Here is a 54,541-nt window from a genome sequence, read left to right as displayed (position 1 = left end):
GAGAATATAGTAGTGAAAAATTGTGTATCAAAGGAGCCCTCATTTGTAGAGGTAATTTTGTAATTGTAAAAGTCAAAGTCGGTCAACAATTAAATTTAACGGCAAAAACTAGTGAATGGGGAGGTAGTTTGATTTGATAATTGGCATAATTAAGGGACCAACTCAGTTTTGGTCCCTTCGGAAAGCACACCCTTAACTTTCATGATAGCATACACCTCTAACTATTTTCATAGTATTTATCTTAAAAGTCTTTGTTGTTTCCCATGTGCTCTGTCAATGTGATTCTCCCATATGAGTAATTGAGTTTGAGTATACATAAAACTTATGTACTAAATTGAACAAATTGAAATTTATATCCATTTTTTGTATTTCATAAAAAATTGTACATAAATTGATAATATCCCTTTTTGAAACAGAGCAAATAATTAATGATTTCTAGAACCCTCAAGCCTCATTTGGATTCAGGGATTCTAAATGTTATACTTACAATTAATTCAAATAACCAGACATATACAATCAAGACAAAAATTGCCACAAAATTCATTTAAAAAGATTACTCTATCCTATATTGTATGACTTGGTTGTAAGTATTGCATTATTTTTTTGAAAAATTCACCACCCTCCAAAATCCTTCATTTTTTAGGGTTTTAAATTCCTACATGATAGGTGGGATTTTACCAAATCCATCAATTTCAATAAAATGAGGGATTTTGCTAATATTTTAATTTTTCAATATTATCATTGTTAATAATTTAATATCCTAGTAATTACCCTTTACCCTAATTAAAAGAAATATATTTCTCTCTTTTTGAACTCTTCACCTTGACATCACCAGTATCTTCAAAACATCCTAGAGAAATAAATGAAGCTTGCTAATGTTCCAACAAGTTTTGCATGTTTTTGGTTTTGGACATGTTGTTAGTGTATTATATTGATACTAATTTTCTATATAGGTATGGTTACGTTATATGTTTTAAATGAAATTATTCAACAATTGAAGTTATGATGAATGAAGATAGTTGATAATATATTATATTAGCTTGAAATTCTTCTTGTTTCTTTTACCAAATCACAAAAAATCATTTATTATAATTGGACTTCTATATCAAGTATAATTTAACTTGTATTTAATTAGATGAAAGTTGAATTTTTGTTAATTTTGGATATTGAGGGTGAAGTTAGAAATTATTTATCAAATTCATGGATTGTATTCATCTAACCAAATATGAGTGCATGAAATTCGAATCAACAGTCCATATATTTTATATCTAAACCAAACAATGGAATTTATCAAATAAATGGATTTTAAATCCATTAATTGTACAAAATCCATGGATTTTAAAATCCCTCAATCCAAACGAGGCCTAAATATTGTATCAAATAATTTTTTAAATATTAAAAATGTTCAAATATGACTCAAAATTTGGGTCATATTTTTATTTTGAATCATAAATCAAACGTACTATTAATTTTTTAATTATTTTTAAGTGATAGATAATTTATGAATATACATAATTAATTTTTTCAATAATAAATAAAAATGATACAATAATTAGTAAAAATGCACATAGAAGGGACTTTCAACAAACATTTAACACTTCTTCAAAATAATATTATTAATCGAAATTAAAAAAATAAAAAATAGTTTAAATTATACAATGTACCATTAAATATTTTTCTACATCAAATTTTAAGTATTATCATTATTTTTTGGAATAAAAAAGAAAAAAGAAATAAAATTATAGTCTTTTAAAATTTATTTATAGAATTAGATGTATGTAAGATACAAATCTATTATTTTATTGAATGAACTATTTTATCATTAATTTTTTTTAAAGGGCATACAAAATAAAATCACTATTTATAAATAAATGTTGTTACACAAAATAATAATGTGATGGTGCAAAATTTGGTCTAATGATAACTAGAAAATAAAATAATTTTATTTAATATAATAATATATTTAAGATTTTATTACAATTTCGCATTAATATAAGAATATTACTCTATACAAAAAATTATATCATATAAATTGTGAATTATACTTATTAGTTATTGACATGAAAATTTAAACTTTGATTGCAGATAATTTTCCATGTTCTAGTTGATGATAATTCTGGAATATTTTAAATCATATATATGTACTAAAAATAAATAAATGTAACAAAATCCCTGAAATAATCGTCCAATCTATGAAAGAACAGTCACAAAAATGTTGAAGCCATTTCCTTTATCGATTTAAATAAGATGGCCCAAGCTTATGAGAGAGTTGCTGAAGAAACTTTTATTGAAGATAATTTGTACAAAAGTTTTGTTCCCTCAAACTAAACTCTAAAATGCTAAATTTAACACTCTGATTCTAACACTGTGCCGAAACAAAAGAAGGTATACATATTTATAATACAAACGATCGGATTTCAAATGTATTTGAATCCGTTACATTAATACATTACAGAAAAAAGATAAAGTTGTTGATAAGTGATGAACTGTATTAGATACGTGTCTATAATTATTGAGGACCTGTTCTAAAAATGGAAGACAAACTGATAAGGCTCATTAAAGGATATCTTGAAAAAATCTTGTTTGCTGTCAGGGGAGCTTGACAAGTGGAACTTGCAAACTTTGGAGTCTTGAAATTTGTAATTCTTGCAGAAGCCACGTGATGAAGGCTAGCTTGAAAATCTTGAAAAAGTCAGGTTATCTTGAAAAACATTTATTGCTACAGGAAAGTGATGCATGGTAAAAGTTTTTATTGAAACTCTTCTTGACAAGTGTTGTAGAGAAGTTGGGTAAATCTTGAGAATCCGCCGAAAGTGTTGAAAAATGATGCTGAGGCATTAACCTTTATTGAAGTTATAATTGATCTGGTTTTGGAACATGACAAAATATTCATCCGTATCTTGATAAATCAATTTAGGAAATTCAACACCTTTAGGAAATTCAACATCAACTTCAACACCCCTTTATCCACAAAAATATATTAAACCATTTTTTTAACCCTTTGACATTCCAAAAGAGGAAATTATTAAATTCAATAATCACAACACTATTCTAGAAAATATTAGTAAAAAACTTAGTGAATTATCATTCTCCAAATCAAACATTAATGTCCTTACAGAATCCGACCCAATAGAAGAATTAAATCAAAATTTTCAAAACTTATCTATTAATAAAATGAGAAATAATATGAAATATCCTAAAACTCGAAACTATTATCCAAGACCTTCTTTGCCAGATATGCAATTTGAAGATATAACACAACTAGCAAGATCTTCCTACACTAAAACAGGAATAGATGAATGGAATATAGACGGAGTAGCTGAACATCAAATATTAAATATTTTACAAGAAATGACTATGGCAGCATTAGCTCATAAATCACATGACAACACTGATCATCAAATAGCAAAAATATTAGTCTCAGGATTTGTAGGAATGTTAAAAAATTGGTGGGATAATGATTTACCAGAATCACATAAACATCACATATTACACGCAACAAAAAAGACTAGGAAAGTCAAAGTAGAAGGTACTAGGCAAGTAGAATATGAACATGAAGAAGGAGATGCTGTAGCCACATTAATTTATGCAATAACCAAAAACTTTGTAGGAGACCCAACAAGCTTTCAGAAAAAATCACAAGAAATATTAGCTAACTTAAGATGTCCAACTATGGCAGATTTTAGATGGTATAAAGATATGTTTTTACAAAAAGTATTCACAAGAACAGACTGTAGGAAACCCTATTGGAAAGAAAGGTTCCTAGATGGTCTACCTAGATTATTTAGTCAAACTGTCAAGAATGCATTATACAAAAAACACGATGGCAATATACCTTATGAAGACTTAACATACGGAGATTTAATTAGTTTTATTAATAACGAAGCTTTAATAATTTGCACTGATTTAAAATTAAAAGCTAAATTAAAAAATGAATTAAAACATAAGAAAACAGAATTAAGTGGATTTTGTAGTCAATATGGTTATGAAAAAATATTACCTCCCTCTATTAAGTACAAAAAAGATAAAAAACAAAAACAATATAGAAAACCTTATTATAAAAGAGATTACAAATACGAACAAAAATCTTATGATAAACCTTATAAAAAGAAAAAATCTTCTAACAAGAAAATATCAAAAAATCCTATCACCTGTTGGAAATGTAAACAACAAGGTCATTACGCAACTAAGTGTCCTATGAAAAATCAAATTAAAAAATTAGAAATAGATTCAGAATTAAAACAACAATTATTAAAAATTATTCAAACAGACTCTGAAGAAGAATCTAGTTACAATACAGATAATGAAGACATGATTTATCAAATTCAAGAAAATTCTTCTGAATCAATGAGTGAGTCTTCACAAGACTCTGATGATTGTGATTGCATGGGGCCATGCTACTGTGCAATGAAATCAATAAATATGATATCAACATCTAGACCTAAGTCAATAAATGTTATCACCAAATCAAAAGAATTTTTATTAGATATTATTGACAAAATTCAGGATGAAGACATTAAAAGAGAATATTTATTAAAACTCAAAGAATTAATTTTATCCGAAGAAAAACAAAAAGATGTAGATTCTTATAATTTAAAAGACATATTAAAAAGATTTGACAAACCCACACAAGTTACTTTAAGTGATTTACAAGAAGAAATCAATATTCTGAAAAATCAAGTTAAAGAATTACAAAATGATAATATTGAAATCAAGACAGATTTATTATGTTTAAAAGCCTCCAAAGAAACTGTAGGACAACCATCAACCTCAAAATCAGGATTACAGATTAAAGAAACTGAAGAAGCATTTATTAATGAAATCTCAAGAATTCAATTTCAAAAATGGCATGTTTACATTAGGATCAATATTAATCACGAATTAGATATTATTACACAAGCCCTAGTAGACACTGGAGCAGATCAAAACTGTATAAGAGAAGGATTAATTCCAACAAAATATTATGAAAAAACAAAAGAAAGATTATATGGAGCAAATGGTCAACAATTAAACATTAATTATAAATTATCTAATGCTCATATTTGTATACAAAATTTTTGTATTAAAAGCACCTTTATTTTAGCAAAAGATTTAGATCAAGACGTTATATTAGGTACACCTTTTATCACTCAAATTTACCCTTTTAGTGTAACCAATAAAGGAATTACAACCAATATTTTAGGACAAGAAGTAACATTTGAATTTGTCAATCCACCATTAATAAAGGATATTAGTAAATTAAAAAATATTTCAATATCTAAGATAAACACTATTACCAAATTAAAGAGTCTAGAAATTGTCCCTACCAAAGAATGGCTCGATTATCACAAAATTTTGGATGCTTGCATTACAAAAACTTGTTTTCAACTTTTTGCATTAAGATTTCAAAAGTTTCAAAATTATATTTTCGATAAAATACAAAAATCAAAAAGTTTTTCTAATAGTCTCTCTCATCACAAAAACTTTCAGGACACAGATTTATTAGGAAAGAGTGAGAGTGAGGAAAAGATGGGCACTCCCATCAAACCCAAAAACGATCCAAAATCAAAGGCATCGTATGCGATGCTACCACCTCAACAACCTATTACCCCACAAACAAAACCTTCACAATCAAGATCATCAAAACCCAATAAACAGAAAAACATTATCACCCAACCAAACCGGTTTACTCTTCTTGATGAAGAATCTGTTTCTTCATCTCCACCAAGAAATTACCAACAAGCCCTTACCATACCACCAACCTATACACCTTCCCCATCAAAACCTGTCGACATTAATCCCACTTTTCAATACATTGAGAAAGATATAACTCAATCAATTTGCATTGTTGAACCCGAATATTGGGGACAAACTATGCAAGAAACTTTATCAAAAATTTTCCCTCCAGATTTTTATTTTATTCCTGATGATTTATTAAAAACAAGAACATTTTATGAATTTATTTTAGTTGATACTGATTCAATAGAAATTACCCATAATCCAGATAGAAATGATCCTAATAGAATAGCTTTTTCAAAATGCAAAATTAAAAAGGTTTTGAGACCTACAGAATGGCGTACTGGAATTTATAAAAAACGCCCATTTTCTCAATCCTTCATTCCCCAAGAATTTTCTTATAAAGATTATCAAAAAGCTTGGTTTCATACTTTCTGTTTAACTCATACAACACACTCATGGTTTTTCATTTTTGACAAAACTTGTTCAAAAATGTTTCCAAAATGGTTTCAACAATGGTTTAATTTTTTCGGTTTAAATGAAAAAATCTTTCTACCTTCGGTTTTGGAAGGATATCACTTGTTTACAAAAACTTTCAACAATAGTGAAGACTCTTTGCTAGCTTTTTCCAGCAATTTTTTAATTGCATGGATAATGAGCTGGCAGTTTCACATCACTACTCCTCCTCCTCCAAAATTTCGAGAATTACAAAGAAAATTTCTTATTAAATGGTGGCCTAGTTTTCCATCCAAAATATTAGTCCACCAGCTGTGCAGATGTGGATCTCTCAACACCCGCAGTTATGTCAGCCTCAATAACAATCCACATTTTTGACGCAAAAATCAAGACTTCTTGCTGAGTTAGCTCAATGTCAAAACCCTCAAGATATGGACAAAATTATTATGGCCATTGGATCTTCAACATCGCAAAAAACAGAATCGGACAGCACCAAATCACCAAGCGATCAAGATGAGGATGACTATTTTGTCATGTTCCAAAACCAGATCAATTATGACTTCAATAAAGGCTGATGCTTCAGAATCATTTTTTCAACACTTTCGGCGGATCCTCAAGATTTATCCAGCTTCTCTACAACACTTGTCAAGAAGAGTTTCAATAAAGACTTTTATCACATGCTTGCATCACTTTCCTGTAGCAATAAATGCTTTTCAAGACTCCAAAGTTTGCAAGTTGCAATTGTCAAGCTCCTCTGACAAATAAGCAACAATTTTCAAGATATCCTTTAATGAGCCTTATCAGTTTGTCTGCCATTTTCAAAACAGATCCTCAATAATTCAAGACACGTATCCAAGACAGCTCATCACTTATCAACAACTTTATCTTTTCTCTGTAATGTATTAATGTAACGGATTCAAATACATTTGAAATCCGATCGTTTGTATTATAAATATGTATTACTTCTTTTGTTTCGGCAGGGGTTGAATTTAGAAGTTTTAAGTTTTCAAACACTTTGAGAGAGAGAGTTTCCTCTCGTGTACAAATTATCAAAGCAATAAAGTTGTAAGTTTCTTCATTACATTCAATTTATTTTGACTTAGTTTACATTCAATTAATTTACATTATTTGGACTAATGAGACCACATTTTGCCTTCCATCGTGTAGCAACCAAATGGGATTGACCAAGGGTAAACTAATCTTTAACTCTAAAATTTAAGAAAATAATAAAGACATAAATAACTTTGAAACTATGCAAATGAACACGTTATCCAATTGCGCAAGCTTAATCCTAAGGGGTTGACCTGACGATCAAGAATGTTTGTTTATTTCCTTGAGTTCTTGAATTCAAACCTTGGGACCATCTACCATAATAACATTGTAGGCTTACTTTGTCATTTGAGTTTGTATAGTGTTCAATGCACTCCGGAGATCAGTTAAGGTACACGCAAGCTGGCCCAAACACTCAGTTACCAAAAAAAAGATTGCGCAAGCTTCCTATTCTAGCTCCTATCACAAACTCAAAACTAGAGATGGAATTAGAACCAAAATGATGACAAGAAGCCCAAAGAAGAGAAATCAAGAGGAATTTAATGTACAAGACTTCTCTTGGCATTTGAAAAACCAAGGGTTATTACCCTTGACTATTCCTTTAGCTTTCAACTTTGCTTACAAACACCACATATGCTTGAAAATTCTCAATGATTTTCTGTCACATTGAGACTTTCTTTAATGACCATATTTGCCTTTTGCCATGTGACAATGAAATGTAATTGACCAAGGGTAAATTCATTTCCACTCTATTTAAGAAAATGATAAGACTAAATACGTTAGTGTGGATAACCAGTCTATCTAATTGCACAACCATTTTACTCCAAGCTTTTATCATAAACCTAGAACTAGAGATGACTTTAGAAACAAATCATAAGCAACCACAAAGAGAGAAATGGAAAGAAATTTAGGTCAAGTTCGTTTATGTATTTCATTTTTCATTTTCAATTTGAAATTCATGAGGGAATTGTTCGTTTACCATTTTTAGTTTTTTTTTTTTTTTTTAAACCTAAAACTTTAAGGAAACAATTAATGAACACTGTTTTAAAACCCGGACCAGGGGGCAACCCGCTCTGCTACCCAGGTCACGGGTCAACCGGTCCAATCGGTTGGATCAGTGACGTCAGCACAAAACAAAAAAACCTGTTTGTTTGTTTGTTTTTTTTTTTAAAGATTTCCATTTTTTAATAAGACAATAACAACTTAAATACCCAACATGCTTCAAAGTTCAAATTCAATAACAATCCGAACATAATTTAAGTATTTAACAACAATCCAAAGTCCAAATTCAAACATAATGTTGTGTTTATCTTCATCCATTACATATTAAATAACAAAATACATAATAATTAATAACAAAACATTTGGTGCAAGTGTTTTTTCTTTGATCCGTCTCCATGATGATTGAGTTTCACACACTAGCATCAAAATTCATCATCATCATCATCACCATCATTATCATTATAACCATCACCATCATCTACATAAATTTCAGTAAAAAAAAACTAAAACTTGGTATGCAAAGCTTACAGAATTAATATGGAAACCAAAATTGATTATTGCAATATGCAGAATTTCAATTAAAAGAAACAAGAGGATTATTAACATGCAATCTGCATAAATAGCAAGCTATTATCAGTACTAAAAAGTCTAAAATCTATAATGTACAAAAGATCAAACATGGAGGAAGTATAAACTAATTCAATAAAAGATCAAGTTCAAAAGTCATCTTATGCCCCAACGCTTTTAGGAAGGCTATTAAACAATTCATGTCATTTCGGAAGAAGGTAAGTTAGGATCTAACATTTTCTCTGATATGCACAGACAGACACACAATGATAAATACACAGATTTATAATCATTATTGAACCCGTGAATGGTGTGTTTATTACCTGGATTGTCGAGGAATGGAGTTGTCGTTGTCGTCGTTGTCGTCATCGTCGAGGAATGGAGCTGTTGCCATCGATTTCCAGTGATGAATGGAGTTGTCGTCGTTGTCGTCGATTTCTAGCAAGGAATTGAGCAGTTGTTGTCGTCGTTGATTTCCAGCAGGGAGTGGAGCTGTCGTCATCGATTTCCGACGAAGGAGGAAGGCGTCATCATCGATTTCAGAGAGTTCAGTTGCGATTGACACAATGGTGAATGGTTGCGATTTCTAACTTCAGAGAGTGGAGTTCATTGAGATTGAGTGCCGATTTGAGTGGGATTTCAAAGTTTCAAAGGAATTTGCGTAGAGAAACTGAGAAATTTGAGATACAAAGAAAGTGAGATTGTGAGAAATGGAAAGACGAAAGAGTTAGGGATATTTTTCCCCTTTTCAACATTGGACCGGTTTATCCGCCGGTCCATTTGGACTGACGGTNAGGGTGTTTTGGTGATTTTTTAAATTATTAGGTATTAAACTGATATTTTCCAGTGAAAAAAGTTTTAAAAAATGATAGTTTCCCCCCAAACTGCAAATTTGAAATAACACGAGTTCCTTATATCTTCTCTCACTTTCTTTTCGTTTCGTCTTTGTTCGTCTTTTAGGGTTTTGGTTCTAATAATTTCTCCACCTCGGTAAGTTCGCATCGATTCGACTCTAAGTGGATTCTATTTTCTTCATTCGCTGCTTATCAAATTTTCGATTGTTGTCTTCTTCTTTGACTACTTACTATTTTCAGCTTGTTCAATTTGCACTTGGACTTTTTAAACTAATTTTTCTTTGTTTGGGTTTTTTCGATGATAATAAATACGAATTTTAGGTTTTCTTTTTGTCATAATTGATGTGTTGACTTTTCTCGACGTGCAGGTGATATTTGAACTTTGGTTTCTGCAAGGAAGATGGAAGATTGGTTCTTTTATTTTATGAGTTTTGTTTAATAAAATTTGTGTGGGATTTTTAAACTGGGGTGGAATTTGAGAATTTTTAATTGGATTATTGCAGTTATTTGTCTTTTGTTTTGTCTTGAGTTAAGTTGGTCTTCAATTTTTTTCTCTCAACTGAGTTTTAGTAAAATTAGGTATGTGCTTTCTGGTAAAACATAAGGGCTCGCGAGCCTTAACGAGCTCGAGCTCGAATCTCAATTTTGAGGCTCGCCAGGCTCGAGCTCGAGCTCGACACTGCTGTAAACGAGCCGAGCTCGATAAGCCAAAAGCTCGACTCGGCTCGGCTCGTTTACACCCCTAATTGAGACTAATTGTAGTTACTTTGAGAAGGGAGTTGTGATTTTGGAGAGTTGAGAGATTGAAGAGAGTGAAGTGGAGTAGAGTCGCGCGAAAAATACTTAGATTTAGGGTTTTTCCATTTTAAACATTGACCCGGTTTACTAAGCGGTCTGGTTCGACCGGGCAGGTTGCACTGTTTATTCGGTTTAATAGGGGGTTTAAACGGTTTTTTAATTAATAACAGTTTTATATTAATTCGGATCGAACACACAACCGGGTCTCGATCGAATCGGTTGGACCGACCGGTCCGGTCCAGCTTTTAAAACAGAGGTTTTAATAGACAACACTTAGAGTGGACTCTCCCCCGAGTATGATTTTTCGGTTTCGCCACTGGCTAAGTCACCACACAATCAGTTTCTCCTTTGCAAATTGCAATCTAATTGACTTGAGATTTGAGAAAGAAAATGGTATGAAAAAGCAAAGAAAAAAAAAAGATTAAAGATGCAAGAAGGGCAAATTAAAATGAGAGGGAACGAAAAATTAATAATTAAAATTTTGTAAAAATATGAATAAGTTAAAGGTCAATATTATCCTCAGTGAAGATAATGATTATCAATTACTTTTTTTTTTCTATATAAAAATCAAGAAATAAAATAAAACCAATCAGCAAAGCAATGAACACAAAATACACTTAATATTTGAGCCAACCCCCTCAGTTAAGTTTGAGCATTAGTTCAATGGGCTTTTCTGCAAACCCCTAATTAAAATTTAAAATCATAGGAAGAGTGCCAATTTTGAGATGAAGAGGATAGAATTTTGTGTAAAGAAGAAAGAAGAATGGAAGGCAAACATATCGGCTCTCTATCAAAACGAGGAGCTCCGGACACAGGAAGACTCGCGATTGCGCTTATACATATATACACAATTCTGTGTGTCATATGGGCTAAGTCGAACTGATAAAAAAACTGAAGGTAAGTTCATGCTTAAACAAGAAAATATTTGTTCCTATTGCAAGTAAATTAACGAGACAAAACTGACACGTACAAGAAAACAGCTTCCATCCCAAAACTTCGATCAACTATTGTAAAAACTATCCGAACAGTAGAATCCTCAATAGCCAATGAACCACCCAAAACTGAAGAAAGGTTTTCAACAGCCCAAATATTGTCACACCACATAGCTGTTGCATATTTGGTGTGCTTTCTCGTGGCAATTCTCTATTCTACGATACCCTTCAGGCCAACTCTCAAGTAAAACATATTCTTTGCAACAGCAATGCTTGAACATTCTAAGCATCTAACAAACTTAAGCTTGCATGCACACTTCAGAAAAAAGTTTCCGGTAAATAGTCTGTGATCTGCATTTCCTTGTAAAGATTAGATCACAAATCCATCAGCCAGATACATTTCTTTTTGAAGTTCATATAGCCTGAGATTTTTGAGAATTGAAATCACATCATGCCTCCACTAGTTTCAAGCGAGGAACAATATTCATTGATTGGAGTTCCTAGAAACAATATCAAAAGTAGAAATGTCATCAATATAAAAAGGCAAGCAAAGTATTCTGAAGGCATTGTAAACAGCTGATAAGATAAATAACTGTCTTAAAATAATAATAATAATAATAAATAAATAAATTATGTGACTTTTTCAAAACGAAAGGCAAGAAAATATAAAAATCCCAGCAACAGATGACAATTCTTACTTTCACAAACCTAGCAGTCCCAACTTCAAGTTCAAACTAATGCATTGATATTTCAGAGCAAAGAAGCAGCAGAGAAAGCCACAATATCCTCCTGGCGATTATAAGATTAAATTTGGTAACTCAATGATTAACCTCCACTGATGCCATTACATATTTGTGTTTGTATAAGTCAATTAATTTGATAGATCTCTCGACGTCAACACTTGAAAGGAAAAAAATTTCTATTGCATGACAACATCAATAAATATCTCAAAACATCAACATTACAAATTCAGAGCTTCTTCCATAACTTATGAAAACAATATTCTGTTTTCATTTCTTAGAAAGCATTCTCAAATCTTAAAAATACAAAATTAAAATCTCTAATTTCATTTTCAAGTTTACTTTTGAAAAGAAAAAACACCAAACAAGCTCTTAATTTCTGATTAACTCATTATTCAAATGGTTTCTGTGTCTTATTACATCTTTTGAAGTAGAATAATTTAGAAAATTTGCAATATCAATCTCTCATAATCATTTGCACTAGTTCTTAGATAATTGGAAAAAATGGAACAAAGACTGCGAATCAGGTTATATCCATAGACTAATGGTGGAAGGCTTTGACCCTTCAATCACATATTATTTTGGGAAAATAGAGAATAATAAAGTAAGTTCAAAAATCATATGCTTCCAGTAGGCAAAACAGAACCCCCCTTTAAGGCTTTCCATATTTATGGGTCTATTCCCCATCATCTTAAGCTTTGAAGACAACGGCTTATTTATCAGTCTGTATACCAAGAGCATAGTCCTTAAATCCTGGTAACTTGATTTCTTGACTTTATTTCTTCTTATATGAGATTTTGAATTTCTTTACAGTTCACAATACAACATGCAAGGCCTGTACCCGTATCTAGAGATAAAGCAAGAAGGCTTCCCATATCTGCCCTCCATAATTGAGAACATCAACTAAGAAATGTCTTTCCAATAAGAAGCTAATTTAAACTAACAAACATATATGAGGATTAGTAATTTATCTATAACCAAACAAGATAATTGATTCAAGTTTCCCAAAAAGGAAATTAAGAACTAGACCAAGCTCTCACTCAAAATAAAAGGGAAAATCAGCAACGTCTATTTCATACACAACACCAACAATGAATAAAATGGCAATACCTGGATTAGGAGCTTGCATGCGTATGGCAGTTTCATGGTAGAAATATTATCCCCATTTTTACATGTTGAGCAAATCCCAGCTTTCAGCTTATGGTTATAATAACCCAACAAACCACACACTCTGCAGACCTGTGGCACAAGATAAATATTATCTAGCTAATTGGAGGATCAATACTACCATCTTTCTCCTTCCTCCAGCATAAGATAATATAGTAACATTTAGTGCTAGTAGATGTAAACAACTAAAAGTTTCAGAAAATTTACAATAAACAATTCAAGTATCCTTAGAAATATATATTACTTATACAGTAAACGGCTAATTTCGTCTTTCTCTAAGTGATGTGAACAGTTTTATTCATTTATTTCTTCATTTTCCTTTTGCTTTTAAATTACAGTAGAAGATTTTTTAAGAAGCTATTATTGCTTGGTGATTCCAGAGTCTTCTGTTCCATTATTTGTTGAATGTCAAAAAGCATTTGGAGGAGAGAAAAATGTAGATACTGCATTATGGCTGCTGTTTGGATAATAGTCTACATTTCTAACAGAACCCTTTTTACATAAACACTGATTTGCATTCTGGTGTTTTAAATTAGTACATTGTGCTCAACAAGACCACCTAACAACAACATAATATATGAAGTTGATGCTAGTGACAGAACAGTGATACTGGTATTACTGCCTTACACAGAATTATAATGCAAAGCTAAGGTTTCCCTCATTAAAACACCTTGAAGAGTGCAGTGTAACAAATAGTATAACCCTTTATAACAAGCATGAGCTAATACCTGAACTTCAAAAGGATCACTAGAAATCATTAGGCGCTCAAAAATCAGCATGCTAGCACCATAAGCAATCAAACAGTCACGTTCCATTTCTCCAACTCGTAATCCTGAAAAGTAAATATCAAGTTGAGACAAAAGTACACTTCCTAAGCCAAAAGTTCCAACATAAAATTATCAAGGTTATGGGTAATCAAAACCTCCATTTCGAGCTCTTCCTTCAGTAGGTTGTCGAGTTAGCATGACACGAGGTCCACTGCCTCGGGCGTGCATTTTATCTAGGACCTAATAACCATCCAAATTTGAGTTATTACGCAGATTGACACCAGAAAATTGATGAGTCATCTACAGTGCAATAGCTGTTAGTAAATTAAAATACATTGCGTGTGCATGCATTTTCAACCAAATGAAGAAATTGAGCTCACATAGCATATAGATCTAAGTGTATCAGATACATTGTGACAAAGAAGATTTAGTTAATAGCAAAAACAACATCGAGCAAATGATCAATTCCTTTTTCTTGATTCTCAGTCACTTTTATTTTATTTTAAACTTTTATAAGAAACGATAAAACTACATATTAAAGAAGAGATTGTGGCAGGTACATCAGTGGACTACAAATCCACAAATATATCGAAAAAACTGATGAGGGGAACTAATCTATACATCTCTTCCCAGTGTGAAAACAAGTAAACTAAACAATATTAGCCCAAAACCCCCTCCCAATTAAGATTAATAAACTCCTTTGAAACTAAAGCCCAAATAGAAGCAAAAAGTCTAACCCAATCCCATTTTTGTTATTCCAGAGGAAAAGCACATGGAGAATGTCAAATCCCATTCCACGATACATAGAGTATATGCAGTGTGTTCATGGTATGTACTTTATGTTTAAGCATAGAGTATATGCAGTGTGTTCATGGTATGTACTTTATGTTTAAGCAATCCCCAAACTTGGAATCATAAGTTTAAAGTCTAGGCATCTGAAACATTAACCCTTAAGTTCGTTTCTGGAACCATTCAGGCACCAATTGCATGCTTATATTTCAAAATTTGGTTATTTGCTAATTCAAGAGAGAAAATAATTATGGCCCTGACTTGAACAACATCCAGATTAACAAGAATGAAAAATGGCACATCAAAAAGGGAGGGAATCTAACCATATGTTTTAACTTTTGGTAGTAAATTGGACCCATGAAAATATATGCTTGCAGAGGACAACCCGAGATGCCTGAAGAAATGTTGAAAGTTATCAATCAGGATGAGTCCCTATCAGACATGCACAAAAATAATCCAAAAATGTCCTAAATGAAGGAACTAATTATTTGGCAGGGTTTCAATGATTCATTGTAGGCTAAATTGATATGGAAGTTTTGAGAAATAGCCAGCCTAGATTATAAACCTGAATAAATCAAGTCCTTGCCACTGTAGCTAAAGCCATGCCTCACCAGGGTTTCACTGACAGAAAGTAAGAAACAGCTTTAAGAAATGAAATTTATATGCTCGATAAGAAATTACATAGCAAATAAGAAAAGTACCTTATAGTTTCAACCTTGTCTGCATGACCACTTGGTTCGCCAAAGGCACTACCATAATGAAACCTACCACACGAAACTCCTGCTTTACCCCCCAAAAGCTCGATCATCTTCCCTACAGTCATTCGACTGATAATAACAAAAGATATAAATACATTAATATACGTTTGAGAGCTTTAACAATTGAATATTAGTGAATTAAAGTTGTCACCCACTAAAAAGAAAACAAAGACTTGTTTGACAAAGGAGTACTTGATTTTTCATTCGCGCAGGCAGAACATCAGACATACAAGTTAAAATTATCAAAAAAGTAATACCATTAAACATATGCATATTTTGGCAAATTCTACGTTAGAAATTTCAAATAAAATATCTTCTTATTAATCTTTTCCATCATTCAGTAATTTTCTCAAATTCCAAAATCTTAATGCCTTCACAACTTTTAAGAAAACAAATTTAGAGAAATAAGATCCTATAAAGGTACAAACATGCATGTGTGCACACACCCATCTACAAGCTCAACAATACACATGAATACACAGGCATCCAGGCACTTAGATGCCCACTAACTGAAAGAATCGTTAATCCAGCTCATGTAGTTCAGAAAAGATCATTCACTTTTGACATTGTTGTTTTATATATAAATGGATCAAATAAGACATTTTTGAGGTTTTGCAAAATGACTCACTTCCTCTTTCCCTCTTTCCCACCCTCTCTATCTATCTCCTTCTAACACCCAAAATCTAAAACTAACCCTGACGCCTCTAGATTTGTGGCCATTCATAAATTTGTCATCTGACACAATTTATTGTATAATGACTAAAATCCTCTTCCCCTTTCATGTATAAAATAAATAACAAATCATTAAACAAAACCAATTATTTATTAACTCCAAGACCAAAAAAAAAAAAAAAAGAAAAAAAGAAAAAAAAGAGTAAACATAAGAGCCTACCTGGCCAACAATCACCCCCTCAGCAGTAACACGAAAACAACATACTCGCCAAAGGAATCAAACCTATACCAAGCACTTACCACTTGGCTAAAAGTTGTAACTATTGGTAGAAATCCAATCTTATTTTCTTAAATCAACCCTACACCCACAATTCAATGTGGCTTGGTCCCTCAGCCTCTAGCAAGGCAAGATGCTTGCCGTCTTGGTCAACAAGGATTGTATGAGAAAATTGTTTCTACAACATTTCAATCAAACATATCTTCTTAAATTTTTTGCACCTCTAGTTTCCAAATTACATATCAAACAAGCCACAAAAAGCCCTCCCGCTCCGCCAACCCGCAGTCAACCAACAATCATAACATAATGAGCCCTACATTGTCACCAGTTTGACAATGTTGGTTGCTCAATCCTAGCTATCATCATTAATTTATTAAAGAAAAATTGAAAAACCCAAATCAAAACAACAAAAATGCCCACACCCCAAAACTGTCGCCAAAAGGTGCACTTAGGCATCAAGTCAAATCAAATCAAAACAATGTGAATTGCCCTCTTTTCCAGTTTAAAATGAAAAAGGCTCTCCATCCAAAGGCCCACAACAACACATTCAGTTTGTGGAGTTTTGCATAAGTTGCATTGTTGGTTTGTAAGAATCACAACATAAGTTAGAAATGCAAGAACTAGAGCAAAAGTTTGTTTTTTCTTTAATTCTTTAATAATTTTAAAAACCATAGAAGCCCTTGTACCATTTAAATTAGATTAAAGGCTGTTAAATCTAGGGGTGTTTATGTTAATTTGCCCATCTCAGGGGTGCCAATTTAATTCCCCAGTAAGAATGGTTCCTAGAAATTCTAGAAAAAGTATGTTTTAGAATGTTCATGGATTATATCTGGCTAGATATTTAAGGTAGAGTGGAAGCTTTTCATCTTTGAATTAGATGAGATGTTTTGAGGAAAAAGCATCAGAATCACTGAAAGAAACATGTATAAAAAATATTCAAATCAATGTTGGATAATTTCTATACATGTTTCTTTTCAGTGATCCTGATGGTTTTCCCTAGAGACATCTCATCTAATACAAAGATGAAAAACTTCCACTCTATCTTAAAATATCTAACCAGATGAAAAATTCTCTTAGTCATACTGTTCCTTCAGATTCTTGTGTAGCTTCCCCTAGGAATCACAATAAGATGATATATTAATAATGAGGGAAGTTGGATTGAATTCCAAGCAATAAGTACAATGGAGTTTCTCGGGAAGGTGGATTAAAATGCAAGCAATAGGTCAAGCAAAATCCTTGATGGGCATAAGCAGCAAATTAAATACTGAAATGCAGTAGAGAATTATATAGGCCTTCCCCTGGGAAGTAATCCTAGGGCTTCGAAACTTTTAAGACCCAACATTTGAGAGGGTAGAGAAGAGACTTGATGGGCAGAAATTTAGACATTTCCCTGTAATATATATTTTTTGTTTCTTATGGGAAAAGACTTAGTAACAATTAATTTTAAATTAAAAATTATAAAATTCTACAAAATGATTTAAACACAGACACATACATAACACAATCTTGCTTCTCTGCAAATGAAATGACTAGCTCAACTGTATTATGACAAATTGGTTTAAAGCTGAGTTCAAAATTTTAGTGAACGAGATGGCATTAATTTTTTACTTGACAGCGGATTTTCTTTTCATTCATCTCAGTTTAGATAAAAATTATACCGAAATATAAATGAAAACAATGATAAGTAGTATTAGAAGTATAAGTTGTTACCTGGGAAATCCATGAGGATTCATGATTAAATCAGGACAAATGCCGCGTTCAGAAAATGGAAAATCTTCCTGTTGAATTATAGTTCCACAGACACCTTTCTGCCCATGTCTGCTGCTAAATTTGTCACCAACCTGAGCATATTGGTAAGTAGAGCGTGACTAAAAGTTTGAGATAAATGATAAAGGAATATTAATTCACAACCAAGCCAAAGTATTCTTACCTCAGGTCTTCGAGTATGGCGAATTAAGAACTTGATACATAAGCTATTATTTTTATCGGAACAAAGAGCGACTCTATCAACTACACATGTCTCCCCTTCTGGACCTTTGTATGTTTGTCTAGTGGGCCTATATTTACTGGATAGTACAAAAAATTAAGCAATATCAATGAGTAAAACACCTACATACATTTTCCCTAGGAAGCAAACAACCAACCTATCTGATTGTCCCGTTGAAGATACCATTGTTCCTCTTGTCTCAATAGGGGACTCTTTATTAATATAAATGTCATTCGGTCTAATAATTTCCCCAGGAGCAGCAATTCCATCATCGTCCAATATCTACACAAGATGGTGGAATATATTCAGCACAAAATCTTCTGTTGTGTAAAAACTATGCATGCAAATATTCATTGAGATTAAACCAATAGGAATAACGTACAAAAATCACCCACTGCTAAGTGGTGAAGAATTAAAAAGTATAATTTTACGTGTTACCTGCATCCTTTCAGCAGCAGGCCCCGTTCTATCCGGCCTTAATATTCTATCTGATGTATTATTTTCATACTTTTGATTGATGGCAGAATACCTGTTTAATTGAAAGCATCATATATAAGCAGCTGTAAGTACATTGTAACAAGAACTAGGCAACAAAATCTTTTTAAAATAGAATGTGCCAAAAAACAAAAAATAACATGAAAGGCTAAACATCATATACTTTTTCATAACAATACAACGGCCAAAACCACGGTCTAAAGAGGACTTGTTCATGACTATTGCATCCTCTATGTCATAGCCACTATAACTCATCACAGCAACAGTTGCATTCTGACCAGCTCCAAGCTTATCATATCCAACCTAATAATAGCATAAATATCAGTTTACAAGCCATGATTGCTTTAAAAGTACAACACAAATATACTGACCAGTTCAATTGTCCTCGTTGTTAGTAAAGGCCGTTGAGGATACACCAATAGGTAAAGCAATGTGTCCATCCGACATAACTGCAGATTGAAGAAAGAATATGAAAGGAAATTTGCACAAAGCATAAAAATAAAAAAACCAATCTTTATATGTTTGTTATTTAAAGCATATAGAACCACTCTTAAGGAAAAAGGCCCAAGGATTGCTACACAACAATTACACTAGAAAAGAAAAACAAAAACAAAAAAAAATTCAGAAAAATTTAACTAACACCACATAGAGGAAACATGCAGCCAAAGTGGCAACATGGTTGTTCATCAAAACTTATAAGTAAATTGAATAAAAGAAAATCTATATTTTAAGATTTCAGCAAAAACAAAAAGGTTTTAGGTTTGAAAAATAGTAAGTTTCATTATTTCTTGTACATATTGCTTGTTTGAGAATATTTCAAAATCTTTCATTACTGGAAATTTTTAACAATATCACATCATTTCAAATCCGTAATTGGTTGTACATATAAAAAATAAATAAACTAAAAAAAAAAAAATAAAAATAAAAAATAAAAAAAAAAAATTTACTGGTGGGATATTTATTCCTTTTGGCAGGGCAACTCCCAATGTCTATATTTGTATACTATTCTATCGATTCAATATACGAAAGAATTCTACTCTTTTTCAATTTGGAATTAGAGCAGGTGTGAATAAATCCATCTTCGTTTACTGCCAAAGCTCACCTAACAGCATAGAACCTACATTTTTGGTTTTTGTTTCCCTGATGCTTCAAAGCTAAACCTAAACCATGCTTACCCTTCACTGCCAAGAAACAGTTTCAAAGTTCCAAAGTTCTCAAGAACATGTAAGAAGTAAACAGAAAACATTCTGCCTCCTCCAAGACCATATTAAACTCCTCCCAAAATACTCAAAAGTCTGCCTCATCCTGTCTTTACACATAATGACAATACCAACACATAACTAATGAAAAACTCAATGGCCTTACCTTTTCGCAACGTTTCTTATTATCCAAACTTTACATCAAATGTATAGAGAAGATGGGTTATCTTACAGATATCAAGTAAGCACCTACCTTTGAACCCCCCAAAATTGGAGTGTGGGATGAGGAAAATTCAGTGGCTATTTCTAGGCTCTTACACTCTAGGCCACTGGATACAAGTGGGGCTTAAGCAATTTTTTCCGCTAAAAAAGAGATAGGGAAAGTCACATCTTGAACAACACAAATCTCTGAACTGAAAAATTGAATCCCATTTTTTAAGCAAGAAACATGTTTGTGACAGAATATTGCATCATCTCAGGCAACTTGATCTCTGATCCATACAAATACTTAACTGACCCTAAGTGCATCATTAAAGTAACTTTCTAAACCATGAATTAAAAATTTAGAGACATCTAACTACATGACAAGCAATCCCAAATTGCTCTCCACCAGTGAAAGAAGTTTAAATTGCTATAGAACTGTCCCCCATCACTGGTAATTCCCTTAACTTTCTTGTGATCTGCCCTTCATGCTCCTAAACTTTCTTGTAACCTCTTAACCATCAAGCTAGATCACTGAACAACTAAATTGCTCAGTAACTTTCTTTCCGTTCATTGTATTTTTCAAGAACTTGTGATGTGGAGATAATTAGACATTACTCGAGAAGAACGAACTGTACTACTTGAAAACAAGAAGTTGGCTGCTCTCACAATTTCTTTTTTTTTTCTTTTTTTTTTGGATAAGAAACTTAGAAAAGCATATTACTGTTAAAAATTAAAAAAAAAAAAAAAAACTTAGATAGTGGATAATTTATCCACTAGTACAAAAATAACCCGTCTAAAAGGGGTGTAAAACTTTACATAGCTGACATAACTTAACAAAATGGTATGGCCAAAAGAAAGAATCACCTTCTAGAAGTTCTTAGGTCTCTTCTTTTAAAATTTAATTTCTCAAACATTACTTGAGAAAAAGCCATTATAGATGCTACCTAATTGGATTCTCACCAGAGTCCTCAATTGCAAATCCCCCAAAGACAATCTTAACAAAATTTCCCTCTTTTGACTGGGTTCTGAAACATATCTCCAAAAGTTTTTGGATGTGTCCTTCATTCATATTTCAAGTCACTCAAGAAACTTGTTGGATAAACGACCATCATGCTTTTCCTACGTCACTCATCTACGCAAAAGGTTTTCATTCTCCCAGCAAGAAAAAGCTTGTTACCATGGATGTCATATTTGTTGAATCGCAACCTTATGATTCTCACTTATATTATTAGGGAAAGCATAATATCATGGATTATAGGACTGTATTTAAGCATATCTNAAAAAAAAAAAAAAAACTTAGATAGTGGATAATTTATCCACTAGTACAAAAATAACCCGTCTAAAAGGGGTGTAAAACTTTACATAGCTGACATAACTTAACAAAATGGTATGGCCAAAAGAAAGAATCACCTTCTAGAAGTTCTTAGGTCTCTTCTTTTAAAATTTAATTTCTCAAACATTACTTGAGAAAAAGCCATTATAGATGCTACCTAATTGGATTCTCACCAGAGTCCTCAATTGCAAATCCCCCAAAGACAATCTTAACAAAATTTCCCTCTTTTGACTAGGTTCTGAAACATATCTCCAAAAGTTTTTGGATGTGTCCTTCATTCATATTTCAAGTCACTCAAGAAACTTGTTGGATAAACGACCATCATGCTTTTCCTACGTCACTCATCTACGCAAAAGGTTTTCATTCTCCCAGCAAGAAAAAGCTTGTTACCATGGATGTCATATTTGTTGAATCGCAACCTTATGATTCTCACTTATATTATTAGGGAAAGCATAATATCATGGATTATAGGACTGTATTTAAGCATATCTTAAGAAAATAAATATATACAATTTCAAGTTTTTTATTTTTTTTCAAGCAATTTTTTTAACAGATTAATTGAAAAATTGGGTAAAATCTATACAACCTCTCAACTTTTAAGAACTAACACTTGAACCACATAGATTTTGAAATTACACAGTTAACTCCTCCAAAGTTCGTTTTCAATGTCAAAGTTTGACCACAAAAACAACCGAATGTTTGATTTTTTTTTTTAAAAAAATTCACCTAAACCCAATTGTCTATGCCCATAAATTTAAAGAATGTAAAAAAGAAAAAGAATTATATATGACAAACCACCACAACCTTATACCCGTAAAAAAATATATCAATTTTTTCTGATTCTTTTAACTTTCTAAATACAACTGAATTGGAAAATTTCCTGTAAAAAAATTGATTTGATTTGATTTTTAAATTTCCTTAAGATTTTCTAAGGTTAAATTGAGGTCTAGTATCAACGTCAGTCAACAATTAATTTTAACATCCAAAGGTAAAGACTAGTAATGTAAGTGTAATTTTCAAAGCTATGGGGTTCAAGTGTCAGTTTTTCAAAATTGAACAGGGGCTGTGGATTTCACCAATTGAATATAGGCAACTCATGCTTCACATAAACCTGGAAAACCAAGTTATGTGAAATACTGCAATATAATCGATGGTTTAGCACAAAGAAAGAACACGACTTCTAAAGAAATACAGATGTGACTTAGCAATGAGCTTAAAACCACTTACCTCATTATATGCTATATTTCCCATGGCTTGCTTCCCCATAGCACACTACAGACAATAAAATCAATGAAATGTGAATTTAGGGTAATTAACAGGAACCCTGTAAAAGATTTGCAATTGAAAAACAAAAAAGGAACACTTAATGCTATTATCAATTAATAGAAACACCGCTACAAAAGGATTTTTTTTCAATAACTAATAATAATAATAACAGTGGATTTTTTTAAAATTAAAAATCTCTCAAATGAATATATAATCATAGTCTTTTTATTTATTGAGATACATAATTAATGACATCAGAAAAAATGTTGACAGCATACCTGATAGGTATTTCTTGGTGATTGATTATGGTGAGGATATGGGATTAGCCCAGCACAAACACCTAAGATGGTGAAAGGTTCTATCTCAATGTGAGTTGTGTCAAGCGTAGCTTCTCCTTCATATAAAGCAATCTATAAAGCATAAAACAAACTATCAAGAGTCGTTTTCTATCATATACAATATCATTAATGAAAATGACTGAAAAAGTTGTTAGTCATAAACAAACCAGAGCATTGTTCTCCTCATTAACATCAAGATACTCAATCAATCCGTCACGCAAAAAGTCATTAAAAGTGCGCACTCCATCCTTGAAGAATAAACACACTACATTAAATTTTGATATAATCACTATTCATTGAAGAAAATATAGCATAAATAACACCTACCGCCAACTCCTTCATATGATGCTGTTTGATCCTTGACACACCCTTGTCAGCGATGACAAGTGGACGACAAACCCGTCCTCCATCAGAAGCAATATAAACACAGCGCTGATAAACATTACTTTTCTCAAAGTCAGATGCTTATATGTAATTATTAGTTACTATAGATAACTGTGCACAAGGACAATCATATAATATTGTGCTACTACTTTCTTTGATATTTTGATACCCCAAAAACCTTTTCTCTTATCTACTTGTTCACCGTTCTAATTAGGAGACTACCAAATCCTACTATCTAGTGGCCAAGAAACTTGTCGGATATAATATCCCAAATAAGTGGCCCCATGCAAAAGCAAATTAAGACAAGCAAAAGCCTGCTGACAAATGCTCAGGATATAATACAATCTAAGAGCTCATAACACAATTTCAACCTGGTACATATAAATTTTAAAAGCCTATACAACTTCGATTGACAATTTAGCCAAGTAAATACTCCATAACTCCACAGACAACTAGAAAACAAAATTTTTATATGTTAAATAATTTATAATAGATATTTTATTTCAAAATAAATGCACCAAATCAAGCACAAGCAGAATTAAACTGACAGAAGAATTTACCTGCTTCTCATTAACAAAGACACTTACAAACTCGCCAATTTTACCAGCTCTTCGCAACTTCCTCAGGGCATCAGCAAAACGCTAATCATGATTTAAAAATTATTGAAAGTGGAATAAGATCGTTGTATACATATCTTTCTATATGCGAAAGTATTCTTTACATATATCCTTGAATATCATTTTAATGGAACAGGTAAATACCTGAGGCCTCCTATGCTTGCCAAGGATAAGCCCATTAAATATAACCAAAAACGAAGTTGGAGTGTGAAGCTCTTCTCCAGAGAGTAATTCCAAGTCCTCAACGCCCAAACAATAGCACTATCACAGCAACAAAAGATATTTTCATAAATGTGAAATAAAGAGGACACTAATGCCATATATGTTAAGTTTCCAATTTATCAGCACTTGAACTAAAAACTTGAGTTGCTCCTTTCTTTTTCCTTTTTTATGTGACTATGATTGACAAAAAAATAGAATGTACAGACAATGCATTACAATAAGATAATAGCTACAACACATTCCCATGAATTTACAGAAGAAATAGATGAGACTTAAAGCTTGAAGTTGGGCAAAGAATCCATTTTATGAAGTGAAGCTATGGTAACTAAATATAAACTAATCCTGACAAAGAATTTCTTTCTTTTCGTTTGGTAAAAATAATGTCATTATACAGTGTCAAAACTAGTTGCTGATAAATGATATTGAAAATAAGAGGCCACATTCATGAACCAAAACATGTAAATATACACACAAAGTTCATGTAGAGACATTGCTTCCACCAATATAATTTCAACACAACCAAACAACTATAGAACACTTCCAGCAGTAGATTAAACTGAAATTTTGTGTCAATGAATACATACCAGAGAAATTAAAGGACCTTCCTCTTCATCAGTTGTAACATGAGTCATTAAGGCCAAATTTTTTACCAGTCCACAAGCTTCACCTTCTGGAGTATCACATGGGCAAAGCATACCCCACTGTGACAGAATTACAGAGCAAAAAAGTAGTATTTCATTTATAGAAATTCAATGTAGTCTACGCAATAGCCTAAGAAACCAAAAAACAATTATCAAATTCGGAATCTTATGAATGGAAAGCAGAGACAAAAACTTACTTGGCTTGGTTGCAATGCTCTCGGTCCACTAACTTTCCTAGACTTCTCAAATTGTGGTGAGATTCTTGTCATGTGACCCAAGGTCCCAATGAAGGAAAGCCTAGCCAGCACCTTAGAATCAAGGATTTTCCATCAGTTAATGCTATATGAACAAACAACCAAGAGAGCATATGCAAAGCAAAATGAAAACAAATGGAGAGGCAGCAAGCATACCTGTGTCATTCCTTTCCTGTGCATTTTGAACCGCTTGACATCAAAATTTCCAGTAGAAAGGGTCCTTTCAAGGCCAACAGTAATGCTGTCTCTAACTATAAACTACAATTTAAAAGGAAAAAGAACAGAGAATTTTATTTTAGAAGGAATCTAGACTCCTGGTTTGAGATGAAGATTTTCAGAGACATGGCAAACAACAGACAGAATGCAGGAATTTAATAACATTATGAATCATCAAATTCCCAGATAAGACAAAGTGCAGTGTAGACTAGACGTGGCCAAGAACAATATTGAAGTAAACCCACTTTTTGGTGCTTTTTATTACAATTTGACAGTACAAATTTGTTCAGAGACAATTTTTTACCAACACTTCTACTCAAATTTTCCCCTAACAATAGCTAAACACCTACATCTCAAAACATTCAATGGTCATCTTCACAACATTTTACTCAAGATAAAAAAATTACATACTAAAAAGCAATATTAACCAAATGTACCCTCTCTATATTATTTATGTAATTCAGAAGTCAAAGTACTTAGGATCTTACAGCAACATCTAGTACACCATTCCAACTACAAAAAAGAAAAAAAATGTGTCTTTTATTAATTCACACACTGAAGGTACTTTGTATATTGAGGAATTTTTTTTTTTTTTCTTTTTTTGAAAAAAGAAAAAAGAAACTATGAGAATTGAATCAGTAAGGAGCATAAGGAAAGGAGACAATTATGGGTCAGGTGTCGACAATGAAACTGAAATACCCAGCATAGAGGCAACAAGTTTATACAAAACAGCAACAGAAAACCTGTCAGTGATCTCTTGAATGTGATTATCCCTCTGCATAACTATATAGGTAACAAACTACACAATTAACCCAAAATACTCCCTTCCCAGTTGTGAGGTATCCACAATGAAAGAAAAATACATCATAGAGGTAACAATTCTATACAAAAAGAGAAAGCCTGTCAATGATCTCCTATGAGTACTTATCCCTCCAAATGACTAAACTGAAATAACCGCACAAAATTAACCCAAAATACCCCCTTCCCAGTTGTGAGATATCCACAATGAAAGAAAAATACATCATAGAAGTAACAATTCTATACTAAAGGAGAAATCCTGTCAATGATCTCCTATGAGTACTTATCCCTCCCAATGACTAAACTGAAATAACTGCACAAAATTAACCCAAAAAACCCCTTCACAATTGGTATGTATAAAAAGAAAAAGAGGCAATTTTTGGATTTATTTGTTGAAGAGGGGCAGAAGGATCTTTGAAGATCCAAGGGGTAGTAAATAGAATTCTTATGCATAAGTTAGATTGTGGATACGTCTTTATGGGCTTTAGCTTAATCTGAATTTTAAGGGAGCTAATTTTTCTTCATTTATTATAACTCAAAAGCTGTGTATTGTGATCTGAGGGTTGACTTCGTGCATCATGTCATCTCTTTTTCCTTTTCCTTTAATTCTTGTCCAAGATTATTACTAATATCTACTCTCTTTTTCAATCAAGAAATCATGGACTAGGGAGTCCAAATGTTTTATGAACATGAGTGGACTCAACTTGTATAGAATTTTATAAAAAGGGAATGTGTAAAAGATAATGTTTAGTGCTTGTAAACAATTTCAAAGTAGTTTTAATAAAGACCTAGTTTCTCACACAAAATAGAAAAACTTAAAAAATGAATTAAAAATAAACAAACAAAAAGATGCAATTAACCATGAAATTAAGTGTTGAGTGTTCTAACTTGGTTCAAGATTCAAGGATTTAGCATTAAATAACTTTTGCTATATTATGACAATTGTAAGCTAGTGCACACCAATAGGATTGAAAACTTTCCTCTTTATAAACATTAGTGATAAATTGGAGAGTTTCATAAGTTATGCTTCTATTTTAAAAAGATAAAAATAAAAATAATATCTATTAAACACTTACTTGAGAAAGATCAAACCGGCTAGACCGGCTAGGCTTTGATAGAATGATATCTACTGTCTTTTTAACCTCACTAATCATTGTCTTGAATAAATCCTGCAATAAAGAAGTCCATATAGTGTATAAAAAAAAAAGAGAGAATTATTTGGAGATGTATAACGTTTCCAAGTGCAGCAAAAACTATAACAACCTCGTACCTCAAAAAGTAGTGAAACTAATTGGCCTGATAATTCCAACCGTTTATTTCCCACATAGTCCTATAAAATGAAAGAAAAATATTTACTTTATATTTCACACACACATGCACGTGCGAGCATGCACACACATGCACGCATGATTATTCAAACACATAGAGCCACACTTACAAATTTGCATGTGATATTTATGAAATTAATAAGCGTAGGCATATAGTAGTTCACCAATATACTCACAGAAAGAGAATTCAGTTCCAAATTTGCATTTGCTCTTTGTAAAATTTATAAGGACATGAGATATAGTAATCATTTAATGTTAATGCTTATAGGCCTGTTAAATTAATGACTAGTCCTTATAAGATTAATGCAAAAGTCTGAACTTAAAAACTAAAGAAGTGTTGTCCCCAAGGAGATAGCCTACTTGGTAAGATTTCTTTAGAGGAAGCAAGAGGTCTAGGGATCAAATCACACTCATATCAACCTAGGAGAACGATCTATCTAGCTTTAACTGGTACGTTCTACCATAAATCCGCCAACTTTGACATTCTTGTTATTGGTAGACCTAGAAATGTGATCAAGGTTTCTAAAGGCATAAAAAAGGGGATTTTGTCTAACTCTCTAAGTCACATTGGTAATTGATGCTCTTAGACGATTTGTGGATAGAGGTAAGAATATCAATAAAAGAAGGGTTCTTTTCACTGGAAGGAGAAAAAATAGTACCGAAATCTTTTGTCACTATTCTAGATGCCTAATTGTGGCTAAGAGGCTGAAAAGGCCAAGAGAGACTACTTATAAGAAGGGGTTAGAGAAGAAAAGAGAGACCACTAGGTTATGTAAAGTTTTGTTTGAAGATTGGGTCTTCCCACCAGGGGTTCTACCTATAGCAAAAGGGTTACTTACATTGACATATGTCGAGCTTTGCTAGATAAATGTCTTTGCAAATTCTCTTTCGTACTTAGTAATCAAAAAGCGAGTACAGGATTCATAAAAAAGGATGGGACAACAAATTAGTATCAGCAATTAGTGATGGACAGAAAATCGTATTTTTGAAAAACACAGGAACACGTAGTCCTTTTGCATCATAAATGAAAAATACTACAGAAAACCAACACAAAAAAAATGCATCTGCTTTCCCCTTTTTTATGAGAAAAATGCATTGTTTTTCTTCATACAAAGGATTCATGGTCAAACAGTTTCCATTTGTTTGACTGATGTTAAAAACGGTGATAGAGATGTAACAGCTACAAATAAAACTCAGAGCAATGGCTAGAAATATTTCATCATGCTATTAATGCAGCCTTTACAATGAGAAAAAGATGTAGAATTTCCTAAACTTCATGAAAAAAATTGGTCCCAAATCCTATCCTATGGTGACTTCCAAGAAGTTAACCATAATATAATCTTCTACATGAAAAAGCATCATAGCAATTCTTTTATTATGTTTTGAGAAATTTCATGTCTATACATGCATGTACATGGGTCATGTCCTCTTCCTTAGCCCTCCTAGTAAATCTCCTTTGCTTACTAGAAAGTTGAAATAAAATACTAGTAGTAGCAACAATAATTAAATAAAGAATTTGATTTGTTATTCCCTGTAAATAATAAAAATAACTATAATAAATTAAAAAGAGAGTAAAGAGATTAAAGAAATTAAAGAAATTTCATTCATCTTACTAATTCAACAAGTTACCTTGTCATCCATAGCATCCTTATTTAGCATTGCCTCCATCATCCTTCTTAACATTACCGCAACATATAAACATTTTGGACGAAAATTATTGTTATGCACCTAAACAGTAAAGAAATATTGTGAAAAACTACCAAAGTTGGAAATCGTCATCAAAATCGAAATATCGTAACAGAACTTACAGGAACATTAGCAAGAAATACATCCCGAAGGATAGCCAAAGCTCTCCCTTCCTATTAAAAACATCAAGACAGCAGCGGTTAAACTTCTCAAAGCAATTCGAATGCTTAGAACCAAAAAGAATCAAATTTCATTTTGTCCTCATTATATGATATTACTCCACAGACTAAACAGAGCATAACTTTAGATAAAGTAGAATATGGACAAAAAATATTTGTATAGCCGATACATCACTGAAATAATGCCAAGTAATTGGAATGAACTTCACATAAGCTGATAAAGACTGAGAGAGATAACCTTATCAGATGATGGAGCACTAAATGTAGACTTTTTCACCTGCAACAAGAACAACCGGTGAAGACATGAAGCTAAAGTTTTGTACTTACTACAATGGAAACTATACTCAAAGATCCTACAGAGAAGACATATAAAACTCCTCAAATTCTGTTTATATAGTTTTAAAATGATTTAGTTTCCATTGAAGTTTGAATGCTAATGTTCAGCCAATCAGGTTGACCAATCAGTTTTGCACTCAAAACCATCCATTAAATTAAATACTAATAAGAATAAGTTGGCTCTATATTTGATTCCATGTGTTTTTTCTGTGTTTTTGGATGCAGAAGTCATGCCTATTAATTGAAAAGAAAATCATGCTCACTGTTGGAGAATCTTTCTCACTTCCTTTAAGAGGGGAAGTTGGCCTAATCAAATCTTACATTTATATCAATATTCTAAGAATATGTTCTCCTTTTCTACCTAAATTTCCTGCTTTTTCAGCAGTACCTTGCCAAAATCTATTGTACTGAGACCAATAGACCCGTCTCTTTGATAAATGTTAGAGACCAAAGAAACAACATCTTCACCTGCTCTAGTGTAAATACCATATCTCAATCCTTGCAAAATATCACCAAATTGCCTCCTCCAAATTGAATGAGGATAACTTCTTAGACTGATCTCCATATATAAAAATTAGAAGGAAATTGATTTCATCTCATCAAACCAAAACCAAGCCAAATAATGAAAGTTCCATATTTCTTCCTGGTTGCAACTCAAGCAATTTAGGAGACAGGCACTAAAACCTATTCCAAGGTTAGTAAAATTACCAATCAACTACCATTTGCAGCTTGGACCATCAATTAACAGAAAGTAGGGGCATGCTGTGTTTCTTCCAATTAAGATTTTAAGATATATATTTCACCCACTTATTATTACCCCAGAACTTAAAGGGAGATCAGTGTAGTTTTACCATTAATTACATTATGTCATACCCAGAGATTTAAAGTTTAAACACTATTTCTGAGATATTTCTATCAGCTTAAACATGGTTTAACAGTAAATCAACGATGATGTATTAAAGTTATAAAATTCTTAAGAGAGTCTCAAACCTTTCCCTCAAGGTATTCCAAGGCCTTCTCTTGTGTATATATATCAAGGCTTGCACATTCCTGAAATTAGAGCAATATAAGACAGAGATAAGTATTATTAAAAGAAAGAAAAGAAACTTTTGGAAGATAAAAATAAGTTTCAACAGCCCAACTTATACAAACTTCAAGGCAATAGATTAATTTCAAAATTGTAGGCTTCTTGTGCCTGCTCAATCATGATAACACTAATAACTTTATACAAATATACAAGTAATTGATAGAAACCCACTCCAATAACTCAACAATTTGAGCTGGGCTATGAGTCTTTCATGGGCTTGGGTAGAACTCTCCTTGGAAAACCGGCTTGTCAAGGGAGGGTGCCCAAACCTTTATAACCCATATGCCCACTATTTTCCCTTTCACTATGAGATCCTAACAGTAACTTAAAGCCCAATTCTTTGGATGCAATTTAGCATGGTAGGCCTATTTGCACCATTAAAATTACCGTAACAACCATTTTTCCAAGCATACACATTATCAAAATTTTTGAAATAATTTTCTTCCAAAAAATCTCAAGTTTTCAGTGTTATCTTCTATACAATTAAGCATTAACATATTTATTTTGTCTTGGAATATGAAGGATATTTTTCTGTAAGAGACAGTTAAACTATATTAAAGAAGAAATTGAAAGAGGTAAAAAAATGGACTAGAAATCCACAAAGAGATCAAAGAATCAGAGAAGGACAGCAAATCTATACAAGACATTGTAAACAATCTGTCAAAAATAATATCCCCTTCCCTGAACCAAAAGAAAGCAAACAATACAGAGTTACCCAGAAACAACTTTTGTTGGAATAGGTAAAAATATAATTTTGTCAATCTTGATAATCAATATTGCTCTTTTGGGGGTGATATGTGGTGAAAGAAATATAAGGATTATTGAAGACAGTGGAGGAGAAGATATTGGTGTTCTATTGAACAAAATCAAGTTTTTGGCATCTCTTTGGGCTTCTGTCTCAAAAGACTTCGAAGACACGTAATTTTTTCTTTATCCATCTTAATTGGTTACGGGTTGTCAGTTGAATCAAGTCCTTAACCAATTACCTCAATTGAAGGCAAAAGCAAGGAACTAAATCTTGGATCTCTTCCAACCATTTGTACAACCTCTTGATCACTTTCCATTCCCATAGCCTTCATGACAATCATTATAGGAATCTACAAAAAGAAATAAACATCAAAAATAAAAAATCCCACCCTTATATATATTCAAAAGAGATAGATGAGGAAATGATAAGAAATGGAAAATTAGAATTGAGAATTATATATTTATTGGCATATAGACCTTTTTCATGAACTGGTTGAGAAGCAAATACATCTTCTCCTTCTCCATCTGAATAACTGTTTTGCTTTTTACTGTCTCAGTACTACTTGTAACGGATGCATTTATACTAAAAACAGTTGACAACAAACCAAAACACATATAAGACAACATAAGGAGAAATATTGAGGTGTGAGAATATATGTGATCAATCACAGAACGTTTCTCAAAGTTAACATATAAAGTCCATAAAATAAACACAGAACAGAACACAGATATCAAGAAAACACAAGAAAACTGTAATGACACCCTCTATGGACTAAAAGTTATCGTATTGTCATTGACAGAAAAAAAAGTCATAGTATTCTAAAAGTACAAAATAAAAAGGAACCCAGTGGCCCATATGGCAAGTATAACTCCTACAGAATAAGGAAACCTTGCGTTTAAGTAAAAACCATCTCCATAACCTAAGCAGACTTCACCATTCTTCACAAATTTTGGGCTTAAAAGTGTTAAAAACTAGTTCTCAAGTTCCATCCAAAAGTACAGTGGCAACAATTATACTCCATATCCAACACATTAAAACAATACAAAGACATTATTTTTTCCCAAAACTGGAGACTAGGGTAACAAAACTTGAAAAACTTTATGCATAGGCCTAAGACCACAGTAGACCACCAAGGTTCAAAAAAGCCTAAAAGCAAATCTTACTTTTCCTGAAATTTTTACTAGTCTAAATCAGAAAAGCATGACGCTATAAGGGAGAGAAAGAAAAAGTACTTGTACTGGGCTTCAATTATTCAATTTAATTTAATCTTGGCATTCAAATGATAACTATTTTCTTATCAGAACATAAATTTAGTGCTAAGCTGAAAATACAAGTAAAAGTATCATGGACAAGCAATCCACCTGTAAGCGCAAAATAAAATGAAAACAACATTGATATTAAGAAAAAATGTCCCAAAATTAACAAAAGTGACAGCTAATTAAATAAGTGTGAACATGCAACTATAGGCTATGAACAACTACCATTACTGCTAAAGTTTCACATGATAAATTTGATACATCTTGTGCAAGTAATGAACGTGTTTTCCTTAAGTCCAAGCTATCTCCTTCCATGCTAAACCTCTGCAAGTAGTAAAAGAACACCACCAATCTAAACACAACTAAAAAGCATCTCAATCCAAATCATATTCTTCACCATAGTAAGATCGACTAGTGGCTGTGACCCTAGCCGCTTAAAGAAAAAAAGAATTCCTCTAAACTCGATTAAAGTGGAAGATGCTATAGATGAACTTCCCTAAATAAGAACTACCTCTTTCCTCACCAACCAATCACCAAAAAAAGAAACTATTACTGTATACTGCCACAGGATGCAGCATTCTCTCCATAGCCAAATCCACAATGCTTCCCAATGAAATGGAATTACAAAAGAACATTAACTGGCCCAAGAAACTCTGAGAAGAATTAACACAATAGAAGAATGAAGAAAAAAAAGATCAATAAACATAAATCAACAGTTCAGTGAAACCCAAATATGTGACTTTCTTCTTTGCATCTATTCACAAGCATTACTCCCTCAATGAGCATCATCCCAGAAAAATCTTGAATTGACTAGGGACTTTGGCCTCACATATATAGCTTTGATTGAATAAAGATTCTTCAGTATAGTTTTTGTGAATTTCTTAACTCTTTTAGAGAATTAAGAGTGTATTATAATATATTGCTGCTATTAAAACTTGGCCACTTCAACAGTTTAATATCAGAAGTACCATATATAATCAAAAAATAAATAAATAAAAAAACTACAAAACTAAAGAAGTGGTTAATCCTAATCATCAAAAGAACTAGGATGAATGGATAATGTTTTGACGAGAAACAAGAAACATCTTTTTTATCAGATTAAAAATGTATACACAAATAATGAGCAGCAATTAATGTCAACCAAACAAATAAAAGAAAAACATAACTAAAACCATTAAAATGAGCCAAAACGGCCTCCAAATATAAATATACATTAAACAATCAAGGAAGAATCAAAAACTATACAAGGAAAAGCATATAGAAGCAATAAAAAATACTCACTTCCCCTTCTTGTCAGTATCAATAATTATTCTATTCTTTGAAAGTTGTTCTTGTATTAATATCACCTGAAAAAGATATGCGATTTCATTACACTCTAATAACCAAAAGATTGGAAAAGAAAAAAGGGACAACAAGTTAGTTAAGCTAAATGAAACACTTTAGAGAAAGACTATTAAATGAAACAACACAATTCAAGCAAGTAAAATTCACAAACTTAAACAAATGATATAAATACATAAATAATAAAATTGATCAGAGAAATGCACACCAAAAAATGGGTAAATCAAGACTGACCCAGTAATATATAACATTTCTTTTAAAATAAATAAGATATTTCATATTCAAGATTATTGAATATCCACATTTACACATACAGCACCACATTAGAATTTAAAATGCTAGTACTAATGATCAGTAAGTCTTCAGGCTTAATGGTTAAAATAATAATTTATCTTCTTTATTTTGTCGATTTATCTCTATTCAGCCTAATACCATTTCACTACCATTTTTCCTTTATGCAGTTGATTGATATATTCAGAGAAACACTCATCACAACAGATTCTGGTTCCTTCTTGACAAATTATTAGTGCTTCCCACTAGCACATTGTGAGTCTAAGAGGGAAGTTAGAATATCATTGAATTCAACCAATATACTAATTAGAATGAATCCAATAGAACCAAAAATTCTTTCACGTCTTACCAATAAAATATAAATAAATTTACTTGATTTAACTAAGTTTACAAGATTACACTGGTTTAGATTATGACCGACTCCAATTGAAATCATATTTTACTGGCATCAACAAAAGACCAAAGCCCTCCAAAAATTAGTCCAACAATAGCAAAAAATAAAAAAAAATAAAAAATAAGAGTGACCATCATTGCAAAAGGTGTGGTTAAAAATTGCATAGAATTCCACCCATTGTGTGGTTAAAAGTTGATTGTTCTACTTTTCTCTTTTCTTTTTTCCAGTCATAGCAAAGCTTGACACCTAACATTACATAGAATTCCAAATCCCTTGATCATATATTAATATGTTTACTTGCCTATGTTCACTCATACATACAAGGGTAGTTCTAACATACCAACACTTTCTCTTTCCCTAATATTGAGAAGCATGATCAAAGTATTACCTTCTCGGTTCCTTTAATGACAAAATATCCTCCAGGATCTAGAGGGCACTCACCTAAAGTCAAAGGCAAAAGAGATGATACTTATTATTTAATTTAAAATAAGAAGAATGAACCCAAAAGAATAGACATGCCATAAATTCTAATGTTCATGCACACAAACCAAGTCTCGAAAGTTCAGCCTCATCTTTCCCGTATAGAACACAACAACAACTACGTAGCATGATAGGCATTCTTCCAATAACAACATCATTCTGCAAGAAGAAAACACAGCATAGTATCCAAAATATTTGTTGTTCATACCAAATAAAATAACTACGTTGCTAATTACCTTCTCCATGATAGTCTTTTCAGTATGACTCCCTTGAATATATTCAATATTAACCAATATCGGAGCAGCATACCTAAATTTACACCATATCCAAGGGACAAAAATTGAGATGTATGCACGCAGTTTACAATATATACCAAGAGTTAAGAATTTACATAAAAACTTATACATTCATTTGAGGCCCAACACATACTACATAATGAACTTTCACCAAGTTAATTAAGCATATGAATTCGAGAAATATTACATACGTCATATCAGATAGCCGACACATGTGAGGATTAAGCTTTTCACTGACACCATCCATGGTCACAGATGGCTGACCAATTCTAACATCTTTAAACCTGCCAAAAAAAAATTAAAAAGAATATGAACCGGAGCAATTGAAAATATTCAAAAAAAATTAAAAACAAATTACCAACTTGTGTCCAAGATAATTTTCTCAATAAATAACATTACATAAAACAGAGCAATAAACCATTCTGCTTCAAGATTCATGACAGTAAAAGCTTTAGAACAAAGTCTTTATATGACTGATATACTGATCCTTAACAATGTTTAACTTTTTAACTATAAAATTTGTAGCTCCAAATGCTACATGAACTACAACAAAGCAAGTACAAATATTTTTACCTAAGATATATACTCGGATCAATTCCAGACACAATGCGATCATTTGCACGGACAATCTTCTTTATACCAGTATTAACAAAGTAATTAAACGAGTCCAAATGCTGTTTCACCAATCCTCTCACCTATCAATGGAAGATAAAAGAGTAAATTCACTGAAAATAAATACAACAAAAAATACAGATAGGTTTTTGTTTACCTTCAAAAACTCAGGAAGAAGCTGGAACTTATCGACCGCAGATTTCAAAGGAGCGGCAAGATTTTGCTTGTCCAGTACTTGTTCGCTACCACTAAAAAAAAAAAGAATTTCAGTTCATAAAATGGAACTATTAATCAATAATGAAAAATGAAAATGCGTGTAATTAAATTGGAGAGTGATGGACATACTATTGGTGTTCTTTTGGATGCTCTTCTCCTTGCTTTGGACTCATCGCTTATTCCAGAGAGATTGTTTCCGGCTCCGGCGTACTTAGAAAATCGCTGACGAGTCTAGGGAGGCAGTGAGGCAGTGTGAGAGTTTGGGTTTTTGTAACCGCCATTTTATAGGTTTTATTAGTTTTCTAGTTTATTTCAGTTTTCTCCCTAAGATTTGGCGAAACTAACTCTGGCCTACTAAGTTTCGAAAGTGAAACGAAACTGCCCCTGTCAATTAACAGAGTTATGTCTAACAAAGCGGCGTAAGTGCAATTTCGACTTTTAATGAGATAAAACAATACAATTATAAAACAAAACTTAAAATGGAATTGATTATAAAAAGTGAAAGAAAAATCACTACCATACACGCAGGTAATTGAAATTAAACACACGGACATACAAGTAAATTACACTAGAAGATCCACATAACTCCAGAACCCATTCTTATATAAGCCCAACCTAATTACCAAATCTCTAATTCTCCAATTTCCCTTAATATTGCTCGCGTCTTCCTTTTCTCCACGCACTTGTCCGATTCCAGTCCACTTCTCCTTCTCGGCTTCATTAATTTAATCTTCCTCTTCCATAGTCCACTCTTCTCCACCATGTTCTCCTCCACCGTGTTCTGAGTTCACAAATGTAAGTAACTATTTTCCTTTCTTATTTTAACAATTTTATTTTGGTATTGGAGTGCTTAATCACATGCTTACGACAACTCGGCTGAAATTTAATAGGCAATCCTGCTCTAGGGTTTAATTTGAATTTGAAGCCAATTCAATTTACAAAACACAATACAAAAATTGAGTGAGTGATGGGCTCTTTGTCGACTGAAGCTTTTCCAACAGTACAGGTATCTCCTCAAAATCCTTTCATTTTCAACGGAAAAAATTGTTTACACTTGTCTCAATCTTGTTTCGTACAAAATTGTTTTACAAACCTTTGATGGTAATGAAACATCAAGTTTTCGATTGTTTGAGATTAAAATAAGTTGAAGAAGGGGATAAAAGTATTATATTTAATATGGGCCTAGTTCAACTTAGTCATCTAGTTGGCTTTGTTTTTTATTAATCTTGTAAAGAAATTTTGCTTGAAGGAATACATGCATGCCTTTGTACAAGTTACGCAAGTTCTTTTAATTACTTTCATCTTAAATTTTACTTCTTTGATTGATCAATCGTTAAACCCGAGGACATTGGAGAAGTCTTAGGTCGTGATCTTATGTTTTGAGTAGGCTATTCACTTGTTCTTAGAAAAGATTATTTAAAGTAAGTTTGCTGATAATATTTGGAAAAAATAAGGTTTGCTGATAATATTTGGGAGGCATAAATTCCTCCAAAACTGTTTGCGGTTATGTATTGTGTTTGTTGTTAATGTTAGAATTCATTATAAATCCCAGCACCTTGTAAAAACTCTTGTATTGTGTCATATATGAATCAACTCTTGTATATATTTACAATGTCTGAACATATAGATTCTTTTAATATATTTGGATATACGTGTGTATCTTGGGTTGCTAACAGTCAAATCTGCTACCTCTAGTGTAATCTAATTCTCTCATTCAGTATCCTGCTCCACAAGCAAGTAATTGGACTCTAGTTTATGTATTCATGACAATTAGATGATATACAGTTTAGTCTTTGGGCATTGCATTGATAACTCATTAAGTTTGTCTCTAAAAATTGCTCTATTCCATAGTGATGACACATTTTATTACCATTCATAGAGACAGAAATTTGAGAATCTAATGAGGCTAATTGAAAGTTCTTACCCATTCTTGTGTCTCCACAAGAAAGAAATTGAGAGACAGTTCAGCAAGTTGACAAGCATCTCGATCACCCTCCATATGCTTCTGTACGTATTCTACCTTCTCATTTTAGCTTTCTTGGGAATTTTTCATGATTTACTTTTTCCTATGTTATGTTGGGTTAAACAAATTTATGGTCCATATTTTGTATTGTGTGTTCCATAGATGAGACAATGGGCAATCATGGAGTTGAATGAGCTCGGTGGTTCAAGTGAGGAAACCATATCAAAGTTTATTGAGGGAGTTGTCTTTTGCTCATGCAAGCCAATTGACACATCACCTACAAAAGTTTGTTAAGAAATGAGACATTGTTTGTACTCCTGGAAACTGTTATATAGTTACAAATGAGAGTTCTGATTTTTGTTATAAGTTGAAGAAGGAACAGAAACATTTGACAAGGAGGTGTCAAAAGGGAAGAAACCTTGCAAAAACAACAAATCGAGTTATGAGGATAGAGAATCCATACCATCTCCTCAAAATAATGATAACACAAGTGAAGGTATAAAATTAATTTATTTATCCGAGTGATTTTTAGTTTATGTAAATAATGCATGTTAATGAATTAACCACTTGGATAAATAAATTAATCACTTGTATAAAATTAATCACTTGGATAAATAAATTAAGCACTTGTATAAAATTAATCACTCGGATGAATAAATTAATTAATCACTTGGATAAATAAATACCTTCACTTGTTTTTTCATCATTTTGAGGATATGGTAATGAATTCTCTGTCCTTGTAACTTGATTTGTTGTTTTTGCAAGGTTTCTTCCCTTCTAACACCTCCTTGTCAAATGTTTCTATTCCTCCTTCAACTTATAACAAAAACCACAACTCTCATTTATAAGTATATAACAGTTTCCAAGAGTACAAACAATATCTCATTTCTTAACAAACTTTTGTAGGTGATGAGTCAATTGGCTTATATGAGCAAAAGGCAACTCTTTTAATAAACTTTGATATGGTTTCCTCACTTGAACCACCGAGCTCATTCAACTCTGTGATTGCCCTTTGTATCATCTATAGAACACACAACACAAAATATGGACTATAAATCTGTTTAACCTAGCATAACATAGGGAAAAGTAAAATCATGAAAAATTCCCAAGAAAGCTAAAATGAGAAGATAGAATACGTACATAAGCATATAGAGGGTGATCAGGATGCTTGTCAGCTTACTGAACTGTCTCTCAATTTCTTTCTTGTGGAGGCGCAAGGATGGGCAAGAACTTTCAATTAGCCTCATTAAATTCTCAAATTTCAATCTCTGTGAATGGTAATAAAATGTGTCATCACTATGGAATAGAGCAATTTTCAAAGACAAACTTAATAAGTTATCAATGCAATGCCCAAAGACTAAACTGTATACCATCTAATTGTCATGAATGCATAAACTAGAGTCCAATTACATGCTTGTGGAGCAGGATACTGAATGAGAGAATTAGATGACACTAGAAGTTGCAGATTTGACTGTTAGCAACCCTAGATAGACACATATATCCATATATATTAAAAGAATCTATATGTGCAGACATTGTAAATACATACAAGAGTTGATTCATAAATAACACAATACAAGAGTTTTTATAAAGTGTTGGGATTTATAATAAATTCTAACATTATACATAACCGCAAACGGTTTTGGAGGAATTTATGCCTTCCAAATATTATCAACAAACCTTATTTTTTCCCAAATATTATCAACAAACTTACTTTGAATAATCTTTCCTAAGAACAAGTGAATAACCCACTCAAAACATAATATCACGACCTTAGACTTCTCCAATGTCTTCAGATTTAACGATTGATCAATCAAATGAGTAAAATTTAAGATGGAAGTAATTAAAAGAACTTGGGTAACTTGTACAAAGGCATGCATGTATCATTGTTTTAAAAATCAGACCACTCCTTAACCCGATCAAGAGGTCGGTTCCTGTGTTGACTGGTCCAACCGATTGGACCAGTCGGTCTGACTGGTATACAATAGACACATCTCGGAATAATTTAATCAGTCCTTATAAGTTTGAAAACCTGCAAATACAACCCTAAAATTTACCCATGAGTTCTTGTAAGTTTGAATTTTGAAATAACCTGTCTATTATTAATTATTTTTTTCTCTCTCCCCATCACTTTCCTTTTTCTGCTTTTTTTCTCTTTAAATCAATTTCTTCTTTCTCTTTTTTTCTCTCTCCTTGTCACTTTCTTCTTTCTTCTATTCGTTCCCCTCTTTCTCCTATAACTTTTTCTTCTTCCTTCCTTTTTCTCTTCATCTCCTCTTTTCTTTCTTCTAATTTTTTTCCTTCCTCTCTTTCTTCTAATCTTCTTTCTTCCTCTATTTTTCTTCTTTAGTCTTTCCTTTCCCCCCTCCCCCTCCCTTACTTATTCTTCTTTACACTATAAATTTTAGAGTAAGTGAAAAAGAATAGAAGATGCAATTTGGTCTTTAGAGATGAAAATGGTATGAAATGAAATGGAGAATGTTTGCTAGCTCAATAAAATGGAGAATGAAACAATACTGCAAATCTGGTTTAGGAATTAGGGATCCGATTAATCCTAAAATAGTGAATCGTTTTAAACTCCAGACCAGTCGGATCGGCGGTTTTATACTGTTTCACCGGTCTATTACCGGTCTAAAGCGGGTTTTATGTTATTTTCGGTTTTTATGTTAACTCAGACCGGAGTTAAGGCTACGTCCCGGTCAAACTGGTTGGACTAGTCGATCCAGTCCGGTTTTAAAACAGAGGCAGGTATTCCTTCAAGCAAAATTTCTTTACAAAGTAAATAACAAACAAAGCCAACTAGATAATTAAATTGGATGAGGCCCATATTAAATATTATAGTTTTATCCCCTTCTTCAACTTATTTTAATCTCAAACAATCGAAAACTTGAAGTTTCATTACCATCCAAGGTTTGTAAAGCAATTTTGTACGAAACAAGAGTAAGACAAGTGTAAACAATTTTTTCCTTTGAAAATGAAAGGATTTTGTGGAGATACCTGTATTGTTGGAAAAGCTTCGGTCGGCGAAGAGCCCATCACTCACTCAATTTTTGTATTGAGTTTTGTAATTTGAATTGGCTTCAGATTCAAATTAAACCCCAGAGCAGGATTGCATATTCAATTTCAGCCAAGTTGTCATAAGCATGTGATTAAGCACTCCAATACCAAAATAAAATTGTTAAAAGAAGAAAGGAAAAAAGTTACTTACATTTGTGAACTTCAGAACCCGGTGGAGGAGAAGATGGTGGAGAAGAGTGGACTATGGAAGAAGAAGATTGAATGAATGAAGATGAGAAGGAGAAGTGGATTGGAATCGCACGAGTGCATGGAGAAAAGGAAGACGTGCGCAATATTAAGGGAAATTGGGGAATCAGGGATTCGGTAATTAGGTTGGGTTTATATAAGAATAGGTTTTTATTATTTATCTTAAAAAACTTGGTCATTTCTTTAGTTCATTATTTTTTGTAACTGTTTTTTTAGTTACCATTAGTATATTTCATTTTTTGTAAACCATATTTAGGGGCTAAAATCTTAGTTGCCAAAAAATTTTATTTACAACTAAAATTTTACTTGCCAAATAACATTTTAGTTACTCCATATTTCATCCAGCAAGAACATGGGGCACCACCCGTATGGCAGTAAGGGGTGGTTGAATTTACCTCTATTTGACAACTAAACACTTAGTGGCCGAAAAAACATTATTTACAACTAAAAAATTAGTCATCAAAAATTAAATTTAATCATAAAAAATTAATGTTACTAACATATTGTTTCATTTTACCGCAAAGGGAGGGCGCCAAAAAATAGCAATTATTTTGGGCCACTAAATTTAATTTAGTTGTTAAAGATGAGTTTCTGCAACTATGTTTAATTAGTTGCAAAATAATTAATTGCTGATTCTATATTTTCTTTTTTAGTTACTTTACTTTATTTTATTAATTTTTCAAATAAGCCGAAAAATGTTATATTAACTATCAGCAAAAGACAAGATTCATGGACCAGCAGTCCACTTACAAAAGGATTATGAAGAACAAAGATCTAGAAACAAAGTCTTATCTTAGTACATTTAAAACAGATTATGGTAGCTTTGTAATAATTTATAATCCCGACAAGTGATACTAGATTTGAAAGAAAAAGAATAAAGCTACCTCTGCAAGAAGCTTGCCAACGGTGAGAATGGAAGCTCGTCGGTGACAGTGACTGGAAGCTCGTTGACGGCAATCAGACTTCAATATGGGTTTAGAAATTTGATTTAGGGCTTAAAATAACAGAGAAAGGAGGAACTGAGTTTTCTTAAATTCATAATAAAAAGTTCAAAACCACAACATGGTCTAGTTTTCAAATTATAAAGTGCAAAATATCATTGCAGTCCTCTTTTTTTCCCAGCTATTTTTAACTCTAACAATATCATTTAACTCTCTATTTGTTAACCTTCAAATTTGGGTTAAGGAAAATTGCACCCTGTGTGAACCAGGAAACTGACCCTTTATATCTCTAATAATACTATACTTGCAAAGAAATCTTACAAAGATTTCCAAAACATAAAGTAAGATACAAAAAATGAATGAAAGAATAAAACAAAAACACATCTTATGGAAACTACCAAAGACACATCCTACCATTAGGTTTTGACATTAAATCAACTTATACAAGGTGAAATTAGTCTTTGTGCCTACAAAGAATAATAAAAATTTCAAATATTAAAAAGAAAATTGCAATCGTAGCTTGTGATAAGAGGATCACCAACTATAATACTAAGATTGTGGCAAAAAAAATCTAAGATTGCTTGGTGATTTGACCTTTTTTTTCTAGTTCTTTAATTTTTCTATATAATTTCTATATATTTAAATATTTTCTGAAATAGATAAATTGTTTTTTGATAGGTTTTTTAATTTCATGCATTTTTTTAATTTTTTAGATTTTTCATCTAATTTTAAATATATTAGTCGCTATATATTCTTTGTAAAATTAATTAGTTTTATCAAAGATTTTTTCTTAGAAATTATAGGATTTTTCTTGAAATTTTTGCATTGTTCTAAATATATTTTATATTTATTTTCTCTGTAAAATTAATTAGTTTTATTAAAGGATTTTTAAATTTTATAGGATTTTTCTTGAACTTTTTGCATTATTTTAAATATATTGACAATATATATTCTTTCTTAAATTAATTAATTTTATTAAATGATTTTCCTTAAATTTTATAAGATTTTTCTTGAACCTTTTGCATTATTTTAAATACATTAACAATATATATTATTTGTTAAATTAATTAGTTTTATTAAAGGATTTTTCTTAAATTTTATAGGATTTTTCTTGAATTTTTTTGCATTATTTTAAATATATTAATTAGTATATGTTGTTTGTAATATTAATTAGTTGTATTAAATGATTTTTCTTAGATTTTATAGAATTTTTGTTTAATATTTTGCATTAGTTTGAATATATTAATTAATATATATTGTTTGTAAAATTAATTAGTTTTATCAACTATCAAACGACATTTTTTTAATTTAATAGGATTTTTCTTGAATTTATTGCATTATTTCTTTACATTTTAAATTTATTGGGAAGTAAAAAATTAAAATAACTTCCATTATGGATATAATTGCAATTGTATAGATCAACCCACATATCTAATAGAAAATTCTAACGATAAGGGTGTCGGTGGTAGTTTCCATTGTTATGAAATGCACAGGTAGTTACCCGAGTTACATGGTCTGTAATGTTATTAACCTTTCAAAATTTTATAATTATTCGAGTATCTCTAATTATGTTCTTTATTTTAAAAAATATCTTTCATATAAATAAAAAACATCTTCATTAATTTTTAAATATAAAGAACACAATTTTTATTCAAATCCAATAGACTTTTTAAATTTAATGAAGATACTCTTTATTTTTAAGAAAGAGACTTAATATGAAAGATAATTAATAAATAAAATGCATAGGAACTTGTAGTTTATTAATTAAAATTAAGATAGAGAGTGAAATTTGACTCTCTAAATGTGGAGAGTCAAATTCACTCTCTAATTTATATTTTAAAGATAAAGAATCTGTTGGACTCTTATTTTTATGGATAGACTCTTTATAATAAAGAGTTATTTGGAGATGTTCTTCTATGATTGATCATTAGTTCGTATATAGTTACTAGTTTATATGATGGCAGTGCTTTCAATCTTATATAATTACTCTTTTATGTTGGAAAATTATTATCATCAGACGAGATATTATAAAATAAGTTTTTACGACGATATTTTAATATTGTTGTATAAGATCTTTTTTTTTTTTTTTTTTTTTTTTTTTTTTTTTGTAGTGATTTGCAAATTGTTTACAAAAGATTATCTTCCAATCTAAAACATTTTTTTATAAAATTTTAAATTAAAATTAATTGTAATATTTTATGTTAAATTTTATTGTTGTTAGCTTGATAAAATCAATCTTTGCTCATAATAGTGTAACATATTATATAGAAAAAATGTTTAAAATATTAAATATTATAATATAACACTCAATATAAAAATGAAAAATTATTAAATAAAATATGAATTCTTTTTTCTGATTAATTTTCCAATAAAAATATGCTTACGATTATAATATCAATAAACTTAGTAATATTTATAAAAGTAAATTTAAAAAGCAGTTTATTATTTTTATAAATTTCATAAAGCGTAAAAATAATTTCTAGAAATAAAATATTTTTGGTCAAGTTGTTAGATTATCATTAGCCACCGAGAATCCAGATGACATTATTGTCGTGTCGATGCTCAACAACACCAATATATTGATCAAAGACAATGGCAATGAGAAAAAACATAAAAACTTGATTATTGGGTCACATACGCATGTATCTTCTGTTGTATGTGGCCAAACAATCAAAACCAATGTTAGGGGTAAAATTACTATTACTTGTTATGCTTACAAAAGCCAGGACTGACATGGACTTTCATCAGCAAAAGCTAATCAGAATTCAGAGAGGCTTTGTGTCATCTAGACGTTGCCACGTTGCGCAATGATAGAAGATGTATGATTCTCGTCAATGCAGCAGGTGAATGTCAGGCTTGCGAGAGGCTAGGAATCGTCCACCTGCCCAAAGCCTTACGCAATTTAAGGATATCTCTTGTACAGACAACCAATAAGAAGCAGGTTAGGAATTGTACCCACCTGCCGGACTGTAGGCTCATGATTATTATCTTGAATCCTCCCACTATAAATAGAAGAATCCTCTCTCATTTACGGGATGGGCTTATCTTTAGTCTTAAACAACACACACACACACACACACACACACTCTCTCTCTCTCTCTCTCTCTCTCTCTCTCTCTATATATATATATATATATATATATATATATTCTTTAGATTGTAACTCAGCTCGTTACATACGACCAGACTATAACTACCTATTAATACAACTACAGTGGATGTAGGAATCGTTTTTGAGCATCCGAACTACTTTAAAAATGGTCTTTTATTTATTCTCTTGTTGTCTATTTCCATATCACGTGTAACTTCTAAGCCCGCTTAGCATTTTGCACGTGTGAGTCGTTGGTTTAAAAATTAAGCATCAACAGTTTGACACTAGAAGGAGGGCCTAATTTAGTATCTGCTCTTCATCAGAAACCTTTGACCAATCGGTCTTATCGGCAAATGGCTCGCGGTTTTGAAACTGAGCGAACTGACTTTGATAGTGAGGTAATCCCCCGGGTATAGGATGACACTTCTCTCGAAGTGCAGCTAGTCCAACAGAGTATCATGGCGGATATTCCTTCAACCTCACAGCTCAACCCAGCCGTGATGAGTTGCCTGGAGAGGTTCAATAATATTTTCAAAACGGTTAGCCAAAGGCTGGACCGTTTGGATCGGGTCATGCCGCCAAAGTCCCATGAAGCGGTGCCACCACCAAAGACTCTTACAGGTCACGCGAAAGCGTGAAAAAGGGCAAAAGCTCGTACCGTGCGCACAAGTAAAGGAAAGTAAGTGGCGAGCAGTGGACCGAAGGGCTCCGAGAGACCAGCAACACCGGTAGTGCAACGGGCAGAATACTCATGGAATTACTATTCGGCGACATGTCGCAGCATAAGTAGTCTCACGCCACGTCGCATGGGCAACAAGAGAGCAAGGCATGGAGATTCTCAATATCGTCGAAATGATGACCTCGACCGTCATCATGCGGGAAACCCCTATCGTCTGCGGGTCGGTTCGGACCACCACAAAGATCGAAAAAACTCCCCAAGCCATTCAATGCCTTCACACGGCCCCAGCCAGCGTGTGTCAAGGTTCACTGGAGCTTCTAGCCGAGTTGAGAAAGAGCCCGATTTGCTGTCTTTCCTCAACCACAACCATGAGGGTCGAACCCACGTTGCAAAAAGTGATCCCCAGGCAGCTTTGGTACCTCAGATTGAGGAACTATAACGAGCTTTGGATCAACTTAAGGCTCAACAGAATGAGTGTGGGAAGGTCGCAGAGACGTCTCCCTTTTCTCCAACAGTTTTAGCTGCTCCTTTCCCATCGAGATTCAGAATGCCCGACATGCGGGCATTCGATGGGAATTCAGATCCTAAAGATCACCTTTACGAGTTCAACAACCTCATGGAACTCCACCAAGTCTCTGACTTGGCCAAATGTCACGACTTAGCAGTAACCCTAATTGTCTATGTTAAGCGCTGGTTTAAGTCGCTTCTCGCGGGATCAATCAGCTTATGGCATCAAATGAGCTCATTATTCCTAAGACACTTCCAGACGAACAGGAAGTTTTCGATGCCGTTGAGCTACCTGAGCAACATACGGCAAGAGAGGGATGAATCCCTCCAGTCTGACATAGACAGATTCCACAGGGAACTCCACAAGGTGGCTTATACTCCCAAGGAGTCCGTTCGAACTCTCATTATCGCGAGGGTTCGTCAGCAGACTGACTTGTGGAAGGAACTACAATCCGAGGACGATGTTTCCCTCACTTGCTTCTACAACCTCACTGAGAAATACCTCTGAATTGAAAATTCTGTGGCCGCTCTTAATCGCCACGACCCGGTCCCTCGAGCATTGCTCTCGATTGGGGAGAGAATAGTAGAAGGGCTGATCGTAGATAGGCTAATGACGATCAGCGAATAGGAACGAAGCAGCGATTTGAGTCCAAAAAATCTTATGCCCCAATTCCTCGTCACGATCGTGACAAAAGATAATACACTCCTTTGAATGCCTCAATGTTGGCTATTCTGGATAAGTTAGAGAAGGTCAGCTTGCTCAAAGAGCCAGAGCCTATGAAAAATCCTCCCTTAGCCAGAAACAACAAAAAATATTGCCACTATCGTCGGGATAATGAGCATCACACCGATAAGTGTCGGGCTCTCAAGCAAGAAATCGAAGGCCTCATCAAGCAGGGGCACTTCAAAGAATATGTCGATGATTCGACTCCCGTTCAGGAAAAGGATCAAGAGGAACAAGAGAAGAAACGTCGTGGTCGGGAACAACGACTAGGATTGGGGTATATGTGCGATTGCCTAGTCTTAACTATGGATGAGCGGGTTTGGGCACCCAACCCAAATTCTGGGAATCGGAATCAAACCCACACAGTATCAATTCCTGGGATATAGGAACTCGTACTGTACAGTTACTAAATCATAGGAATCGAAACCGAAACAAACAAGTTCCTGTTTCAGTTCTGAGTACCTTGCGTAGAGTGTATATAAATTGAAAAATTCGCCATGTTAGCATTCTGCAATACAATTACCAAAACAACACACTCATTTTCCCGAAAAACCACAAGAAAGTTCACATAAAAACAACATTTTTTTTCCCAAACATTTATCGCACCTCAAAGAAGCCCTGGTGGGGCTGGTAGTAGTACACTGTATGGGACGGAGTAAGGGCCCCTGTCACCTCATACAAGTCGTCCGGCAAAAAGACTTTCTAAGTGGGGTAAAAGAACTTGGTGATAGGGCAACCAATTATTGTCCTAGTTGAAGTGATAGGGCAAAACATAATTTAATTTTCAAATATTTAAATTTTAATATTTATCAAGTTATAAAATAATTAAAATTCAAATAAATTACTGCAAGAGTAAAGTAGAGAAAAAATTTGAAGCAGGGAAAAAGTGGACATTTCTGCCAAAGAAATGTCCATGCCGTCATCAATGTGTATAGGAGGAATAATTTACCTTCAAAGCCCAGTAAAAGTTAATTAACAGTCGAACCTAGGCATATAAGCAGCAAATTTATTAATTTATCTTCAACAAATACATTAGTCTTGAGACAACTAAAGACTTGATTTATTGCGTGCGTGTGTTCGAATACAAATGAATGGACCAAGTAGTTTGTACTAAATATACAGTCATCACTTCCACATAATCAAATGTTCTTCACCTAAAATTTCTCCACTTAATTCAATCAATAAGTTTGATGGTGAACTAAGCTTTCTCATACAATCATCTCCTTAAAATCATTCCTCTACACTGTTAGTATCTGCAGATGGTGCCCATATTTCCTCCAAACTTAGCGTAAATTCCTTTTCTCTACCAAAAATTACAGTGTTGTGATCCGCATTTGGAATGATTTTGACCTGTGCATCTGCTACCTTCTTCTTAATGTAAATACTACACCCCACAGGAACAACCTCATCCTTATCACCTTGAATAACACAGACATTCACTCCATTTGCAACCAGAATTTTCAAATAATCATCGTTATATTTTGCACCACCACATATCACATTGTGCATACTATGCCACGCCGAATGATGGGTGTGCTTCGTCAGGTCCATAACCAGGAAGGGGAGATCCCTGTAAAGAGAATGAGAAGCTTAGTACAGAGGACTGGGATTTATTGTTTTTGTGTAGTTTTATCATGCAATTGAGATTGGTACCTTTTCCGAGTAAGTAGCTTAAGTATACTCTCCCACATCCTGTGATTCCGGCAAAAAAGGAAACAGATGCATCGACCCAAGTGCTCATACCAGGACATTACTGATGATCCAAACAATAATGGTGGCCACAATCTCCTCTTAGCAAGCCTATTAAGGACAGTGAAACTTGCTCCATCTTCTGAACAGGGCAAGACTGGCTAAAAGGAAAATTTAAATACAGTTAGTTTTACAATGATAAACAAAGGAAAAGCTTAATGGCTTGTTTATATAATCATATATAGCACAAACACATTGTTTGACCAAAAAGTAATGCAGGTTGTCTCAAATCTAAAATTGTCTATTAACATGTGAAGATGCATTTTCTTATGGGTTGTTATCAATATTCAAATCTACCATATCAAATTATCAACTTACTGGTGCTACCAGAGTGACTGATTTAACAAACTTTGCATACTTTGCAGATACAGCCAATGCGATTATGCAACCCATGGAATGTGCAACCAAATGGAAGGACTTCAAATCAAATGGAGTAATTACAGATTTCTCAATCATTTCCAAGTGATCTCTCAGTGTGTACAAGCTATCTCTTGGCTTCGGACTTCTTCCGAAACCCAAGAGGTCAGCTGCAAACAGTTTGTAATTATCCTTCACATGGTTGGAATGATTTTTAAACACTGTCTCTGTCCAAATTGAGGAAGAACCGAGGAACCCGTGTAAGAATATCACATTTTCGGTTGGATTTCCCCTTGTATCCTCAATGGAGGCTGCCAAACATAAAAGGGCAATAAGATAATAAACCGTCTTGTATCAATTCAATAGCAACATCAGCAATTGCAAACTACTGAATATAATACAATTTCAGAAGATGCACATGTTATATATAGATTAAAGAGTAGGCTTTCAGCGTAACCAATGTTCAATGAAATCGGAACAGGATTCTGGTGTGTCAGTGTCCAAATTCTGAAACCTCCCAGAAAATGCATTTAAAGGCAAATCACAAACAAGTAATGGACCGGAAATTTCACTTTCAACAAAGCACACTTCAAACATTTGAAAATCAATAAAAGCTACCATTTTTGACATGCACATTTAAACAAGCTACATTGGTGATTTTTTCAACGATAGAATAATTTTAGCCTTTTTAATACCCAGAAATCCCTTTTTCATATCTTCACGGAATTGTCAATTCGGAACTACTGCTGGATCCTAGCTACCACAAAAATCACTAAAAGTTACTCACCGCTGACTCTTGTTTAAATCAAGCTAGGCCTTAACCACTCAAGAATTTTACCAGAGAGATGTCATAATATTCAATTACTTGCCAAGTAATGGTTGACTAAATGAAAAAAAAGAAAAAACCAGCAATTTGTCTCTTGAAATCTTTATACTTCTGTTACCTATATGAAACTATACATAATTGAGCATAATTTAGTCACTAACATTTTTTATTTGCAGAATCTAACATGCATTTATCTGAAACAAACAATTGCTAAACTTATGAATTTCTTATCACTCAATTAATAATTTTCTCATCAACCAAACAAATCAAGTACATCCATAACATTCCAATTTAACAAGAAATTAAACATAAGCAAACCAAAAATCTCGGAAACATAACCATGAAAACAGAATTCAAAAGTTAAATTTAAAGAAGAAGAATAAATAAAACTACATTGTGAGGGCTCCTTCACCACAACATGAAGTTTCTGATCGCCAATCTTCATCCAAGAAACACAACACTCACACCCACAATCAGACCACCTATGCGTCACGTGACCTCCTACTTTCTTGGAACAACAATGTTCCTCCCGTTTTCTGGCAAACTGAAGAAACCCCATTTCTCTAAAAACGTTTCTCCTCCCACACAGAGTCTCTGATACCTCAACATCTTCTAGCTCTCTAGTGTTTTCACAGTAACAGCGGGAGGGCTTGCCTTCAAAGTAGTGGTCAAGAAATCTAAAAAGTAGGCAGAGAAAAGTTTCAAGAAAGTCAAGAAATAGAAAGACGATGAAACTGAGGGCAATGTGGAAGGTTGTGGCGGATTCTTTTGCCCATTTTGGCGGGGAAGTTGGTAGAGACATTGTGAAAGAGTTGAGAAAGGGAACTAATCAAGTGAATTCAAGGGGATGGTTTTTTAATCATGCAATTGCTACGGACACCAAAAAATTACACCGAAATCGTGTACCGCCTACGTGTACACACCTCTCATTTTTTTATAATTTTTTTCTAGTGAACGGCCGTCCATCAAATTTGGACGGCCATTCACTCACATGACACCCGTCCTATTATATGGACGGGCGTCCATATACAAGGGACGGCGTCCCTATTTAAAGACGCCCGTCCATAAAATTTTAAATAAAAAAAAAAAAAAAAAACTTTGGGACGGCCGTCCATAAATTATGGACGCTGTCCCTTACATTTGGACGGCGTCCATTCCTAATGGACGCCCGTCCATACTTAAAAAAAAAAAATGTTTGGACGGCGTCCATTTCTAATGGACGCCCCCCATTTTTTAGTTTCTACAAATTAAAGAAAAACTTTGGATGGGACGGGCGTCCATAAGGAATGGACCTCGTCCATTACTTACGTTTTGGTGAAATTTTTCCAGATACAATCTCATGCAGTATCTCCTGCACATCATCAGCCAACTTTTTGACGTCCTCCGGCCAGTATAGTATGTTTGCATCCTGGTTGAAGTTCTGTAGCTTATCCTTATTCTCTTCATCACTGCTGACTTCTCCGAAAATCTTAAACTTTTGCCTCCCCCAAAAAAACACAGTGAATGAAGACGAAGAAGTAGACGCGAAGTTCTGCACCTTCTTCACTTGCCTCCATGGAAACTTTATTGCATCCATTTTGATTTAACATGTTAGACTTCAAACACATTGACTTAAGACTTTCAACACATGCCAGTATAGTACAGTTCAGCGAATTTCTGGAAAAAGAATGAAAACTTTCAACACATTGCCAGTATACTTCAGTTCAACAAATATTCATGAAAAAGAAGTGAAAGACTACTTTCATGGAAGACTAAAATAATGGACGGGCGTCCATTAGAAATGGCCGCCCTCCAAATATTTTTTTTTTTTTTTAAGTATGGACGGCGTCCATTAGGAATGGACGCCCGTCCAAACATAAGGGACGGCCGTCCATAATTTATGGACGGCCGTCCCCAAAGTTTTTTTTTTTTATTTTTAAAATTTCTTTATGGACGGGCTGTCTTTAAATGGGACGCCCGTCCCTTGTATATGAACGCCCGTCCATATAAATGGACGGCGTCCATGTGAGTGAATGGCCGTCCAAATTTGATGGACGGCCGTTCATTAGAAAAAATTGTAAAAAAAATGAGAGGCGTGTTACACGTAGGCCGGTACACGATTTCGGTACAGTTTTTTCGGTGTCTGTAGCATTATTGTTTATCATTATGTACGTCAATATGGAAAGACTCGTTGGTGGTAGTAGAGTGCCACGTCACCCAATATTCTTATATAAATATTTCCTTAAAACCAAAACCATTTTCTTATATTTAAGTCGGCGAACACATGCACCCACCTAAGGTTTGAAGTAAAGACAATGTGGTACCAGGTGTTTAGAAAAGACAATGTATTTTTGGACATTCTCTGTTAAGGATTTCCGTCTATTAGAGGTAATACTACTTAAAAGACTAATGGCCTTAAAATTTTACCATGGCAATTAATATTTTTTTTTCTTCTCTGCCGTTCGGTTTCCATTTCTTCTTCTCCATCATTCTTTTTTGCTTCTCATTTTTCTCTTCTCCTTTGGTCTCTGTTGATGAAATAGATGGACAAAATTGCTCTTTTTCGTTTTCCTTCTTCTTCGCCATTCTGAAATCTTCATTAATTGAATGGATTTCATTAAATCCATTAACAAGCTGACAAACCAAACCCTAAAACTAACCACCAAAATCTTCCTGCTTTACCATTTGCTGCTGTAGCTGTTGGTTTTACATATTGGCGGCAAGAAAAGCACAAGGATATTTCTTTGATTTCTGTTTCAGGCTTTTCCTGATGCTCTTTTTCATCAGTTATCATAGCAATGGCTCGTCTAGACCTAAAACCAAAGCGGCCAATCCAAAAGCCAAAGTAACTGTGGGTGAAGACGACATCTCTTATGTAATCGATGAGCGCCATTTGGTTCAAATACAGTACACGGAGACACCAAAGGTGAAGCCACTAAAATTGGCGCAACCGTACGCACCGTTTAGGCCCACCACGATGTCGCGACCGTGGACTGGGCGAGCCCAATGCCCGCGAGTAAAAAAAGTTAAGGAGTTTGACTCGTTTGAATTGCCGCCACTAACAAAAGGGAGTGAACACTAGTGCAGAAGCCGGGTCCCTATTTGCCCGAAAGTGGACCCAGGTACGTATCTCGAGGGAGGAAATTTTGGGGAGCCCTCAACCAAAGAGGAAGTTGAGGAGCTAGTTCACTCGTGCATCAGTCAAACCGGTAGTTGAATATTGGTAATTCATTTTTATTTTGTTTTAGATTCGTTGTTGAAGACAAAGCTACAATAATGTTTGCAGGTAGAGTGGTTTGACACATAACATTGGATAATATTCATTCTTATTGGAAATGGGGAGAGTGTGCAAGATTAAGTGCAAAGGAGTCTGTACAGTCGACATGGACAATTTGTGCCAGCAATTAGAGGTTTGTTCATCTTGTTGCTAAAGAATATGATAATTTTGGGGTGCTTGGATATTGTTGTTTGATTAGTAAGTTGTTCTATCTTTCATGATTTGGCAGGAAAGAACAAGAGGGAAGATAATTTATAGACGAGAGGGTGTTATACCTTTTAGAGGCAGAAACTATAACTACAGGCTCGTCCGCTTTTTCCTCTTATGCTGTGGAAGCCTGCTACTCCTGTATATTTGAGGTTGATTAAGAGGGCTCCAGAGGGTCTAAACCTGGAAGAAGCTTCTGAAATGCGCAAAAAGGGAGGACTCTGATACC

The 54,541-nt window shown here is 33.1% G+C and overlaps 2 protein-coding genes across 2 annotated transcripts; both read right to left on the bottom strand.

Annotated features, from left to right (window-relative positions):
• Positions 1–11,201: 11,201 nt before the first annotated feature.
• LOC116131365 (DNA-directed RNA polymerase III subunit 2) lies at positions 11,202–36,921 on the bottom strand. The gene is made up of 38 exons (XM_031417023.1): positions 36,878–36,921; positions 36,690–36,780; positions 36,494–36,615; positions 36,112–36,204; positions 35,861–35,933; positions 35,693–35,783; positions 35,533–35,585; positions 34,400–34,464; positions 32,339–32,444; positions 32,101–32,211; positions 31,018–31,077; positions 29,930–29,968; positions 29,635–29,685; positions 29,456–29,554; positions 27,769–27,828; positions 27,575–27,667; positions 25,641–25,742; positions 25,428–25,538; positions 25,174–25,290; positions 24,512–24,628; positions 24,311–24,391; positions 23,694–23,798; positions 23,534–23,614; positions 23,307–23,438; positions 22,990–23,034; positions 19,398–19,475; positions 19,190–19,329; positions 18,970–19,060; positions 18,689–18,813; positions 18,475–18,610; positions 18,255–18,385; positions 15,539–15,664; positions 15,403–15,458; positions 15,161–15,231; positions 14,204–14,288; positions 14,010–14,113; positions 13,225–13,353; positions 11,202–11,874 (listed from the first exon to the last, which is right to left on the bottom strand). Exons 1-38 carry the CDS (start codon positions 36,919–36,921, stop codon positions 11,824–11,826), a joined length of 3,465 nt encoding a protein of 1,154 aa, XP_031272883.1. The 3' UTR covers positions 11,202–11,823.
• Positions 36,922–48,935: 12,014 nt separating this feature from the next.
• Positions 48,936–51,669, bottom strand: LOC116131458 (probable lysophospholipase BODYGUARD 4). Its single transcript, XM_031417109.1, has 4 exons — positions 51,243–51,669; positions 49,985–50,334; positions 49,571–49,767; positions 48,936–49,487 (listed from the first exon to the last, which is right to left on the bottom strand). Exons 1-4 carry the CDS (start codon positions 51,649–51,651, stop codon positions 49,148–49,150), a joined length of 1,296 nt encoding a protein of 431 aa, XP_031272969.1. The 5' UTR covers positions 51,652–51,669; the 3' UTR covers positions 48,936–49,147.
• Positions 51,670–54,541: the final 2,872 nt, after the last annotated feature.

This window comes from Pistacia vera, unplaced genomic scaffold (assembly GCF_008641045.1).
Source record: "Pistacia vera cultivar Batoury unplaced genomic scaffold, PisVer_v2 Contig233, whole genome shotgun sequence".
Lineage (NCBI taxonomy): Eukaryota > Viridiplantae > Streptophyta > Magnoliopsida > Sapindales > Anacardiaceae > Pistacia > Pistacia vera.
This window is presented reverse-complemented; position numbering and strand designations above follow the sequence as displayed.

Coding starts and splice junctions, on each gene's coding strand:
- LOC116131365 (XM_031417023.1), bottom strand. CDS start 36,921: ATGAGTCCAAAGCAAGGAGAAGAGCATCCAAAAGAACACCAATA. Junction 24,392..24,511: donor GCAAGCATAGGAGGCCTCAG/GTATTTACCTGT, acceptor AATCATGATTAG/CGTTTTGCTGATGCCCTGAG. Junction 18,814..18,969: donor CTGCTGCTGAAAGGATGCAG/GTAACACGTAAA, acceptor CATCTTGTGTAG/ATATTGGACGATGATGGAAT.
- LOC116131458 (XM_031417109.1), bottom strand. CDS start 51,651: ATGTCTCTACCAACTTCCCCGCCAAAATGGGCAAAAGAATCCGCCACA. Junction 50,335..51,242: donor GGTGAAGGAGCCCTCACAAT/GTAGTTTTATTT, acceptor TATGTTTGGCAG/CCTCCATTGAGGATACAAGG. Junction 49,768..49,984: donor CAGTCACTCTGGTAGCACCA/GTAAGTTGATAA, acceptor TTTTCCTTTTAG/CCAGTCTTGCCCTGTTCAGA.